Source organism: Micropterus salmoides, unplaced genomic scaffold (genome assembly GCF_014851395.1).
Source record: "Micropterus salmoides isolate LMB-PRFRI ecotype aquatic unplaced genomic scaffold, ASM1485139v1 Ms_hic_scaffold_22, whole genome shotgun sequence".
Classification (NCBI taxonomy): domain Eukaryota; kingdom Metazoa; phylum Chordata; class Actinopteri; order Centrarchiformes; family Centrarchidae; genus Micropterus; species Micropterus salmoides.
The window spans coordinates 17294267-17345452 of NW_024041373.1; the positions used below are offsets into that span (position 1 = coordinate 17294267).

Consider the following 51186-nt stretch of genomic DNA (forward strand, 5'->3'; position numbering starts at 1 on the left):
CTTTTTTTTAAACTCTTAAAACAACCCACAGTATGTTTCCATTTTCCTGACATGCGACCTCTTGCAGTAATGATCATCCTCCTCAGCTGAGGACGGTGACAGTAATGTTACAATAAAGGCGATCTTTCCCTAACCATAACCAAGTTTTAACTCAACTAAAGGGCTGACAGATCATTGAATCATTTTTCTTACTCATCAAGGCACTGAAAAACAAGCTACTCTATAAATTGCCAAAGGTTTTGGTTCACCTGCCTTTACATGCATATGAAGGTTAATGACATCCCATTCTTAATCCGTAGGGTTTAATATGGAGTTGGCCCACCCTTTGCAGCTATAACAGCTTCTGGGAAGGCTGTCCACAAGGTTTAGGAGTGTGTTCATGGGAATTTGTGACCATTCTTTGAGAAGTGGATTTGTAAAGTCAGGCACAGATGTTGGACGAGAAGGCCTTGCTCGTAGTCTTCGCTCTACTTCATCTCAAAGGTGTAGGGTAGTCAAGTTCTCCACACCAAACTCGCTCATCCATGTCTTTGGACCTTGCTTTGTGCACTTGTGCACAGTCATGTTGGAACAGGAAGGGGCCATCCCCAAACTGTTTCCACAAAGTTCGGAGCAGGACATTGTTCGAAATGTCTTGGTATGCCGAAGCATTAACCGTTCCTTTCATTGGAACCCCTAAAAAACAACCCCACACCATAATTCCCCCTCCACTAAACTTTACACTTGGCACAATGCAGTCAGGCAAGTACTGTTCTCCTGACAACCCCAGACTTGTACATTGGATTGCCAGACAGAGAAGCGTGATTCGTCACTCCAGAGAACATGTCTCCACTGCTCTAGTGTCCAGTGGCGGTGTGCTATTGCTTTTGGCAATATAGTGTATTTTGTGTTTTAGATTTAGGACTTAAAGTACTGAGTGTTGTTTTGATATTTGCAAGGATGGAAAAGGCTTTTCACGCCATGAGTTGTTTCATGAATTGGTACCACGGGTGCGCTTTGCATCAAAATTGTTATTTTTCCATACAGTGCTGCTTGGGAAGACTCGTGAAGTGTTTAAGAATGAATCCATTTTGATGCAGGTGGACAAGGACAGATGCTCATTTTAGCACCTGATTTTGAGTCAGCTGGCTTTCAACAAAAACACATTTGTTGTAGTTGCAGACAATTTCAGCTTTCCATGCAGATTTCAGCACAAGCAAACTTGTTGATACATCTTAAACACAGTAACAAACACTGTTGATGGGCTAGTGATGGAAATGCCTTTGACTGTTTGACATTGTAGTAAAAACTATTTTCAATGCTACTGCAGTCACCATATTTGGTTTTGGTAAATTGTTGTCAGGTTTGGCTCCCTCTTCACCATGAGAGTGTGGTTAAAGAAATGCATTACTGCCAATGCTGATCCCAAGATACTTAAACTCACTGATTTTGACTCTCATCCCCGTTCACACCTACGCAAACATGCGTAGGTGTCATGATGTCATGATGATGAATCCAACAGAAGTTGATCATGTACAAAAAGCAGAAATATAACCACTAGGCACCCCACACTCCTCAACTGCTGCTGAGGCTCTATCCATGGAAATCATAAACAGAACTGGTTGCAAGGTACCTTGGGAAACCCCAATACCCATACAGCTCTGCCTTTCATTATTAAAATACTGGGTGAATTGCATATGACCCCGGGCCCAAAATCCCACAGTGCCATCCACTAGATATTCTGGAAGGCTTTTCCAAGTTCAGAAAATGGGCAAACTAGATTTTACATAATAATCTGAATGTCCTCACCACAAGAGCTTCTATATTTAATTTTTTTTTTGTGAGAGGTCCAGAGAGTAGACACCAAATTAACACTATGTTGAAAGAGAGGCACTGAATATATATATATATGTACTGCATAAGGAAATGAGGGAGCTGAGTAAATTGTGTGGAGATCATACTCCGTGTCAGACACGTAGTGAGTGTACCGAAGCTTTGAAGAAGCTGTCATGCTCATTACATTACCAGTTATTGAATCCAGCCTTTGCGGAAATTCAGCCATCCATGTTGTGTAGGAAGGAGTCGGTCTTTGAAATGATCCATTCTTATCCAAGCGATTATTGTAATTATATTTATTTGTTATTTTCTGTTGCAGACAGCTGTTGCTACATTAAAGAGGAAAGAAAATTGTTACTCCAACTAGCATTCCTAATAACTTACATATTGATTTGGATGAGGCATTGATGTGAATTAAAATTTGTCAGTAGGCTATAACCAGCATTCAATAAATGCAAGTGTGTGTGCATGTGAGTGAACTAAAGAAAAAGGGAAAAGGTATATTTCGCAAATAACTAATAAATAGTTATTAGTTAATAATAAGATTTCAATTTGAATAATTGCCTGATCTTTGATTGCCTTTTTATGAGGTATTGAGTTATAATACTGACCTAGTCTACACCACACCCAGACCTTTAGGAGGGCAAACTGGCCTGTCATTTATCTGAACTTGTTTCTTCTTAGGAACTGCTGCAGGTCCTCAGGAGGGAGCCTCATTCCCTTCTTTCCACTCGTTTCACGTCTCCCTCTGCTTTTGCTGCAGGTGTCTTCGTCTTACATAGAAATGATTGCTTGAATGTATTGTTGAACCCACAGAATGATCACCCTTCTCTGCAGCTCTACAAAGATCTAAGCCCCTTTAACTAAGTGCTTTAGTTTTCCAGGAGAGACTATATGGTTGGATCTTGCCACTCTAACTCTTCTATTGTGATGTCAGTGCTCTGCCTGAATGTAACCTCAACATTTACTGCAATGCCCCATACTCTTCAGGTCTTGGAAACTCTACTGAAGGAATGAACACCAATCGTCCAAAAACATATTCCCTGATTTGGTGTTTTGATGATGGTAGTGGAGATCATTGTCCGACAGGTTGTCCAAATCTCCCACGGGTGTATAAAACCCTTCCGCTGCCTTGAGCGGGTCATAATGACCTCGGCTCCCCTCTTTCCCTTCCCTTCAAACAACCTGGGTCAAAAGGGACACCCCTCTCTTCCCCATCTGTCCAACAACTCACGGGCTATTCAGTCCCTGTGCACTGTTCAGACCGGGTCGATTCCCTTGGAACCACTCAAGGGTTAATTAGGTTGAGATGAGGACAGTGAAGACCAAAGCACACGATCACATCATTTTAATATTCATCAAACTGTTCAGTGACCTCAGACCTCTATTTCCAACAGATGAATTCCCAATGAAGCTTTTGTGGATTGTTGGGCTTGTTAATAGGATTCAGTGTTTGAATCACAGCTCAGCTTTGAATCTTGATTCTTTGTTTCATGAAAGTCAAGGTTTTTTCTTTATGTATAACAGTGTGTAATATACTTTTCACAATGCATATAATAACGTGTAGTCATGTTAGCCACAATATGGAGACCTATTCTGTGAAATTTAATGAAAACCATTGGAGTATTTATAATATATATTAGAGTTCTTTTTGCATATATATGACCACTTTTGTCACTGAATAAATCATGAAGATCCCTGAATACAGTATATTGTATAATATTAAAACATACCAATGATAACTTATGTTGTGTTAGTTAGGGAGTCAGACATCAGAACCTCGCAAGTTAGAACAAAGAAAGCACACGCACATTTTAAATGCTATAATAGGTGACAGGTCCAATCTTGCAGACATAGTCTTTATCTATTAAACAGTTGATGGGAGATGTTAGTCTGAGGATTTTTGAAGTACTCCACCTGGGCAGAACCTTAACTGCTATCTAACAGCAGGGTACAGATTCAATTCAACTCATGTTATTTGAGAGCAGACTCGTGTAAAAAGACTCCTCTTGTAGACCCACCAGTCGAAGGTGAGGTATATTGTGTTCCATGATGATAAACTTGAAAATGCTGTTCACATGCCAAACACGGTTCCATTCAGATGAGACTTTTCAGCTATTTTTCTATTTTACAGTGAACAATAGAAAAGTGTCCAATTTAAGTTTGATGACAGCTGAAAAAAAAAAAAAAACTCAAAATTGTGCCGTATCAATAGCTTCCAATAAAACTTGTGGGTTTCATTTCATTTCATTTATTTATTTAAGGACAGTGCACATTAATAAACATTTCTGTAAATGTGCCAGTGTTAGCCAGCAGGCTAATTTTCAACTGTAGTCCAGGTTAATGGCAGTTTTGAAAAACTAGAATGGTAACGGGCAGTAGAGGGCAGAGCCTGTGTGAGATAGAGCGAAGGTTACGATATGGTAACCCTAGCACAGGCTCCGCCCTCTACTGGACTCTATTGGTTCCACCTCCTCCAATCACACGCACGCACTTGCCCACCAAAATGTTATCATGCGCGTAGCCGACCAATAGGACGTGGATACGTGCGTGATGTAAAAATAGCAGTGTCCCTACTGCCTCAGCATCCAACCGACTCTTCAGCAGACGGCGTCAGAGCGGCAGGGCTCATCGGTAGACGGCTCCGCCTGTGCTTATAGAACTAGGGTTACCATATCGTAACCTTCGCTCTATCTCACACAGGCTCTGCCCTCTGCTGGACTTTCTGAGTACAGTGAGTGGAGCCCGATGACTGTCCGCCCTAGCTGCCACAAGCCAAAGTCCACCACACCAACCCAGTCGGCCACAGGCCAGCCAAAGCCCCGACCACCACATCACCTAGTGACAGAATGGTGGGACACCCCTGAGAAGGTCGCTGGACTGATAGGGGCTTGGCCTGACCATTAACACCTGCACTGCCCTGACTTCTCACTGAAACGTCAGGCACTGCCAGTGTGTGTTCCCCCTCTACACCCAGTAGTCACCAGATCCTCACTTTTCAGATCTTAGGTCGCACTTGCGAGCTGGATCCCGACATATCCAAGAGATAGAAACGCACAAACGGGCACAATAAGGGCCAAGATGCCATTGCGCAACGGTTGTAGACACTTCCGAGTGGAATGTGTACGCAGCGCTAAGGGTAGGTCTGTTCCCGCCCGTGTACAGGCTTGGGAGATTCACTCACAAAGCCAGCTGGCCAGGCTCTTCTTGGACAGGGTTTTACTGACTGCACTATCACTGAAACAGATGAACAGCTGACCAGTGCATCGAATGGGGGCTGTGTGCTCTACATAGGACGTTAGCCTAGCACACATTAATACAACAGATGCACTCTCGCCTCCCTGCACCCTAAGTGGGGTAGGGGGGTAGAAAGCATCCAGATGTATTGTCCTGGACCTGAAAATGCTCCTTATGTTCTTAAGAACAAAGGAGATGTGTTGTCTCAATCCAGCTGCACTGTGGACACCAAGCACCAGCCTGCAGCTGGGGTGAACCGACAGGCACACAGCTCACTCACCTTCTTAGCAGAGGTGAGAGCAAGGTGCAGAGCTGTTCAAGATATAGCATTTTCAATGAGGAATGCTCCAGAGGCTCATAAGGTGAAGATATTAGAGCTACCAACACAAGTTGCAAGTCCTACTGAGGCGCCGAGAGACACAACATCGGTCGCTGTCTTCTCACACCCTGCAGACAGGAGAGATAGCTGCAACGCGACAGTATCTTCTCCATCAGATCTTGCAGGAAAGAGAAAACGGATCCGTCTCCGTCTCAACGAATCAACGCTGAAAGCCTAACCACTTAGCTTTACAGCAAGACATGGTGGAGACTGCCCGCTGCTTGGATGGTCTGTGTGACCTCAGCATATAGACCAACCTGAGTCTACCTCTCCACAATTTTAGGAGCAAAACCCGGAGAGGCTGGCCAAACACCAGCATTGTGCATATGAAGCCTCATCCTTGTGACAGAGCCCCCCAGACCATAGGTACTGGCCCTGTAGGCTGCATCACTTCTACCAGAATGACGAACGGCAGTTCCAGCCTCACCTATGTGGAGGGATGTGATGGGGTGGAGGGGAACGCAAACAGCAGCCCTTCTGGCAATGTAACGCGTCCATCCTCGCGTCAATCTCTCCATGACCATGAGGTCGTGAGTAGAAAGGATCCCTCATGCTCTTCTCGCACAACGATTGCAGTGCAATGCATCTGCTGAGTGTGTGGGGGACTAGCGAGTAGTTGACGGGGAGCCTAATGTATTTGTAGGCTACCGCCTGAGAGGAGAAGCCAAGAAATTCCCTGTTACTGTGTCACCTCGACATGAAATAGGCGTCTTTCAGGTCAATGGCAGTGAACCAGTTGCCGGGCTGCACTGGCTCCAGCATTTTCTTGATCATCAGCATGTGGAAACGCCCTCTTGTCCATTATGCTGGTTCAGGTGATCCAGAATGGCTCAGAAGCCTCTGGTCTTTTTGGGGACCAAAAAGTACATGGAGCAAGACCTCTGTGCATGTCATGCGCAGAGATGCTCTAAGACAGCCTGCTTCAGCAGAAGTTGCTGGATCTCGGCGGCCAGGAAGTCCACTTCCTCTTGAGAGGATAGACTGGCTTCCAGGAAAACTGGTGGTATAAATGGAAGTTTAGCCCAAGGGGGGCGACGTCTAACGGGCTACAGTGTCCCTGAACGCACCACAGCTTGCTGCTCTGTGGTGTCCTTGAATACCCCACGGTCTTTTGATCCGTGGTGTCCTTGAACGCACCACAGCTCGCTCCTCCAATGACGGCTCAACGTGCACTGATGACGTGCACCGTGAGCACGTCATCAGTGGAGCAGTCAATATCAACACAGCTGCCGAGATGATCAGCTACGTAAAGATTCAACAATGCTGGAGGGAACACAAAGTTAGCCTTGTAAAGGTAGGCGATTCTAATCCAATACATGTCTTTTTGTCAAATTCAGCAAATATGTTCTGCTACCTGTCTGTTCTGAATACGCAGAGAAAAAATATCTTATGTTTGTACACAGCCCTGGCTCAGTAAATGCAGCCTGATATCACCATACGGCATGTTTCTTGGATGCAAGCTAAGGTTTTGTGATGCACCCTGAGGACTTTCTGTGGCTATGATTCAGAGAGGTAACTTCATCCGAGTCACACGTTAGCCTGCTAAGTAGGTTAGCTAAAAGTAACGCCCTCCAGCATGAATGCTCCAGCAAGAAGTTAAAATTAATATCAAACTTACTGTTAATGGTGTGGACCATACCATTGGTGCACCCTGAAGGCCACTCCTGCCAAAACCACCCATTCAATCTCTCCTAATTGCAGAGCAGACATGTTTGTTTCCTTTTCACTGTGTTTCACATGTGGTCCCCATGGCTGATCCACAGTCAGTGGTGTGGGTGGGGACACTGCAAGGGGCGTGGTCTATTTGCATATTTTCTAAAGCATTTATCTTTACATTTAGCAATTCATTTAGATTTAACATTTAGATTTAGATATAACATTTAGATTCAACATTTAACATGTAGCTTTTATATTTAACATTTTACTTTTATAATCATTTTGTTGACAATTGCATATAATAATTTGTTTTACAAATTAGCTAAATGTGAGCTAAATAATCTAAAAATATCAGCTATAAAATTGTACTTGAATTTTTACAGTTCCTATAGTGTGCTGGCTCTGGGACGGTCTCGTTGCAGCAGCAGTTAGCGAACCCACAACTTGGCTAACATTTGTTATGGTATTGGACATCTCCAGAATCGCATACCCCACATTTAAAGTTGTTGACAATGGGTAAACATTTATGAAAAGCTCAGTTTTCCACTCCCATATTAAAATATCACACTTCAAATTTGATACATAATTTAATACATAATATTTGGAGTGGAAAAGAGAGAAAGTGAAACATTTCACATGTATCCACTTCCAAATCGCGTGCTCATTTTCCGTCTGTCTTGTGTTTCTTAGCAGACTTTAAACATCCTTTAAATAATTTTGTAAAGACATCAACCTACACACAAACACTTTATGCGTTACATCTTTAGCTTTACTATATCACATTCATCTGTATTGTATCTTTGTATAGTTTTCATCAACTTAAAATGCAAAAGTTCCTAATCAATGTCCATATCTGGTTGGCAGAATTTTTCTTCGAATAAAAGAGAAACAGTCAAAGTATTTAGAAATAAATCACTTTTGTATGCATTATTATATCAGTTGTTGAACTTTGGGGCGTATATGAAAAGGAACTCACTAAAAGTGTATAGAGACTTCATTATCTGTATTGGGAGAGAAGACAGGATGTGGGTTTTGTTGAGTAAGTCATGTTACATCAGGCAAAGTTGTATTTTCTAACCAAACATTCATTGTTGCTTTGCAATGTTCATTGCAATGTAAAATTGATTTAAAATATACTGAACTTTTCATTTTCTAATTAAAAAAAAACAACAACACTGAATAAGTTTTATGAACTGTCTGAACCCCACCACAGCCCAACCTTTAACTGGGGCAGCTTGTACAACCAGAAACTGAAATACAGTGTTTTATAAATTGAAAAATTGTTTTGCAATGGAAATATAAACTATTTTACCTTCAGTGTTCTTCAGTAATCTTAAATTCCAGTGAGCCACAATGTCCAAACAAACCATAAATTCAGTTTGTATAGATTTTGCAGCCATGTATACCACTGATAGTTATAGATTGTTGGGAGATGGGACAGAAAGGACCCAAACGCAACGCTCAGAGGGAAGGAGGTTTTATTGAGGGTTCACGGAGGGGGCTAGGGAAGAGGTGAGGGAGGAGAGGTGGACGCCGAGGGACGCGGGCACGGAGGACCGAGGAGCAGGCGAGGCGCAGGTGGTGAGGCGAGGAGCGGGGAGGAGCCGGGAGGGCGCCGTGGAGGAAGCCCGAGAGGAGAGGACCGGAGGATGAGCCCAGCCGACAGAACGGATGACGAGGGTGAGTGAACCTGGGAGGGAAAACAGACAGAAAGACAGGGTTAGTGACTGGAGCGACAAAGTACAGGGAAAATGAGAGAAAACAAGAAACATGACAGCCTGAACGTAGAGGTGGCACCGGGTATGGAGCAACGACGATCAAGTGAGGATAGTGTGGCGAACCGGGGTTAAAATACAGGCAGGGATGAGGTTGATTACTGGCAGGTGTGGAAGGCTGACGAGGTGGCTGATGAGGTGCAGGTGCGCGTAGTTGGCTGGGCTCAGGAGCCGAGGGAGAGAGGAGGAGAACACAGGGAGGCAGGCAGAGCAAAACAATGGGTGAAATAAAGCGAGAGAAAAAAAGGGAAACCAGGACACTCACCGTCAGCTGGGCTGTCCCCACAACATAGATACAATCAACTTCCTCTGTATAGGTGGAATATGTAACATTTTTTTGTTTGTTTGTTTTTATGATCCATTCACAGCTCTTGACTGGAACGCAAGTCAAGTTACTCTGTACACTGCAACAGTCTACATGAACACTGCTTTGACAGACATTTTTACTCACTAGTGGTTTAGTCTTAGGTTGATAATTATCAGTTATGGATTAGACCCTTAAATTGTTAATTTATACAGTATGTGCTGTAATTACTATAATTGTTATCATGTTATTGCTTCATACATAGTTACAACTTAACAACTATTATATATATATTATATATCATATAATTATATAAAATTATATTATATCATTCATAGACACATGAATGATTTTTGTTTTTCTTTAAGGAGGACATGTGTACACCAAGCTCTGAGGCTATATGACCACAGGGTGTTGACACCTGCTTCTCACCATGTTTTGCAAGTATAGTGAAATGACAATAAACCATTGGCAGCATGATCCCACTTTGCTATGACTAACAGAACAGTCTTAGGTTGATATATAGTGCCCTCCTGTGTTAAAGTAGTAAAACACATACACATGCAGGCAGCCACAGTGATGTATGTTTTTTTGATGCCAATTGCAATAATAAAAAAAATATATTATTTGATCATTAAAATAGAAATGTCACGTTGATTGAATGATCTTCTTAGGTCTTCATAGAATTAATGATAAACATTTGAACATTTCTGAAGAATCTACACAAAGCAGTAAAGTTAGTCATGCATATACTGCACACACCAATGCAATCATTATAGTTTCCATACACTAAACATTAGTAATGTTATTTAAAGAGAGATTTGCATTATTTTCTATGAATCAAGGACTACCTGCTTCTGCCCCCGGCTCACAATACATGGATCGTGTTATGCCTGGATATCACTGCAGAGATGGCAGAGAGAGAAAATAAAACAGCTCCGTGAGCAAGCAAGTGGGAGATTTGTGTCTATGAGTATCACCACAGGAAAAAAAAACAATGTTGCCAAAGTGATTCAATATGCCTTGCTGCAGAAAAAAAACGCTTATTGGTAAAAGGTGACAAAATGGCTAACATCTGCAAAAGAGATGTGAAATTTTTTTTAAAACAATCTAAATTAAATTAAAAAATTATTCTAGTCTATTACAACTTGGGTTTTGTGTTCATTGTTCATCAAATGATTCCTTTCAACTAATTTCAACTGACTAATTATAGCACTAGTCACCAAAGTAATTGCGGGGATCAGGGAAGGCAGCGTTATAGTTACAACAAAGTTCAATGGGACAAGAATGAGTGGTCAGACAGAGAGGCTATAAACCATTTTATTTACAGGTACCGAAAGTGAGTGCACCTGAATTGTTGCCAGGGGGTACTGCAGCTGCTGTGCCTGCTCCGTTCAGACTTTGTGTTTATGTATTTTTATGCACTTTATTTAATTCTTTTGCACCCATCACCTTAGCTATCATCATAAACGACATGCAGACACTAAAAGATTCAATAAAGTCCCAAAGAAAGCACAGAGAGAAATGATCAGGCATCAGGAGCAGTCAGAGGTCCCAGGCACATCGTACACCCTTGCCCAACATCCTACTAGCCAACGTCCAGTCTCTACAGAACAAATTGGATAAAGTACCAGAGAGACATACAGGGCTGTAACACCCTGCCTTACAGGTTCATCGCATGGACAGTGCAGCAGACTCTCTCACAAGCTGTTCACCCAACCTGTAGAAGCTGACCACCAAATGTCGCCCATTGTATCTTCCCCGGGAGTTTACCTCAGTCATCTTTAGTATGTTCTACAATTCACAACAGAAGGACACTGAGCTGCCTGCATGATGCCCTTGTTAGCCTTTAGGCTTGTTAGCCCTCATCATGGCAGTAACCTCCGATGGGTGTGCAACCTGCAGTCTCTCCTGAGCAAATCAAACCATGCCACTTTAAAAGTAAAAACAACAGCTGAATCAGGAAATTATGTTTTAGCAGGAGGTCACATGCTGGACTGACCAATCAGGGGCTGCTCTTCAGTTCAGTCTGTCTAATGCTGACTGGGACATAAAACAATCATTTCAAGAGTCCTGTGACAGCAACAGATATCAGATCTTTTAGAGAATTTCAACAAATATAACAGAAAAGGTTTCTGAAATAAATTTCAAACCCCAGCTTTAACAGAAGTATTTTAATGCAATCACACTCTAGCTCAAGGCAGCCACTTCTGTCACTGATAAATTCTCTCACAGATGCAGCAGGCCTGTAAGCCACAAAGTGACACTGAATTGTGAAGGCGAGATATGATTCAGACTTAGTTCACACTCAGGAACTGAGTGTGCTTGTATGATAGCTCAAAGTATCGCAGACTTTAGAAAGACAAGTGAACAGGGAGGAAATCAGAAAAAACACATTTGGCAGAATAATATGCCTTTTTACACAATGCAATATGTTTTATGATACCAGGATGAGAGAAAAGATAGGACCATGAAAATATATAACAGTAGCACCCCAAGGTAATAAAGGGTCTTGAGTAAAACAGGGCAGTTGGGTAATAACATTGTAATTATACAGTAACTAATAGTTTATGGCAATGATAATGAGGTTTAATTTCTGAAGTAGTTTAATAATATTTCAAGGTAATAAGGACCAAAATATCTTTACACCATTATTACTATTATTGTGTGGGTATTATTAGTAGTATTATCATTAACCAAATTACCACTGTCTCTAAAATGATTTTACACAGTGATGTTACCACATTTTTATTGATAGACTTTAAGCCTGAAATAACCAGATTATTGTGAGCAGAGACCTACTGCTAACTTGTTATTACCATGTAACTACTGATAGTTTGTTCTATTTTCATCAAGATTTCCAGCGTTACTCTAATGTTTATGCTATAATATTGACTTATTATGCAAAATAAGCCCTAGTACTAATACTCCACCCTGTTGCCACCCTGTTATCACCTGTTGTTCCAAGATATAGCTTATTACCTTGTAATGACTGAGCTGGAATGTAAAGTGCTACTGATTTAAGAATATATTGCCACACATCATGGTATTGTGATATCATTTGTATACTAAAATAAAATTAGACATTGGTGATAAAACTTTATAAATTTAAACTTTAGACTTTAACTTTATTTCTCTTTAATTAGTTACTACACAAAACATCATAACATTAGTTTGATAGTGTATAGAGGAGTAAAACTAGCTAGCTAATGATTTAGCACTACATTATGATAATAATTCAATTGTACTTAGCCTGCACACTGTTAAATGTAATTATAGATGTTTCAAATGTGCTTTTCTACAATCAAGAGTTTCCACTATGACTGGCACATATTCCACAGCTGCACTGCTCCTTTTATTTTCCACTTTTTGACACTGCCTGCACCGCTTTGATCCACTCCTTTCTTTCTTCGCCCGTAGCAGCTTGGAGGAAGTAGTGAGTTTCATCTGAGGTGATGATCTCAAAGAGGTTGCCATCAACGTCATATTTTTTGGCTGAAAAGGAGGGAAAGGAATTAAAAGGGATGAGCTGAAGAGAAACGACTGACAGTAAACAGCACAGTCACAGTCTGTCACAGTTGCAAAGCAACAGGGTGTGTGTATCCTGTGACAACGGTCTCACTCACCATCAGGCACATGCTCCACAGCTGTCACCACAGACCCACGGAGATGGATGGAGCCCAGAGGCTCATCACCCTGTCACAAAGAAAGAAAGGAGACAAAAGAAGGCAGAAATTTGGAGCATGGAAGATTTTGTGAGTACAAGTTCTCAACTTCTTTCAGCTTGTAAAAGTCAGTATATTTACCTTTGCAGGATCATAATAATGCATATAAGCAGGGTCATCCCGCAGTATGAACTTTCGCACCTTCCAGTTTTTTCTTCTATGTCCCTGTGATAAAATAACACACGGGGCTTTATCTTATTTGCTGAAAATCACTAAAATTGTCAAGCAGATGTTATTTAGACTTCCTCTTTCAGTGCATGTAACAAAGTACTTGCAAAATTATAATAACAGAAAAGTTTCTTTCCACCACAGAGTGTGTGTGTGTACTTTCATCTGCATGTTTGTGAATGTGGGAGGTACGTTGAAAAGTATGATGTTCTGCAGCTGGACAATATAGAACCTGGCTTCTTGTCAAGATATTATTATTGTTATGGGAACAGTGTATACATCTTTTAAATTATTGTTGTAAAGATAGGAAGTGGAACAAAAACATGGTGACACTTTTGCTTGCATTCTGATTCACCTGTTTAAGTAAACAGCCCTGTTTTATGATGTTTCCTCTGAATTCTTCCTTCATAAGCACATCTTCATCGCTGGAGTAGCCTTCACAGAAGAACCCACTGTCTGCCTGCCACAGCAACGCACACACACATCATACATAAATACATATTAATAATCTTAGGAAATCATATTGAAACATTACTGTGCCAACAATTGTCTTGCTGGAAAAAGACCTAAATTCCGTTTAACATAAAGATACCATTCTTTGTTAAATACGGTAGTAACTTTTTGACACTCAGTTGAACTTACAAAGTAATAAAGAGCATTTGACTCATCTAAGAAGGCCGTTTGCTCTCCACTTTCTGCTCCTGCTTTTGACAGGTCACCCGCAGGCTGGAGAAAACCCTCATTCAGGAGCCCTGTTGCTAACATGAGGGCCTCGGGCCTATTTCTTACTTTCTCCTTTGAAATCAGCCACTCTACCACTGTCGCACCTGTGCAAAAATAGGGAAAGAGCAAAAAATGATGAGAGTGTTAGAAGATTTAAAAAGAAAACAAGTTCTTTCACACCTGTAACATCAATCAAACCAAGTCAACAGTACCAGTGAAGCAGTGGTTGAAGACTCGATTCTCCTGCTCCATTTTTAACTCTTTCACTCCATCATCCTGGTCTTTCATCAGGGTGTACAGCTCACTGAGAAAACGCAATGTGGACACTGTCAACATGTCATGCCATCTATTATTCTCTATTCACTAAGACACTAAGGCAGTCCTGTCAAGCTCGCATTTTCTCTACATGCTGAAATGGTGTGCCTGTTGCTCTACTTTTAAGAGTGAACAGTGGTAAAACTTTTGTGTGTTTTTTAAGTGTTTCCAAAACCAAAAGCACAAGAGCACACTTGTAAGGAATGTACAGTATTTATGTATGTAGTAGTAAGGCTATCAAAGTGTTAGTTCATGGCCAATAAGCTTATATTTAGCTTTACGTTATTTTGTGAAGTCACAGGTTTGGTTACAATATGGTTCAGGATACATACATCCACAGTGTGCACTGGTCTTGGATGCTACCTAATCAGAGTTTAGGCTATCGTAAGTGGCTCTGTCTCGCTGTCATTGCATTTGGGGAAGTTTACACTCCAGCAACCCCAACCAAACTCATGACTTGCCAGTCACATCAGTGAGTCCTCGTCCTCAAAGCCTTTACTCTTGCAACTAAAAAGCAAAATATAAAGTTTGAACAACAGTAACAATAAAGCATAAATCTAACCTCTGTGTTTCTTGTATGTATGATTTCCTATAATAAACTAATCCAAACCGGGTTGTGTTGGAATGAAATGACACTTGAAATGACACTTATAATGGTCAAGGTGCTGCCAAAGAGGGTTTTCATTTAACTAACAGAGTTAGTATTAGCTTAATTAGCTAGCAAAATCTTCCTGTGACAGTAATAATTTCAGCCTGCATATTGGAAGTCCCCTGCTGAAATGAATGACCCATTATTGTAGAAAAAATTACAAAAAGCTGTAACTCATTGTGTGAGGTGTAACTATTGGGACTGAGACTTAGCTAAGTGTCAGTTGTTAGAATGAAATTAATCCTGGTCCTTTCAAATTATTGTTTCCACCATTAAGAAGATTTTACAGAACATACGCTAGGTTGATCGTTTCAGGCAGGCGAATGGAGCGTCTTGTGGACTTCCTGGCAAACTTTTTTCCCCCCTGTAGGCAGGTAATGGCTCTCTTCATGTCCTTCACCCAAAACTCTCTCTCCTCCACATGTGAGGCTTGGAAGAAGTGGTCCTGCTTCTTCTCTGTGGTGATCTTGAAAACCAGCTAAATGGAGCATTATTAGTCAGTCACACTGTTATATGTTCTGTTTATTTTTGAGATTTACCCAGAAACCACAGCTGCTATTGGGAAAATTTGTCACCATTTGTCTCAAGCTAATGACATTAAATTGAGTGTTTTAACATTTAAACGTTAATAGTAGTTTTGAACTCTGTGCCTAAACCAATATACTTTCCCATTACTATAATTTCCAAGTATCTAAAACTTTTGTTGTTTCTTTGATTCTGGGTCTGTGTTCTCTAGGTTGTTCTCTGTCTGTCTCCTGTCTGATTCTGCAGTAGTCAATTCAATTCAATCTAGCTTTATTGGCATGAATGTAAAACAACAATATTGCCAAAGCTACAAATAAATTACAAAAGAACAATTCATATCATACAGTTCATTAAAAAAAGCAAATAAAAAAAGTGCTAGTTCAGATTTTACAGCAGGTATACTTGACATTTTCTTACTGTCCTCTTGCCAAAATCCTGGCAAGGATTGATGAGCGTGGCTCCCTTTAGTGGGATCATTCCTTTTGGAGAACTGTCTGTTTTCTTTTTATAGAATTCCACCCCATCATCTGACAGCACCACCCACACCACCTTCCAGGAGTTTAGCACTGTACCCTGAGGATCAATAAGACAAGTGACAACAGGCAGCCTTGAGCAAAAGTGCGAAAGTATAGGTCGACGATGTAGTTATTACAGAGAGCATGTTGTACATGAACTGAATATTTTGATTTACACCTATTTTAACATTTCTTTGTCATCATTAAAGATACTTGTTTCTGTTAAGTTTGATAACCTCCTCATCTTCTATAAAAATCCCACTGTCCAAAGATACACCAGGAATAGCACTATACATCACGCTTCTTACTTTAAGCGGTGGCCTTTAAATCCGAGGCGGAGTTCATGGCTTTGAAGGTCACTAGTCACTCAAAAGTAAGAAAGTTTCACATAAAACAAAATTGTTAACTTTTTGTTCAGATGACGTAACATGAAAAAGGGCAAATTAAGTTTTTGTTATGACACAGATTTCCCCTCAATCCATTTGCTTTGTGTTTCATTTCACACGCTGAGTTTGTGAAGTGAAAGAATAACAAAACGAAAGCCGACAGCTCTTATTGGATCAGGCACCATTTACCATAAATTAGAATGCAGAAATTAATCTATAGTTAGTCATTCTTTTAATACATATGGGGAAGAATCACTAGCTTTGGCAACCCTTTTCTGGAACAGTTTGAGTTTGTGTTCATGCTGTATGTGTTCCTTTTCACTTGGTTTGTTATTGAACAAACTATCATGCTCTGTTGAGCTTGCAGTGACTTCAGTACCTTTCACGATCTTTGGTCTGTTGTCTGTCTGGTCTGTTGTGTTTCTTGTTTGGTGTGTTGGAAATATTTCTGTGCTTGTTTTGTTGTTTGTTTGATTTTGGGTCTGTGTTCTGTGGGTTGTTCTAGTTCTGTCTGTCTCCTGTCTGATTCTGCAGTAGTCAATTCAATTCAATGTAGCTGTATTGGCATGATTATACAGTTCATTAAATAAAGCAAATAAAAAAGTAAAAGTGTGTGTTTGTGTGTGTAAAATAAAATAAAATAAAATATAAAAATAAATAAAACAGTAGACGTGTGTGTGAGTGTGTGTGTGTGTATTAACAGACAAAAAAAATCAGTATTAAATTTGAAATAAAAAATAAAACAAGCAAAGGAACAATGAAAATAATAATAATTTGAAAAAATTTCAGAACAGTTATTTAATATATTTAATATATTATCTAATCTGAGTTTCCACTGGTAGTCCTGAGTTTGTAGCATGAGGAGATAAATTTTGCAGCAATGATTTGGCATTCTGGCATTTCTCCCGGTAAATAGGGGAGTTTCTGTGTGTCTGACATAAATGCGAATTTGGAGTATATTTGTGAAATGTTTGTGTTGAAGAAGTGTTTTTCTCTTAATGTTTTATATTTAGGGCATGAGGTTACAAAGTGCAGCTCTGTCTCCACCTGTCCTCTGTCACACTGGGAGCAGAGTCTCTCCTCTTCTGGTAGCCAGCTCTGTCTGTGGAGACCTTGGCCAGGCTGTGTTCACTCATTCTGAATGTTGCCAACATTTTTCTTAGTTTAGGACGTTTTATTGTGCTCAGGTAATTTGCCAGTGTGAATTCTCTTTTTAGGGTCAGATAACTTTGTGATTTACTTTGTGTTTTGGTGATTTCTTTCCAGTATTCATTATATTTGTCTTTTTGCTTGTTGATAATTTGGTTTGGTCTGCTTGAGCTGGTGTTGCTGTCCTGAGGTTGTTGGGGACTTGTTACTGCAGAGAGCCTCAGGACCAGCTGGCTGAGGGGACTCTTCTCTGGTTTCAGCTCCTGGTATGTTAGGGCTTTGTGATGGTATGTCTGGGGGTTAGCTGATTTTAAGTGACTGTAAAATTTAATTGATCTTTTCTGTATTTTTAGCAAGAGGGTATTGGCCGAGCTCTGCTCTGCACAGATTATATGCTTTTTCTCTGCAGCTGCAGGATGTTCAGTAGTCTGTGCATGATGTTTAGTGTCCTGAGTCTTGTCTGTTCCTGTTTCTATCTTCCTGATTTCCCTTGATTTGTACCACCTGTTGATCTCCCTGCCTGTGTGCATGTGCATGCATGTGTGTGTGTGTGTGTATGTTAGCTTGATTACCCGTGTGTCTCACCTGTTTGTTCCCTGCCTTCTCGTTAACCCTGTATTTATTGTCTGCTGTTCAGTTGAGTCTTTGCTGGATTGTTGTATTATCATGTCTTGTACTTGCTGTGTGTCTGCTTACCACGGTGTCTGTGGTCTCCACTTGAAACCCTGCCTTCCTATTTTTGCAGTTGCTGAGTTTTCAGACTTCCCTGAAGCTCTGCCTGTTTGGTTTTTGCGTTCACAGTATTCTTAGACTTCTTTGTTCCCTTCTGCCTGCCTCCAGGGATGATTATTATTTATTGTGATATACAGAGAAATTAATACACATCTACCAACAAAATATAATTTTCCAAGTCAGAAGGAGACATGTCAGAAAGTGGGTAAGAACAAGCCATACTGGAATGCAGAACTTAAAAAACTATGGAAGGATAAAGAACATGCAGAAAGGGAATTTTTAAAATGTAAAAATCCATTGATCAGAAGGCAATTTAAAGATAAATGTACACAAACTCGATTATTTTTGATAAGAGGATACGGTTCCATAAAAGGCAATTTAGAAGAGGACAAGCATTACAGTTGGATCGATTAAAAAGTAACAACCCACAACAATTTTGGAAAGAAATAAACAAATTGGGTCCTAAGAAATTGAAAAAAATTTCAATGGAAATTATATTAGAGAATGGTGACACGGAATGTCACGTATGAATGACTTAGCTCTACAAATTAAGGATGCTAATTTAGGAGTATTACTTCATGGTACTAAATTGGAAATTCTATTATATGCGGATGATATAATCTTACTAGTTGAGTCTGAGTCTGATTTACAGAAAATGTTAAATGTGGTTAATTTGTGGTGTTTCAAGTGGCGATTCACTATAAATCAAAGCAAAACACATATAATGCGTTTTAGAAAGAAAGGCACAGAAAGAAGTACAAATATATTTAGCTTTGGCTCAGTCACTCTAGATTATGTTAGTGCATATAAACATCTGGGGGTTTTCTTGATGAATTCCTGACCGACGAGGCTGGTATTAAATCTCGCGTTGATTCTAGCGGGAGAGCTCTAGGATCAGTTATTAATAAACTGAAAATATGTAAGGATCTTGGATATTCTACATATACTAGACTTTATGGTGCATGTGTTTCTCAAATACTGAACTATGCTGCAGGGGTGTGGGGCTTGAAAGAATCCAAAACGGTAGATACCATACATAATAGAGCCATACCATGTTTTCTGGGGGTTCATAAATTTGCTCCGATCCTAGCAATTCAGGGAGATATGGACTGTGTACCAGGAGCTGTACAGAGAAAATGTGAAATGATACGACTGTTGAACCGTCTAATCAGAATGGCAGAGAATAGAGTAAATAAGAGAGTATTTAGGTGGAGTAAAGCTCACAGGTCTCCATGGGTAAAGGAGATTTATTCTATTTTTGAGGAGGTAGATATGTTGTATATCTACAGGAACAATTTAAGTTGTAATGTTAACTCGCTTAAACACAAGTTGTTATTGAAATTTGAAGAAAAATGGTTTGAAAATGTTTTATTAAAGCCAAAATTAAGGACATGTATGCATATCAAACAGAATTGTATGTTACATCTCGTTTATCTAGAAGCCAGAGATCCTCGGTTGCACAGCTGAGATCTGGGATTTTGCCTCTGGCCATTGAGGTTGATCGATTCAAAAATATCCCAGAGGAAAAAGGAATTGTGTGAGCTATGTGACCTTGGTGAAGTGGAAAGTGAATCTCATTTCCTCTTGTACTGTACACATTATGATGATCTAAGAGAATCTTTGTTTCTGGATGTTACACGGCAAATCTCTGAAATAGTTTGGTATGCTGACGATCTAAAATTAGTATGTTTGTTTAACTATGATATATCTAAGTTTGCAAACTTTGTCTCAAAGGCTTGGAAAAGAAGGCAAACTAGTTTTTTTAACTAGATTTAATTTTGTTCTGTGTAGGGTTATGGGTTTATGTGGGTGGTTATCTGAGTAAATGTGAATGCATCTGTGTATGATACATGCATGTATCTGAATACACATGTACCATTTATTATTATTCCGCTTCTAATCCTTGTTTATATTTGGTTAGCTCTGTATATGATGTACTCTGTACCTGGTTATCTTGTATATTATTTTACTTTTATTTTATTTTTTCTGTATATTAATGTTGGTGTCTTGTAAGCCCATGCAGGCTGGGTATAATCCTACGCATGACACAATAATAAAGCTTCATTCATTCATTCATGCTCAGTTTATCAAGGATCTTTTGGATTTACTTTCCCATTTTGATTCACTGCTTGAATTTGGACTATTCATTGTATTATTTCTGTCTTATGTTTTCTGTTAAGTAAAACAAATCCTGAAGAACCGAACCTGCCTAGCTCCACTGTCCTGGGTTTTGGGTCATTTCACACACGACAAACCCTAACAGTACCCTTCACTCTCTCAGGGAACAGTGGAAACTTATTTATCCAGTGACATTTTTTCCTTCAGCAAGGCTTGCTTTTGAGAATGTATATAAAGTTTAATGTTACATAACTTGTGTTAGAAGTCTTCCCCAACTATATCTGTTGTCAAACACATGCCTTCAAGCATCACAAGAAAGCTGTGTGTAAAATTGTGGCTGTGGTCAACAAATTCAACCATGCAGTGGATAAATAACATAACAGAAGTATATAGTGTTGGAATATCAGCCTTTGCCTTCTGAACAGCTTTAATCCTTAGTATTGTCATGTCCTGCACTGTGTGTAGCAGGACACCGTAACGTTCGTACTTCATATGTTGTGTAGAGTTTCAATAATACTGTTTATATGCAACACAGATTTGTAACACGTTTACCAGTGAAGGGTGATTATATATCAGAATTGTATTTACTGCTCGTTTTCACTGTCCCCAAGTAAGGCCATTTATTGCAGGATTAACTGTATATTTATTACTGTATATTGAAGTGCTTTCCATTTCATGGTACTTTATGCTTCTAGTCCGCTGCAACTCAGAGGCAAATGTGTAGTTTTACCACTACATTTCTTGCAATTTCCTCCACTCCTGTCAGTTACGAACAAGAAACTGAGGCTAGGCTCACCAATATTGGGCAATAGAAGATTGGAAATTTTGCCTGGTCTGATGAGTCTTGATTTCAGCCTCAACATTCAGATATCAGGGTCAAATTTGGTGTAAACAATGATAAAAGCATGGATCCATCCTGCCTTGTATCAACAGTTCAGGCTGCTGCTGGTGGTGTAATGATGTGGGGGATATTTTCTTAACACACTTTGGGCCCCTTAGTACCAATTGAGCATCATTTAAATACGACAGCCTACCTGAGTCTTGTTGCTGACCATGTCCATGCCTTTATGACCACAGTGTACCCATCTTCTGATGGCTACTTCCAGCAGGATAATGCACCATGTCACAAAGCTCAAATCATCTCAAACTGGTTTCTTGAACATGACAATGAGTTCACTGTGCTCCATTGGCCTCCACAGTCACCAGATCTCAAGACAATAGAGCAACATGGATGTGCAGTCGACAAATCTGCAACAACTGCATGATGCTATCATGTCAATATGTCAATATGAAGTCTCTGAGGAATGTGTTCTACACATTATTGAAAGTATGCGACAAAGAATTAAGGCTGTTCTGAAGGCAAAAGACGTCCAACCCAGCACAAGCAAGGTGTGCCTAATAAAGAGGCCATTGAATGTACATAGCTATAGATATATAAGGTATATCCAAGGAAGGTTAAATCAAGAGCATCTGGACTTATTTGAAGATATTAGAAGGTATAACTTATATGTTATTTTCATTTTGTCAAAGTCAATTAAAGTTTAAAGTCTAAAATACAGTGAATAAATGTGACTTTGATTGGCATGTTAGGTCTGCAGAAAGCAAAATCTCACTCTTGGCTCGATCTAGATTTAGGGTGTGAAACGGACACTTACTCACTGCTCGTTCTTTGTAAAATAAATTTCCAGTTTATGTGTAGGAAGTGGCTTATGTGTCAATTTTGAACATACACATTGTTTATATGTCTGCCCTCTGTTGTTCACGAAAGCGAATTTGTTTGTGTTTGGGGATTTCATAGTATAATAATGTCATATTGCAATTGGACAGCATTTGTTTCAGGGCAAAGCGTTCTTAGGTAAATCGGTTTTATGTAGAATAAATGGTGAAACAACCTACTAAACACTTACTAAACTCATGTTTTACTCGTGGACAGAAGCAGGAACTTGAGTTTTTTTTGCAGCTGTGTGTAGTGTTCAGCAACTTTTTGTTGTTGTCTGTTCCTCTAGGTGCTGTTTGACTTAGAACAATATTTCTTTTTACCAGTGTTGTTTGTCCAGGCCAGAATTTATCTAGATGTTTATTTATTTTTGTCACAGTTTAGGTGACTGAGTTCAAAAACTCAAACGTGTTACTTGTCAGACCTCTACATTCGACATTTCTTTGATTCACACTTTGATTAAGTTTGTCTTTTATCGTGTAGATTTCAAATTGCATTTGTTTTACTGTAATATTTACCACCAATAGGTATAGTGTGAATGTGTTGCTAGAAAGCCAAACCTCTCAGTATCTGGTGTAATTCAGAATGTATCTACTTTTTGTTGCAGAACCAATCATAAAGTTGTCATTTCTGTTATAATTTTGTCAGTGTTAGACTTTAAAAAACACATTCAAGCTCTACAAATGCAGCACGAAGCGGACAGTGTTTTCTTGTAGTTATTCTTACCTTTTTCACCAAGTATCCCTCTCTGATCTGTTGTGGCTCCATTACCCTGCTCTCTGCTGATGTCAGACCTTTGTCGCTTTTTTAGTGAATGTCAAAAGCATTTCTTACCCAATCCACCTACACACTCTCACACGCTCTCTCTCTCTCTCTCTCTCTCTCTCTCTCTCTCTCTCTCTCTCTCTCTCTCTCTCTCAGCCTGTCGAAACCACAAACACACACACACACACACACACAGATACATGCAGGAAGTTGAGCTGGGCGTGTTACAAAGATGAGTGGTCAACCAGCTTCCTCTTCTATGTGATATTATTAGTTACAGCTACTGCTCGGCTGATGTCTGACAGTTCTGGTAAAAATGTGAACTTCAACATTTCATTGCAGTTACAGTAAAATATCTCAGCTTTTTAAATGTGTCTAGCCATTTAAACAGAGGAGGTTGAGGTGGATAAAGAAAGACAGTGAAGCACAGATGAAACCAACCATGCCTGATGATTTTACAGTAAATGTGCCCCAACTTTGACCACACTCACATAGGATTAAGTAATTTTCTTTACTGGACTTTTATTTCCTCTATTACACTTTACACTTAGGTATTGTCTTGTTATTTAATATTATTATACTTTAACTTTCTTTCATATGTTACTTTGATGCATTTTATGCCTTAAGAAAGGTCTTAAAAGCTGCTGGATCCTTGCCTAAACTCTAAAGCCCATATGATCTGTTAGTGTATGTGTGTTTTCTCTGTGTTGTGCTATTGTGTGTTTATGTGGAACTTTATTTCCTGTGGTAGTGCTGGTGGTACTGCTGTCAAAATAGTTGTTTTTCCACTTTTCACTGTTATGTAAGATGGCAAAATTAAGCTTTTTGCAAGGCATGAGAAATAAACTTTACTGCTGTCATCATTGGTATTGCCGTTTGCAATCACAAAAACCCATTGACCCCATGTATACTGCACATCCTAACTCTATATTTAGCAAGAATATGAATAACTACAAGTACATGATTTAGCTACAGTTGACGTGAGTCAGACTTCAGTTCACATAGTTCTGGTAAAACAAAGCTTCCTCTTTTCCTAATTGCTCACTGTGACTAATATGTGTGAAGTTGGCAGGTTGAATAACCACAGAGGAAAAACAAGTCTTATTCATTTGTTAAACTTTATTACACAATATGTATGTAAAAAGATGGAGAGCACCAGGCCGTGCTGCAATGGAAGCACAAGAATAAGAACACACATACTACATAATACAGTATCTATTTATTAATCATAATGATGGAGATTCTTTTTGAATTGCAGACATGCTGGACTAAACTTGAGTTGCAGCTGAATTCACTCAGTTTCAGTCATTTCCTGACATGAAAGGAAGTCGTCATATCTAAGGTGTCAGCTCTCATCAACATGGTGAACCAGCTGTTTGAAATGACTGGCAGCGATGAAACACTGCTATGTGACAGAATGAAAGGGTGCAGTTATTTTGGAAGATTGTGACTGAATCAATACCTTTTTAGATATATTCTTCTTGATTTCCTTCACATTATTTAATACAGTGTACTACACAGTATAAAAAAACACTTTTTACACATAAGGTACTTTCAGATTGTTTTGATGGTCCTTCCTCACCTGTATGAAGCAACTTGCAGGTGGTGCTGTTTCCTTTCTGTTTTGTTTGCATCAGACCCCTTGATTCATCTCAATGGTGATTCTGAAAGATACAGCTTGTGGTGATGTTGTTTTGGGATGACGTGGCTTCAAAACCTGGAGATAAAATCAACACCTCTCCAATTCATTACGCAATACACAGGGATGATGTACAAACAATAACAACATTATTTTCAACATTTTATTCTTGTGATGTTGTTAATGTTCCTCTAGAGGGTATCATAAACACATTCAAGCTGAATGACATTGGGAGGCGCGCTGTACTGCTTTCAGGGGTTACGCTAGCATTGAATACAGGATGAGAAAGAAAACAAATGGCTACAGCTGGGAATTATTGGTCAGAAACAAACAAAAGTGATTATAAAAATAGGCGAATGCCTCATAAGAGTTAGCACAAAAAGAAAATGTCAAATGTCATTGATTGGCTATACATCATATTCGCAATTGGAGCAGAAAAACAAGCTGACAGAATTATTCATAAGCTATCTTATGTGTTCAGTACTCCTCCTAATGGAAAGAAGAACTAGCTGCCTCAATTTAATCAACCAGTTTTTTTCCCCCCATACTATTAAAAGTCACCTTCTGATGATGATCTCATTCCTATAAACTCAAATCACAGGGATGCTCTCTGTGACCGTGACATTTATCAGAAGAGACACTGGCCATACTGTTGGTCTTTCTGCCTTGAATCATGCTTTTGTCTTGCCAATGCTATGAATAAACATTAATGGGGCTGGTGCTCATGGGTTTATTGATGAATCGTGGGTCAGTGAGTTTCATTAACTGTCAACATAAGAGTCATCTCTCTGTGGTGGTGATTGAAAAGGGGCTCGAGGTATGGAATGTTAATATCACTGAGAAAACAAAGATGCAAGCAAAGAGGACACTACAGAACATTTGTAATCTCTTGTTCTAATCAAGACAAGTTGTCAAGGACGTTCACAGAAAAAAACAACAATACAATTAACCCTGGTGTTCTTTGTATGAGGCACATAAAGGCACAATGACAAAAGCTCCCAATCAAAAACATTATTTTGGTTTATATTACTAAAATCATGTATCTCCGTCTCTCCTTTTTAGCTACATGTAGCGAATAGGGCAGTATTATGAAGGTGTACTGTACTTCCTGGGAAAAGAGAGAAGAGACAGATCTCCAAAGCTTGAAGAGGAGACGAGTAAGGTACTGTAAGCATGATGAAACTGAAGAAATGGGACAGCTTCACACACAAATCCCAACTGCTCTCTTCCAATCTCATGGACCCTTTTCACACCTGAAATGACCTATGAACATTCATTGTCAAACACCAACCAGGAGTACTTATGTACATAATATACCATGACCATCATTATAAAAAGTCTATATAATACATGAAATTCTCTGTCCAGCCTCCTGGTGAGTCAGTAGATGTATAGGTGAATATCCTGTGGTAAAAACTCATCAAGACCTTTTGTTGCATGTCACCCCCACATTCCTCACACTCTTTTCTGTAGAAATGTAACACTTTGAAGTAAAAGGTGAAGCTTCTCTTCAGATCTGAAAACCACAGAGCCTGAGTTAATTTTGGATTTCCAAAAAATAGTCACACTTGACTTCGACTGACACTTTTGCAAACAGTTTGAAATTGTTCAAATTTTTTCATCAAAATATTCCTTGTGTCTCTGTATGTTGTTTCTGCTGTAAACCTACTAATCCTGTCCCCAAGTGTTTCTTTGCGTGCGGGGCAGCCTCGCACACCTAAGAGAAAGTGTTCCTAATTCACTCAGGGTGGATAGTAAGGGCTGTTACGGCTGCTGAGGGCAGCCGTCTGTGTGTCACTGCTGCCTGTGTTTCTCCCTGCATGTGTTACACTGTGAGGCGGGGGATTGGCTGGACTTCGGCAAGCCTGGCTGATCCCGCCTCCCATCTCCGACGATTCTGATTGGAGCGGCACACCACCCCTTCTCCAATCGCCAAGCTGCCTGCAGGACCGCCTTCGTGCTTTCCCCCTCAAATAGGCTGGTCTGCTGCTGGTTCGAGGCAGCTACCTTTTGCCATGTGGTTTGCCCTGACGCTGGTCCTAACCTTGAACTCTGTGTGTGCGTGTATCCTCAGTGGAAACAGCTTCTGTGTTTGTGAGATCTGTGTGTTACTGAGAGTTGGTAACTCACCTGGGCTGATCCCAGTAGGTGGTCTACAGACTTGGGCTAGGGGAAGCTTGTTCACTGATTACCCACACCTGGTAGTTAAATATTTGTTTAGTGACACTAGGTTTAGGGGTGCTGCGCTCCCTATGTTTTTTTCCACTTCTGAACAACGGCTAGACAGGTTTTTGTTTATCTTTTTTCAAGTAGTTTAGTAATCCCCCACGTAGGAGGGATCTCTTTTTGTTATATTTGGTTCTTTGTTTTACGCAGCACCCACTTGCCCATTTTCTGTTTGACTATTTTGTGTGTACCAGACTGCTTAATAAATAATCTTTCCACCCATACCAAATCCATCTGGTTTATGTTTTATGTCCCTCCTACCCCTAGACAGCGGGGACGTAACATAATTGGGGGCTCGTCCGGGATTCACGCAACTGAATCTGGTGGAAAAATTATTTGTTACTCAGTTTTGGAGAGTACAGTTGGCTGACTGAGCTATGGCGGAGCGCTTTGATTTGGACTCGTTTATAGTCAACCCGACCCTTGAGAAAATTAGCAGTTGTCGTAAAGATGACTTAATTCGTATAGCCACCCATTTTGGAATCACGGTTGCCAAATCTTTATTGAAAAAGGATCTCCGGATCCGGGTTATTGATGGCTTGATAGATCAGGGGGAGATTGTGTTACCTGAGCAGGCTCAGCAACCTGTGGGAGTGACACTTCCCGCAGACATCCCTACAGAGGTAGAGGATGTGCCTGGCCGCCAAGCCCAGCCTGATTTGGGGAAGGACGGCGAGGCAGGTGAGCGGATGAAGATGCCGTTCACACTACCACGCTACGATCCCTCTCCACCCAGCAGCAGTGCTCGTTCCAGGGATGAGGCCCGGATGAAAGTCCGACTCGCCCGTCTCCAACTTGACGCACAGGAGAGGGAACGGCAACAGCACTTGCAGCTTAAGCTGGATGTTAGGAGGCTGGAGCTAGAAATGGAGGTTGATAAGGCTGTGAGACTGCGGAAGCTTGAGCTCAAACTCCAAGGTGGAGCAGGTTCCACTGTCTGCCTCAGGTAGGCCACAACCCTCTCCCTCCTCTGATACAGCTATCGATTCAACTAAAATTAACTTTGATGTGGGTAAGCATATAGCTTTGGTACCGACCTTCCGTGAGACTGAAGTGGATTCCTATTTCTGCGTTTTTGAGCGCATTGCTGCCGCATTACAGTGGCCGCCTGGAGTCTGGGCTCTCCTGCTCCAGTGCAAGCTCCAAGGTAAAGCTCAGGAAGCCATCGCTGCATTACCTCTGGAGGACAGCGTGAACTATGACAAAGTGAAGACAGCCATTTTGCGCATTTATGAGCTGGTCCCTGAAGCGTACCGCCAGAGATTTCGGTAGCATAAAAGAGAGCAGGGCCAGACGTATGTTGAGTTCGCTAGGGAGAAAAGCGTATTGTTTGACAAATGGACTGCTGCCAGTCAGGTTACTGATGTTATTTCACTCAGGGAGCTAATGCTTCTGGAGGATTTTAAGAAGTGTCTCCCTGACAGTGTGGTGATGTACCTGAATGAGCAAAAGGTGCAGACACTTACAGCAGCTGCTACCTTAGCTGATGAGTATGTGCTTACGCATAAGACTGTTTTCTCCACAGTAGCAGGTGGTAAACCTCGCAGTATCCGGCACACTCCACCCTCACCGGCGCTTAGCCCACCCAAAGCAGCACAAGCTAAGAAGGATGATCGTAAGTGTTACTACTGCCATCAGAGCGGACATGTAATCGCTAACTGCTACACATTGGAACGTAAGGAGCAATCTCCTAGAGTTTCCCAGCCTAAGGGTGTCGGTTTGATCAAAGCAGAGGCCCACACGCTTAGTCATATAGATGAGTGTACAGATGTAGATGCCTGCTTTAAGCCTTTTGTTTTTGAGGCATGTATTTCACTTACCAGGTTACCTGCTGACCAGCGCCTAGTTAAAGTATTGCGAGACACTGCTTGTTCTCAGTCAGTGATTTTAGCCTCAGCCTTGCCTTTCACTGATCAGACAGCCTGTGGTTTTGGTTCCGTATTACGTGGCATCGAAATGGGATATGTTCCCCGGCCGGTGCACCAGATACATGTACAGTCCGATTTAATTACTGGGTTTTTCCCAGTAGCAGTGTGTCCTGAGCTACCTGTCCAGGGTGTAGTACTCCTGATGGGTAATGACATTGCTGGAGGCAAGGTTACCCCTACACTAGAGGTCCTGAACTCGCCGCCGGGTAATGTAACGCTCCTTGATAATACAGATTTGGTTAAAGTGTTCCCCGCCTGTGTGATCACCCGTGCACAAGCCCGTATGAGTGAGAATGAAAGCCTTGACATTAACTTATGCGACAGTGTCCTCATGCCAGCTTTCACAGGTGTGCCTGACCCGAAGGAGGTGGTGGAGAAGCCTGACAGGGGACCTCAGTCTGAGGAGGCTGGGGCAGAAAAGCCCCTAGGTTCTGATTGTCTGCCAGTCACCCGTGAGCGCCTTGCTGCTGAGCAGAGAGCTGACCCAACACTAAAACCGTGTTTCGCAAAAGTGGTAAGTGACAACAACAGAGCAAGTAGGGAAAAGGTCATTTATTTCTAAGATATGGATGTTCTAGCACGCCGATGGACACCGCTCTTAGGGGCTGATTCTGGAGGGGATAGTGTGGAACAAATAGTTGTGCCTTTGCCGTATCGACAGCATGTTGTCCATAGCGCATGAGAGCAAGTGGTCAGGTCATCTAGGCATTACCAAGACGTACCAAAACATTCTTAGGCATTTTTTTTGGCCAGGGTTGAAATCAGATGTAGCCCGGTTTTGCCGCAGTTGCCATGTATGTCAAATCGCAGGTAGGCCAAACCAGGTAATTCCCCCCGCGCCTCTGTGTCCAATCCCAGTGATTGATGACCCGTTCGACCGAGTCCTAATTGACTGTGTAGGACCCTTACCTCGCACTAGGAGTGGTAACCAGTATTTGTTGACTGTGACGTGCGCTGCTACCCGGTTCCCTGAAGCCGTTCCCCTGCGCACTATTACCGCCCGTGTTATCGTTAAAGCGCTGACTAAGTTCTTTGCTACCTTCGGGTTGCCCCGCATCATTCAGTCCGACAGAGGGACCAATTTCCAAGCTAACCTTTTCAAACAGGTGCTTAAAAGACTGAATGTGCGCCATGTGGTGTCATCAGCGTATCACCCCGAGTCACAAGGAGCTTTGGAACGGTGGCATCAGACGTTAAAGTCGATGCTCCGTAAATATTGAGAGGAGAATGGGACTGATTGGGATGAGGGAGTCCCCTTTGTGCTGTTTGCTGCTCGTGATGCGGTGCAAGAATCATTAGGGTTTAGTCCAGCACAGCTCGTGTTTGCACACACACCCCGCGGGCCACTAAAAGTGCTGCATGATCAGTTCCTGTCTCGTGAGTGTGTGTGCCCCCGCAACGTATTAGACTACGTTAGTCAGTTCAGAGAACGCTTGCATCAAGCTAATGCCACCGCCAAGCAGTTCCTCTCTGCGTCACAAGCAGTGATGAAAGCCCGCTACGATCGTTCTACGGTGTCCCGACGTTTTCATGTAGGCGATAAGGTATTAACACTACTGCCGGTTAAGGGAAATGAGTCCACCTCGTCAACCGCTACGCCCGTCCCCGCTGTTGCGGCAGTAATTGTTACAGAGCCTGCATCCGCGCCCGATCCTGATGACCTGCGGCCGCGTCATCCGGAGCATCCGAGCGCCCGGCTCCTCAACACCGAAGCCTTGCAAACTCTGCCGAGCCAGCTACAGCACTTGCCTGCTGCAGCCCAACAGGACGTAATGCAGCTAGTATTTTGTGACATCCCGACCAGAACTCATGTTATTGAGCATGATGTTGAGCTGACAGACCCCCGGTCCATTAAAGTTCACCCGTACCGTGCTAACCAAAACAAGCATGAGTTAATGAAGGGAGAAATCCAGTACCTCCTCCAACACGGTTTAGCTGTACCCAGCTCAAGCCCATGGAGCTCCCCTTGTTTGGTTGAAGCGAAGTCTGATGGTTCACCGCGTTTTATCACAGATTTCAGGAAGGTTAACTCTGTCACAGTGCGCGACTCATACCCATTGCCCCGCATGGAGGACTGTGTCGACAATTTGGGAAATGCCCGTGTTGTCAGTAAATTGGACCTGTTAAAAGGCTACTGGCAAGTCCCGTTGACCGAGCGTGCCTCCAATGTTTCTGCGTTTGTTACCCCCGATCACTTCCTGCAGTATACCGTCATGCCCTTTGGTATGTGCAATGCGCCCGCCACGTTCCAACGTTAGCTAAACACTGTGTTAGCTGGTGTCAGTAACTGTAGCGCGTACTTGGACGACCTAGTACTCTACACTGACTCTTGGGAGAAGCACCTGCTTCTCCTTACACAGGTTTTTGACCGTCTTGCCCAGGCCAATCTCACCCTGAATCTAGCCAAATGTGAGTTTGGTAAAGCCACCGTCACATACTTGGGAAAACAGGTCGGACAGGGACAGGTTCGCCCTGTCGAGGCTAAGGTTGCTGCGGTGAGTGCCTGTCCTGTCCCAGCTACGCGTAAGGCACTTCACTCTTTTCTAGGCATGGCCGGTTACTACAGAGGTTTCTGTAGAAACTTTTCTACTGTAGTGCAGCCGTTAACACAGCTGCTTAGCCCCAAGGTTGATTTCGTGTGGACCCCAGAGTGTCAGATGGCGTTTGACAGCGCCAAGGCGTTATTGTGTCATGCCCGTGTTAGCTGCCCCGGACTTGGCTAAGCCATTTAAGCTAGAGGTGGATGCCAGTGCAGTGGAGGCTGGCGCTGTCCTGCTCCAGAGTGGTACTGACAGAGTGGACCGTCCGGTGTGCTATTACTCCAAGAAGTTTAACAAACATCAACTCCATTATTCTACCATTGAGAAAGAGACTCTTGCTTTGTTGTTGGCCTTGCAACACTTTGAAGTGTACGTTGGGTCTAGTTCTCTGCCAGTAGTAGTTTACACGGATCATAACCCACTTGTGTTCCTTTCCCGCATGTACAATCAGAACCAACGGCTTATGCGCTGGGCTCTGATTGTACAGGATTACAACCTCGAGATACGCCACAAGAAAGGGACCGAAAATGTGATCGCTGACGCATTATCTAGGCTGTGAGAATGATGTATAGAGATGTGCATTATGTAGTGATCTGACCTTATTTCAAACCTTATAGTCTGTATTTTATGGGGGGGAGTGTTACGGCTGCCGGGGGCAGCCGTCTGTGTGTCACTGCTGCCTGTGTTTCTCCCTGCATGTGTTACACTGTGAGGCGGGGGATTGGCTGGACTTCGGCAAGCCTGGCTGATCCCGCCTCCCATCTCCGACGATTCTGATTGGAGCGGCACACCACCCCTTCTCCAATCGCCAAGCTGCCTGCAGGACCGCCTTCGTGCTTTCCCCCTCAAATAGGCTGGTCTGCTGCTGGTTCGAGGCAGCTACCTTTTGCCATGTGGTTTGCCCTGACGCTGGTCCTAACCTTGAACTCTGTGTGTGTGTGTATCCTCAGTGGAAACAGCTTCTGTGTTTGTGAGATCTGTGTGTTACTGAGAGTTGGTAACTCACCTGGGCTGATCCCAGTAGGTGGTCTACAGACTTGGGCTAGGGGAAGCTTGTTCACTGATTACCCACACCTGGTAGTTAAATATTTGTTTAGTGACACTAGGTTTAGGGGTGCTGCGCTCCCTATGTTTTTTCCACTTCTGAACAACGGCTAGAGAGGTTTTTGTTTATCTTTTTTCAAGTAGTTTAGTAATCCCCCACGTAGGAGGGATCTCTTTTTGTTATGTTTGGTTCTTTGTTTTACGCAGCACCCACTTGCCCATTTTCTGTGTACCAGACTGCTTAATAAATAATCTTTCCACCATACCAAATCCATCTGGTTTATGTTTACGTCCCTCCTACCCCTAGACAGCGGGGACGTAACAGGGCAGTTATTCGAGTATTGTACATGAAGCTGCCATTAAATATATTCCAGTAACAACCATGGATAACATAACTGCTTGCATGTTAAAGGGGTTAGTCTTAGACCCACAGAGAATTATCATCCAGCTCTGTAATTTCGCTCATCTCTACTGAGTTTTTTAGCATTTTACAGTGCATTGTATTGCTTTTACACTTCACTGTTTTGGTTCACTCTCATCAGCCCTCTTTGCAGCCACAGCAGGCAACTGTTTACTGTGAAAATGCTTTGAAATACCCTCTATATGAAACATGCCCAGCACCAAATGGCTGCCAGATAGATAAACTTTCGGTAATCCTTCCTTTTACAGTCGCCTAATTACCAGGTATTTACCTGGTAAATATATGGTAAGTGATACTGGGTTATTGGTAATTACCACAGGTAACAAGTATGTAAATGCAGAGAAACTACAAACTAATTACAAAGTATTCACCTGGTAAGCATATGGTAAATGATAGTATATTATTGTGTAATTACTTAAGGTGATTAGTATGCAATTACAGAAACTACCAGGGGAAAAAACACCAATATTAAATATCAACTCAACAAAGTACTGTGTACTTGTTACCTGTTTAGGTTGGTAATAACTCTAAGATACAATTGTGTACTTCCTCAAAATGTAGTCAGCTATTTTTTGGAAACACCTCCACTATTACCCATCAATTCAAGTTAGGTTTGTAGTTATCCAAGGGTTATGTTGGTAACAGACCATGTTTATTTATTAATATCTCAAAATTAAGACGACAGTTTCCAATAAATTACCTTGTCTTACATAGTTGTTGTTCATGGCTACACCCATTTATACAGGGTTTATCAAATAATTTACCTTACACTTACCTGGTAACTACCCTGCAGGAACAGTTTTTCCATAGCGTCATGGCACATCTTAAATACTGGGTATGTTCTTGCAGATGTTTTTATAATTTACTCGGAAAGTAAAGTGTAACTGTACTGTAAAATGAAGTCTTATTTATTTCCATGGTATTACCAGAATCGTACCATATAATCTGTAAAAGATCATTCCCTTTTCCATGTAATCACAAATTTGCCCCTTGTATGTCCTGCAAAGTTACTAAGGAAAGCATGGCAATTTACTCAATAAGTAAAATGAAACTACTGCGGAAGGAAGCCTTGTTTATTTCCATAGTATTACTAGACTCTTACCACATCCTCTGCTACTGGTTATACATTTATGAAATCACAAACTTTTACTATGTGTGTTCTGCAACTAACTATATCATTCTCAGTAAGTAAAGTGAAACTGTACTGTAAAAGGAAGCCTTGTGTATTTCCTTACCCTATAATCTGCAATAGATTTTCCACCCCCTTTTGGTAACTACAGGTACTACGTAAAACAACACTTTTTACTCAGTAAGCAAGCTGAAAATATACTGTAAAAGAAAGCCATCTTTACATGGTATCAAAAAGAATTTAAATAAAGAAATATTTACAAACTTAAATTGTTCTTACCATGTAAATATATATAACTATTAACAACCCTTAATAGAAACTGTGGAAACTGGGTTCAAAGAAACACAGAACCTTTGACAAAGTGCAAAACTGGCCATTAACAATGAAGACATCAGTATGGCCTCTCACTTATATTTAATGGGGAGCAGCTCTGAATCTTCTTTCACTGTTTTTATTTTTTCTCCAAGAGGTTTGTTGCCCTCTAAGAAGGCTTTGCAGGTTTTTGCATAATTGCCTACAGTGTCCTCCTCCTTGAACACTGGCAGCGGCCCGAAGTTTTCACCTTCTGCAGCAATCCCAATTTCAACAATGATAGCAGTCAATGCAATTGTGTTCCAGTCCACGTGCAGCTGAGGCTCACGCTCCTCGTGTGTCTAAACTGTTTTAGGACAGCACTGTACCTGTACATAACGTCCTCTGAACTCTGAACTACAAGACAGATCATAAAACCAAACATATCATAACTACACAAAAATATAACTTTGATTATATAAAATAGGACATTCAGGTGTTATGTGAATAAACTGAAGCAATCTAGTGCCATCACAACTCTTCTTCTGTAACATCAATAATGTATTACAATAAAACACATAACTCATTCATAATCGGCCCAGAATTGAATATGGCAGATGTATATGGAGTTGTGGATTGTGCGTGTTGGCAGTGATCTTAGTCTTATGCATAAATCTTTCAACACATAAGGGTGCTACATTGAAAAAAACATTATCTTAATATAAGATAATGTTTTTTTCAATAAAACATACATAACAATGTACATTACATAAAATTACATACTATATTACATAAAAATGTAATTTAGTTGTGAGCCTTCTTTTTTCAAATTATATAAGTCACCTCTTTTTCCAAATGCTGCGTGGGTTTCTTGTTCTCCTTCTGCTTTCTCTTCCTCTTCCCTCTTTCAGATGAGGAGTCAGACTCAGAGTCAGTTGTTGAAGAGTCTGAAGAATCCAGAACTTTCTTTTTGTGGGACCCTAAAACAGAGTAACAAAAAATTTAAAGTAATTAAGTGTTCTCAAATCATCGTCTTGTAGTATATTTCTCTTATTAATTTGCATGATGTGGGGATATCAAATCAATATACGCAAAATAACAAACAACTTGAATAAGCCTGTGGAAAAAGCCTTCTGTGTTGGTTATGGGAGGAACACAGTCTGGATACCTTTTGAAGTTGTTGAGGGTCCAGTCTTTACTGGGTTGAGAGCTTTCTCCCTAAGGAAATCCTGCTCCTCTTTCAGAAGCCTGTTTTCCTCTTGCGTCTGATGAGCCTGACGTTATCCTCCCTCAGTTACCTATAACCTGCCTACGTAACACATAGCATGTGCTGCGCACTAGTGTTGTGTCGTTCAAAGAACGTTGCGTTCATAAGACCTAATCGTGTATATGACTCGGGAGGAACAGGTTGTCTCGGTGAGTAATTCGTTCATTTTCACGCCTGCATGAAGGATCTTGGACTCTTACGTTCACTCGTCACACGGCAGCTGCATGGGCTCCGTCAGCACAGGAAACAGAATTGATTAGTTCACGACTCTCAACTGTGGGTCTGTTTGAGTCGTTCATTTGTCACGTGACAGCTCGGCTACAGGGCTGTGGTAAGCAGGCAGCACAGGAAACAGAACTGATTAGTTCACGACTCTCAACTGTGGTTCCCCTTTGAGGGAACTCGAACTGCATCGGTGACGACACTATGGGAACGCCCCTCGGGGCGTGGCAGGGCTGAAATCGTGAATGAAACTACTCCAATCCTATTGGCGTTGCTAGAACGGTACCGTGTGACGGCGTAACTGGAGACGTATATAAGCACGCCGGCACACCGGACACATTAGCTTTTTTCTATTCAGCAGGCACTCTGGCATGTTCGAGACTACTCAGAAAAGCAACGAGAGGAAGTTTTCTTACCTGGAAGGAGAAGCAGAGGAGATGGCTGGTGAGCAGTTCAGGCAGTGTGTTTTTCCATGCCCGCGCTACATCACGGCTGGGGACACTCATGCCCTGTGTGTTTCCTGTCTGGGAATGCCGCATGCCCAGGCAGCTCTCGAGGGGGCTGCTTACGGCCATTGCGAGGCCCTGTCCCTGAGGGTGCTGAGGTCCCGTGCGGCTCTCTTTTTTCGAAGACGGCCGGATGCGCTCTCCCCGTGGCTCGGGCCCGGCGGCCGCTGAGGCGGCAGCGGCTTCGGTCATGGGGGCATCGGGACTGCAGAGGCTTTATCCCGTTCCTCGTCTGCTGGCTCCGACTCCCCTCTTCCCCGTTCGGGAGCCCGTTTTTTGGCTTCTCCCGCTCGAGGTGTGAGCCCGGAGAGGCTGCGGCTGTCCGCTTCTGAGGAGCTGGATGTGCTCAGCATTATGGAGGAGTAAGACTTCCAGGAGCCGGATCAACGTCATCAGTCAGCGCCCAGCTATGACGAGCTCTTGGAGGTGGTGACACGGGCAGTGGGCAAGCTCCAGCTCGATTGGCCGCAGGCTGTGCCGGACACACAAGCTGCCAGTAAGCTGGATGAGTGCTTCCTGCGGCGCCACGCACCGCCTCCGCGCCGGTCTCTGCCTTTTTTCCCAGATTTGCATGACGAGTTGTGCAAATCCTGGGGCAAGCCCTTCTCAGCACGTCTGACTACTCCCCCGCTCCGGGTTTACAGCGACGTCGCGGGGGTTAAGGGCTTCGACCCTTAAGATAGCCTTTCTCCTCGCTATCACCTCTCTGGGGAGGGTGGGGGATCTCCAGGCACTTTCGGTTTCTCCTCAATGCCTGGAGTTTGCCCCGGGGAGGGTCAGAGCCATCCTGCACCCCTGTCCGGGCTATGTCCCTAAGGTTCCGTCCAGGTTGGCAGGGTCTACAGTGCTGCAGGCGTTTCATCCCCCACCTCATGTGACGACGGAGGACGGGAAACTTCATCTGCTCTGCCCGGTCAGAGCGCTGAGTATTTACACTCTGAGGTCCTCCCGGTGAAGGAAAGCAGACCAGTTGCTGGTGTGTTTCGGGTCCCCCAAGGCTGGACTCCCCGCTTCTAAACACATGATCAGCAACTGGATCATTCAGACTATTTCCCTGGCCTATCAGGTACGCGGGTTACCTTCACCTATGGCCGTAAGGGCGCACTCTGGTGGCCTCTAGGGTCCTCCTCGCAGGGGCTTCGCTCCAGGATTTGTGTGAGGCAGCTGACTGGGCCGCTCCTCACAGTTTCATCCGGTTTTACAGTCTGGACCTTCCTTCTGCACCTGGCACCCGTGCACTCTCCTCTTAGTCGTGCCTACGGGTTACTGCACGCTGGGGGGCAGGCGGAGGCGTGGTATAGTGGATATTCTCGTTCCCATAGTGTCGTCACCGACGCAGTTCGAATTCCTCTGAAGGGGAACGTCTCGGGTTACGTATGTAACCATTGTTCCCCAAGAAAGGGAACGAGACACTGCGTCGGTCCGCCACACCCCACCCCGCCTGGAGTGCCTTGCTTCATAGCAAAGAGCTAATGTGTCCGGTGTGCCTGCGTGCTTATATACGCCTCCGGTTACACCGTCACACGCTACTGTTCTAGCAACGCCAACAGGATTGGAGTAGTTTCATTCATGATTTCAGCCCTGCCACGCCCAGAGGCATTCCCATAGTGTCATCACCGATGCAGTTCGAGTTCCCTCAAAGGGGAACCACAGTTGAGAGTCGTGAACTAATCAGTTCTGTTTCCTGTGCTGCCTGCTTACCACAGCCCTGTAGCCGAGCTGTCACGTGACAAATGAACGACTCAAACAGACCCACAGTTGAGAGTCGTGAACTAATCAATTCTGTTTCCTGTGCTGACGGAGCCCATGCAGCTGCCGTGTGACGAGTGAACGTAAGAGTCCAAGATCCTCCTTCCCCTTCTCGGGAACAAGGGTTACATACGTAACCCGAGACGGTCTCTAGGTATGAGTTGTTCATTTGTCACGTGACAGCTACTGTGGAGTAGGACCGCTTACATGGGTCCTTCTCAGTCTTTCGTTCACTCCGCAGGCTGAGTGACTGCCAGCGCCGGAGAATGAGAGGCAGGTCGGCTGTCAGGTAACAGTCACTGGACTGACATATATCTAATATTTAATTTGTGACATTTAATAAAGCATAACATTATTACAGCGCACTTATGTTGTGCTAAGTTATAGTTTTAACACAGCCACACCGTAACTTTAGTCCTGCTAGTGTTTAACATTACAGCTAACAGCTGATGAGAGTTTTTCTGGGTCCGCTCCACTTCAGAGCCCTAACCGAGCCCTGGGAGCCGAATTACCACAGAGGTCGTCTCCTCTCCAAAACAAACAGACCCGGTCATTAAAACATTAAAATACAGCCACGTAGCAACGTTATCATTAGCTCTGTAAACAGCTAACAGCTGATCCAGTTCCGCCAGAGAACGTAACGTAACTTTTCCTTTTTATTTACCAACAGAGCCCTGCTGTTGTTTCACAGCTCGTGACTGGTGAACAACCTGCAGTGTTTGAGAGCGATGTGCTCATGTGTGTTTCTGGGTCTGCAGAATCAGGACCTGATGTGTCCCATTCTGCATCCAGACCTGCCAAACTGCTGCGTTTATTTAAGGTAATCATTACGTCCCGCTGACTGCCATCACGTTAATTATTACCGTTGGCTACAGGTTTATTGTTGATCATGTAACCTTACAGTTTTATTTGGTTATAACGTTACACTGGTTTGAGAGTCTAGTGGATTGTTGACTTATAGTAGTTTAAGCTGTCAGTGATTGCATTGCACATTATGGTTGTGCTCTGTAAGTTAAAAACAGGTTACAGTTTATTGATTTGAGAGTCAGGAGGATGTGTTGACTTACAGTAGTTTATAAGCTGTCATTAACTGCATTGCACACGTTGTGGTCTGTAAGTTAAAAACAGGTTTCAGCTTTATTGTTGACTATGTAACTTTACAGTTTTATTTAGTTAACGTTACACTGGGTTTAAGAGTCTGGGGAGTGTGTTGACTTACAGTATTTAATAAGCTGTCAATAATTGCATTGCACATTACATGGTTGTGCTCTGTAAGTGAAAAACAGGTTACAGTTACAGAATTCCTTATAGCAATGCAGTCTTATTAGCAACCTGGATTGAACGCAGCAGGTGATACAGCATTCATAATAACCACGAGAGACTTGAGACTTGACTTGAGCTCTAGCTCAAAGACTTGTGAGCATCTGTGGTGTTTTTACAGATGAGTGCAGTTATGCTATATCTTACAATATAATAATATTAATAATAATCTTTATTTGCAGAGTACTTTTCAAAAACAAGTTACATAGTGCTTCAACAAGTGCAAAGACAACAATACAATACCCAAAAGACAACAATACAAGCAAGAAAACATTGAAAAGACCAAAATACACGTTTAAGATAAATATAAAATAAGTAAAATAGAATAAAATAAAAGGGATAAAATAAAGTCAAATAAGATCGGGAAAGGCTCTCCTATAAAAGTATGTTTTAAGAAGGGACTTAAAAAAGTTCACTGACTCAGCCGACCTGATTTCCTCGAGCAGGCTGTTCCAGAGCCTCGGGGCCCTGACTGCAAACGCTCTGTCCCCTTTAGTTTTCAGTCGAGACTCTGGAACAGACAAAAGACCTCTGCCCGAGGATCTCAAGGTACGCGCTGGTGTGTATGGGACTAAAAGGTCAGAAATATAACAAGGCGAGAGGCCATGAAGAGCTTTAAAAGTGATCAATAAAATTTTAAAGTCAATTCTAAAAGACACTGGGAGCCAGTGTAATGAAGCTAAAATAGGGGTGATGTGGTCATATTTCTTTGTTCTGGTTAAAAGCCTGGCAGCTGAGTTCTGGACACTCTGGAGTCTAGATATTTGGGTTAAACAAGTGAAAAGGCTGTTGCAATAATCCAGGCGTGATGAGATGAAGGCGTGTAAAATGGTCTCGGTGTCCTTAAAAGTTAACATAGATCGAATTTTAGCTATATTTCTAAGTTGATAAAAACATGATTGAACAAGCTTTGTGGTGTGCTGCTCGAAATTTAAATTACTATCAAACCAAACACCAAGGTTCTTTGCCACAGGCTTAATGTGATTTACTAGGGAACTAGCAGATGGCAGTATTTGATTTGCCATCTGCTGAGACCCGATGACCAGGATTTCTGTTTTGTCTGAGTTCAGCTGGAGGAAATTATTTGACATCCATTTTTTAACTTCACAAAGGCAGTTGTTAAGTGAACTCAGCATTCCAGGGTCTGTGGATCTGACGGGCAAGTATATTTGTGTGTCATCAGCATAAATATGAAAAGAAATGCCATGTTTATGGATAATATGTCCAAGGGGAAGCAGATACAAGGAAAACAAAATGGGTCCTAAGACAGACCCCTGAGGCACACCATATTTAACTGGACAGAATGAAGAGACATAGTTGTTTACAGACACACAAAACTTCCTATTTGACAGGTAGGATGAAAACCATTCTAGAGCAGTACCAGAGATCCCCACCCAGTGCCTCAGTCTGTCTAACATGATGTTATGATCAATGGTGTCAAAAGCAGCGCTAAGGTCCAGGAGTACCAGGACTGAGCACATACCTTCATCAGCAGACATTAAAAGGTCATTGGTGACTTTAAGCAGGGCAGTCTCAGTGCTGTGGTACTTCCTAAAACCAGACTGAAACTTTTCAAATAATTTGTTATTTTCCAGCACAGTGAGCAGCTGTTTGGACACAATTCTTTCTAGAATCTTTGCAATAAAAGGCAGTTTTGAAATTGGTCTAAAATTATGTGGGAGGGAGGGATCTAAACCAGGTTTCTTTAAAAGTGGGTTCACGCAAGCCGTTTTAAAATAATCAGGGACACAACCAGTAGATAGGGAGCTGTTGAAAACAGAGATCAAATGGGGCCCAACAGAATCTATTACTTTCAGTAAAAATTTTGTAGGTATTATATCAAGTGGGCCGGAGGACACTCTCATTTGTGATACTGTTTTTAAAAGCTCAGACAAGTCGATGGGATAAAACTGGTTAAAACTCTCTTGTTGCTGGTGAGGGACCTCTGAGTAAGAGTCCACGGGGGTAATAGAGGCTCTGATTGACACCACCTTATTGGTAAAATAAGATAAAAACAATTCACAGTCATCATTACTTCCAGCTGAGGCACAAGGAGGGGTTGGGTTTACCAGCTGATCCACAGTCTTAAACAGAAACCTGGGATTGTGTTTATGTGTAGTAATGAGTTCAGAAAAATAGTGTGTTCTCGCATCCTTAACCATTTTATTGTAGTTAATTAATAAATCCTTCAGACTGAGGTAATGGACTTGGAGACTGGATTTTTTCCATCTGCGCTCTGCTTTCCTGCATTCCCTTTTGAGGCTGCGAATGCTGTCATTTATCCAGGGTTGCTTACTAGCTTTAGATGTAGGCCTAACCTTTAGAGGAGCAGTAATATTTAGTGACGACAAGCAGATATGATTGAAGTGATCGACCAGATTGTTGGTGTTGGAATCAGACAGGTGTTGGCTTTGGCTCTGAAAGAATGCGCAAAACTTTGAAACACTCTGTTCATTAAAGATGCGACAACACACGGAGCTTGGTGAGGCAGCATGAGTAACAGGCGAATCGCAGCTAAAAACAATACATCTGTGGTCAGATATGGTCATGTCCACTAATTCCACAGAGGAAATGCTGACACCCAGGGTAAAAACCAAGTCCAGTGTATGACCACGGTTATGTGTTTGCCCTTTGACATGTTGTTTGAAGTTAAAAGAAGTGGCCATATTTAAAAAGTCAGTTGCATTAACATTGTTGGGGTCATCAACATGAATATTAAAATCGCCACAAAGAACAATTCTGTCATAATTTAAAACCAGAGTAGATAAAAATTCAGGAAGTTCTGATAAAAATCCTCCAGGCAGTTTTGGGGGGCGATAAATTATAACAAATATGATAGGTTGCAGCCCTCCAACTTTAAGAGTGAGAACTTCAAAGGAGTTAAATTCATCACAGCGTACTTGATGACATTTAAAATTTTTCCTATACACGCTCACTAGCCCACCACCACGACCACTGACCCTCGGTTGACTAAAGCAATCATATTGAGGCGGACACAGTTCAGCTAGCTGGCTATAGTCATTCATTTACAACCAGGATTCAGTTAAAAACATAAAATCTAGATTTGCAGACAAGATAAAATCATTTAAGATAAAAGTCTTACTTGAAAGTGATCTCACATTGAAGAGAGCCATTTTAAATGAGTTTGTTCTGGGTGCTGGAGTTGGTGCAGTTGTCCTAATCCTTAAGAGATTACTAATATTTCTGTGTGGGATGTGCACATTTCGGTTTACTGGTCTATGCGTGATGATGACAGGAATAGAATTCTTTGGAACAGCGCTGGGAGCAGACGGCTTTACATGCCAGCAGGTGGAGACAGTTGTTTGTGGCAGTGAGGCAGAGATCTGTTCAGTGAGCGGTGGTGTGTCCAGGTGTGCTGCATGAATGATTAGTCATTCACGTAAGTCATGTGTGGACCGCACCACATGCTGTATGTGCGCAGCTAACATTTCTGAGCCCCGTTTGTTTGGGTGAAGTCCGTCTGTCTTAAAAAGAGACATTCTTTGCCAGAAAATATTAAAATTATCCACATAAAACACACGGTGAGCCCTGCAGGCGGACTGGAGCCAGTCGTGGAGGCCAAGGAGTCTACTGAAGCGGCCAGCACCGCGACCGACTGTGGGAATGGGACCAGAGATAAAAACGGACTTTCCGCACTGCTTTAAAAAGTTAAGAAGACGGTTAAAATCTAATTTTGTCAGCTCAGACTGCCGAAGAGCTGTGTCATTTGTTCCGACATGGACTATCACTCTTGTGATGGAGGACGGGAGCGACGGCATCAGGTCCTGGAGTTTTTTTTAAATGACAGCCGTGGTGGCACCGGGGAAGCAGTGAGTGGTAGCGTTAAAGAAACGGATGTTTCTGGTTATGGAGTCACCAATTATTAGTGTGGTTGGGGAGAAAAGAGGACGAGGAGATGCTGGTTGTGGGGTTCCAGAGCAGGACTGAGCAGAATCTGCTTCAACACTGTGTGCGGACTGAGGATGGAGTGTGTGAGCTGTTGAGTGTTGTGTTGGAGTAGCAGTAACAGACCTGAGAGAAGAGCTACCCGACGGTGCAGGGTAGAGACGGCCTCCGGAGCGTCTGAGCACAGCCTCCTTCAGGATCCTACGTCGGGAAGCGGAGGTTTTTGTCCGGGATGACGGCCGTCGATCAGGTCCGGCGGCAGACCGGCGGCCCAGTGCAGGAGATGTAGCCGGTGGAGGAGATGCAACAGTGTCGGCAGGCACTGTGCGCCGAAAGAGATCCGTATCAGGGAGACTCGAAGCCGCAGGTGCATCAGCTGGATGGACTGGAGTGTCGTTAGACAAGGCTGCATTGCGGTTGGAGAGGCCGATGTGCGGAGGAGAGGCAGCCCCATCCGAGCCTCTCTTGCAGCCACGGACCACCACTTCAGCCCAGGTTGACTGATGCTTCGGAGTCGAGCAGGATGAAAGCCTGGGAAGACTAGAGGGGTCCCAAAACACGGTGTCCTGGATGTTAGCGGTTGTGCTAAGAGAAACAATCTGTTTGGCTTGTACTGAAGCTACATCCATAAAGCCAGTCAGCAGGGAATCTTTCTCTTTGAGTTCCTCTGAAAGTCGTCGGATGTCTTCCATAAGGTCAGCAATCTTTTTGTTCGCTTTCTTAAGGAGTGAGCAGTCCTCATGGGGCAGAGTTATCTCGGCTATCATAGTCACCAGAGCTTTGTTGTGGTCAGTAGCGTTGATCGCGTTTTTACGGTCATCTAGCTTAAAATCCATGTCGGATGACTAAAATCCTTAACCCACGTAAAACTTAAATAAAGTTAAGTTAAATAAAAAGGATATAAAAAATGTAACGGGAAAAAAAAGAGTGGATTAAAACTGGATAAGAGTCCGGTTTAAGACGGAGCTTCCGACAGGTGGCTACAGACGCCAACGCATGCGCAGAGTGCAGATTACGTCAGCAATTACGTCAGAGATCTTGTGACAAGATGATGCAAGCTTCCAGACACGTATGGAATCACAATGTTGTTGGAGGTAGCGCCTCAATCACTGACTTTAAGCAGGGCAGTCTCAGTGCTGTGGTACTTCCTGAAACCAGACTGAAACTTTTCAAATAATTTGTTATTTTCCAGTACAGTGAGCAGCTGTTTGGACACAATTCTTTCTAGAATCTTTGCAATAAAAGGCAGTTTTGAAATTGGTCTAAAATTTTGTGGGAAGGAGGGATCTAAACCAGGTTTCTTTAAAAGCGGGTTCATGCAAGCCGTTTTAAAATAATCAGGGACACAACCAGTAGATAGGGAGCTGTTAAAAACAGAGATCAAATGGGGCCCAACAGAGATCAAATGGGGCCCAACAGAATCCTTTCCAGAAAAACTTTGTAGGTATTACATCAAGTGGGCTGGAGGACACTCTCATTTGTGATACTGTTTTTAAAAGCTCAGACAAGTCGATGGGATAAAACTGGTTAAAACTCACTTGTTGCTGGTGAGGAACCTCAGAGTAAAAGGCCATGGGGGTAATAGAGGCTCTGATTGACACCACCTTATTGGTAAAATAAGATAAAAACCATTCACAGTCATCATTACTTCCAGCTGAGGCACAAGGAGGGGTTGGGTTTACCAGCTGATCCACTTACGAAACCTGGGATATGTACAGTGGGGTAATAATTTTTAGATATTGTACCGAATATGTATATATATTAAAATGTATAACTGCAATAGTACAATAGTAAAAGTAATTAGTTTTAGTGAAATTAATTAATTTATTATAATTATTTATTGTCATATATTTTTCCACCACGTTGCACAAAACTAATATAGGCTACTGTGAAACACTTTATTTATTTCAAACAGAATATTACTTGTTTAAAAAGTATCCAATAATATCAAATACACATCATTCATTTGATCTAGCTCCGACATACAGCTTATGGCTTTTATTTTGAAGGCAGCAACGTAAACAAAACAACAACTGGGTGCAGGACAGTGTGGCAGAAGTTAGTAGAGAGAGAGCCATGGAATTCACATGACAGGATTCATAACTTGGATTCATTTTTATGAAAAGTTGTTATGATTCTTTTGAGCAGTGGACCCTTACAGACTAAAGGAATATAAATAATCAAGGAAGGACACATTCGAACTTAAGGAGCGCTTCAAAGGTAACTGGAGTCGGTACTTGTTTTTCTTTTCATCTCTTGTATCATGCAGGTTACATCAGTAAATCTATAAGAATTAGACTTTGGGGCTTGTTGTTTCGTTAAATGAACTGAACAGTTGAATTGTGGAGAATCTAACCGAGCTAACGATGTGTAGCATGTCCATACTGACACATTGATCATAAGTTTAAACATAAATATTTGTATTAACGATCTGAGCAGCTTAATAGAAGCTTAGAAGCAGCTAAAGCGGGCGACCCCGCGGGGTTTAAGAGGTTTTATACATCCAAAGAACTTCTATAAAAACAGACCAGGCGTGTAATGGGCACCTGCATTTATTTGTCTAAATGTGTTCCCACACCAGGCCAATAAAGGTGGTAGGCAGCTATTTGAGTCTCGGCTATTAATTATTAAAATTATTAAGTTTTATGGCATATTAGGCCTTTTAAGAGCCGACTCCTTCCTGACTGACACATCACTATAAGGGACACTCACAGAGTGATTGGCAAGGTTCGCACCCTGTAATTTGTGGTTTGAACTGTAATGTTACAACATACATGTTGTAGGTTGTTTACTGCAAATGTTGCTGACGTTATCCTGATACTATGCTAGCAAATAAACAAGATTTTGCAGAGCTGTGACTGAGCAATCACACTAACTGTAAAAAACGTACAGTGAAAAAACACAACTTGTACATTATTAAATTCTTTACTAACGTTATGTAATATTATGTTACTTTCATTATCCGACCGCAGCGGCTCATCATCTGGGGGGCTTCTGCTCTTATTGGTTTGTCTGGTGGGCCTAACTCATGTCCTTGGCATGACTCTTTATTTAAAAATATTGAATATGATGAAACAATTAAACAATAAAAATATAGCTAAAACATATGTTAATTGTCTGAAATGAGCGGTGGTCTCTTTTAGCACCTGGGATATAACTATAGACTGTAAGATGTAACCCGACATACCTTCTAACAGTAGATAACTTCAGCGCTCTTTCTGCAGCCAAGTCGCTAGTCAGACTCTTCGCATTTTCCAGTCTTTCCGCGGGCATTCGCTTCACTGAGTGAGTAGAATTAATTTATATATATCTAGAATAATATACATGTCAGATTTAAGAGAATTTGCCGGATGGTTAAAACACAGACAAGTTAATACTACAGCTGCATCTAATGTTACGTCTCTTTACATTACATTACTTCAGAGGGGGAGGCTGTTGTCAAGAAAAAAACGATGCCCTGTGTGCAACAACAGAATGAAACTCAAAAGAACCAACACGACCAAGGATGGATATAGGTGGTAAGAGCCAAGCAACACTGCCACACAGGCTACACCTGGATTAATGTGCTATTACATTATACAGTGTATGGATTGGGGGAGAAGTGACAGTAAGCACAACTTTGGGACAGTGACACTGTATTGTAGCATCCTGAGTTAGAAAGAATGTAATGTGACATAACAAACATAATTCGTAAGTCAAACGCCCAATCTGAATCAGATTTATATATTTCACATACTCAAGAGAAAACAAAAAGCCTTTAGAACATCACCTGGGAAAATCTAGCTTCTGGTGATTCCTACAGATCACTGACACAATACCGTTACTGCATGAAAAGGATATGTGACCAAGAACTCACTACAACTATTGTGCATAATTAATCTGTCCAAATACTTTTAGTAACATAAAATGAGGGGATCATGTACAAAAAGTGCTGATCTCATCCTGTATGGATGTAAATAAACTAAAACTGAAGCTGACAGTGTGTACTTGAACCTCATGGTCACAGAATCCTTTCACACTGAAGGTGTTGGAGTACAGAACCAAATCAGCAAAAAATATCACTTCGCATAGACTTCCAGTACTCACTCTACATTTACAATATTGGTTTGCTATCACCAATGATCACCCGGTACCTTATTACAGTTAAGTATGCAATGTTGGATATTTACAGATTATGTGATATGTTACAAGAGCTGTAGAAAGGCAAACCACAGGGGCAGGGGCATCACAAGGTCCATCAGAGTGAGCTCAGTATTCTCCAGGTCACACATTACGTTAGCATCATGGTTGAAGATTATGCACAGGTTGGGATCTCTCTCTGTTTCTCTCTCGTGCTCTGTCTTTGTTTTGGTTACGCAATATTGCCTAATATTACTGATTTATTAAATCCACAATTGCTGGTTTGTTGATAGGTAATTTAATTATTATGTTTAAACATGATTGTATTGTTACAATTAGGCTATCAGGGTATTAACTAGTGATGGCAAGTTCGAGTCTTTTGACAGACTCGTTCATTCAAATCTCGTTCATTAAAATGAACAAATCTTTTTTTGAGTCATTTCGTTAATTTGAACTAGGCTGGTTATTGCCGCGCTGCGGCCCTCTAGTGGGCGATTAAAAAACAGCGCCGTTCTCAAACACGGAAAGCTGCCTGGCTTGCTTTAAAGGCAGGGTAGGTAAGTTTGAGAAACTAGCCAGAAACTGCTGGATTTTGAAAGTATCCAACAGAGAAACTCCCACCCCCTCCCTTCTGGGCTCCTTCCAAAGCCACGCCCCCAAAACACGTAAACGCGCGTTGCTAACACCGCAGGAGGACGACGACAGTGTGACGAGCGGAGAGCAGCGGCTCACATCAGGGGTAAGAAAACATCTAACTTTATCATTATGAAAATAAACAACTAACCCGGCTGTTAGTACTCACTCTCAAGCTAGCATGTTATTATTGGATAGGTTTAAAAAAGGCCGAATGTGTATTTTGTGTTAGACTCATAACATGTACGTTGTTTTGCATGTGTGAGCTTCCACTGTGACAGCATTATTGTCTCTGACGAGGACTGCACCCCAGAGCCAAGCACAAACCGGGACAGGCCCGGGGTCGAGGTGAAGCAGAGGAGGGAGGGCTGCCGGGGTCCGAGGAAGAAGAGGCAGGACGGGGAGGACGAGGTGCAAGACAAGGAGCACATCTTCTAGGACCTGTGTCGAGCTTCACACTCTAACAACAGCATATGAACAGGTATATCTATACATATATATTTTAATGTTAGTCTACTATCTCCCAGTGTACTTGTCTCAAATCTTCTCTGGTGTTTCCCCCTAAGCCCTTTGGGTGTCAAAAATAAAGTGCTTTATAAATGTAATCCATCACTATTGTTACTTTTTTATTATCGTTTACTGATTACAACAACTAACTACAGCTCTGCTTCAGCCATCGGCTCATCTGTGTCATGTACATTGACCTGGTGTATAATGTGGATACAGAAGTCCTGTTAGAGAACAACAAACCCCTGTTCAATAAAAATATCTGATCATGTTGATGAATGTTCTGTCCTATTACACCGATCTTTCCAATTTGGGGTTCTAATAACTATATATTCCTTTACAGGCCAGAATCTGAGGACTGTGGACAACATCCAGACTACAATGTTTCCATGCACCACACAAGGCTGACCTTCCAGACCCAGGACAGCGTAACAGACAGTTCAGTCAGGCAGCACATAGACAGTTTGTAGTGTGGCAATGTGGAGCACTTGGTCAGAGTCGTGATACTAAGTTGCTGTTTCTGGAAGATATGCAACTGTTCTCCTGATCCACCAGGACAATACAGAGGTTTAATCCTAGTAGGGTGGAAGATGTAATGTCACCAACTGCTACACAAATAATTCCCTCCACTGTGTGAATGAATACCTGTACATTGTTTTCTTTTTATGCCCAGGAGGGTAGAGAAAATACAAAGATATTTTTCCCTGTTCTGGATAATATTTTCATTCTTTTTTAAATAAAACATTGAAAATGATAAATGCCTTTTCTTTACACTTGCAGCATAAACAATCAAGCAACTACATTTATGTCTTATGTCTGAAATAATGACATCCAAATGTGGTATAACACTTGTTTATTGTTATTATATACTACTAAAACTACAACCTATATCACAAATAGATCATTTTTAAAACATCAATAAAAATAAGTATATACAGGAAGAGACAAGGTGTGTCCAGATGTATCGACTGATTATGAAGACAGTTCAGACTTTACTCGTAGCATCGTATCGCTGCTGTGGAGATGATTAAATATATCACAGTCACCTCTCTGACATGATTACCACATTTCAAAACCAACCATATTACTTTTTGTTTTATATTTTGCTGTATCTAGCAACACAGTTGGGGCAGGGACACCTGACTGAACCCCATGTTGACGGGGATCATTAGGTCTCCTGGTTCTGCTTCTAGGCATCTCCTCAGTAGTAGACAACCGTCGGAGGAGGAGGATGGCACTCTGGAGGTCTGCGATGTAACTGTAGTCCTTCTTGTGTCATCATCTTTTCTCCTGGCTGGTCTGTGGACACGGTGGTTGTAATCCAGGCCAGCCAGCATGGTCCGATCCGTGTACTGGTGAGAAGCACAGGGTGTTGGAAGACTGCAGGTGACCTGAGGGCACAGTAGAAATTAAACATACAGGATTTTTTACATCTGGTAAAATAAGTAATGGCATAACACCAGTTACAGAAAAAGGTTTTCACACAGTAGGTTTAGCTACGAACAATGTCAAACGCAGTCTAAACCTACATCTTACGTCTTACCTAATATTAGCATTGGAAAACACAGCTTGCGCTGCTGTTTTCCAGCTCACCTACAGCTAGATATAATTAATCTTCTCTACTGTGGCTCCTACACCAGCCTGCACTCGTAGCAACCGTTAGCTGTATGCTAAGTAGGTAGCTACGTTTGCTAGCGCGGAAAGTAACAAATTACCATCAAAATGATAAAAGCCAGATTACCTGTCCAGCAGAAATAAAACCACCACGGTATAACTTTTCAGCCCTTTGGTGTTCCTCAGTTCTCACTATCGTTGAAAAGCCACGCAGATATTACCTCCGGTCTGACCGCTTCGCTCATCAGGTCTGAGCGAGCTGACCGGGTACGCGCACGGGGGCAGCTCCTGTAGCAGCAGGGCTGGTAGCCATGGCAGCGAGGGAGTGTGACAGTCAGCCAGCCAATCATTGCATTCGGTCCAAATGAAACGAGTGGCTGTGTTTACTGCAGCCCTGAGAGGACTACAGACAGACGATTTGTATACTCTCTTTTTCAGAGCACCTCACTTTTTAATATGCATTGGTGTATAAAGACATTTTGAACAAATATGACAAAAAGTGTTAAAGAAGCAACTTGCCTACCCTGCCTTTAATGCACAAATTCACCTCTTGATTACTGTATATCATCATTATATAAACCCCCCTCGGCCCACAAACAAATTCAAACCATGTAAAAAACACAGAAATATGTTGTCAGTATGTAATCACCACTACTCCGGCTAAATCCTTCCATTTTCACAATCTTTCCTGAGTAGTATACAACCAGACCAGCCATATAAAGGCTTATGTATATAATTACTATCATTATCTCCAAAGTGCTCATTCATACAGCAGCCTAACGTCCCTATCCATGAGTAAAATATTAATATCAGATTTGCAGTAAATATATTGTAGTAATAAGCTTATACACTATATGAATAAACACACTCTTATTAAAATTCAACCAATTTAATAATAAATTGGATCAAGCCACCAAGTTCTTAAAGAACTCCAGCACAGAGAGAGGAACAAAGAAATAAATACATATAAACGCAGCAGTTTGGCAGGTCTGGACCCAAAATGGGCCACAGTTCCTGATTCTGCAGACAGAGAAACACACATGAGCACATCGCTTTCAAACACTGCAGGTTGTTCACCAGTCACGAGCTGTGAAACAACAGCACAGCTCTGTTGGTAAATAAAAAGGAAAAATTACGTTACGTTCTCTTGCCGAACTGGATCAGCTGTTAGCTCTTTACAGAGCTAATGATAACGTTGCTATGTGGCTGTATGTATGTATGTTTTAATGACCGGGTCTGTTTGTTTTGGAGAGGAGACGACCTCTGTGGTAATTCGGCTCCCGGTAGAACCCTGTCAGGGCTCTGAAGTGGACCCAGAACAACTCTCACCAGCTGTTAGCTGTAAAGTTAAACACTAGGACTAAAGTTACGGTGTGGCTGTGTTAAAACTATAACTTAGCACAACATAAGTGCGCTGTAATAATGTTATGCTTTATTAAATGTCACAAATTAAATATTAGATATATGTCAGT

At 42.0% G+C, this 51186-nt stretch overlaps 1 protein-coding gene and 1 long non-coding RNA gene across 3 annotated transcripts; both read right to left on the reverse strand.

Annotated features, from left to right (window-relative positions):
- Positions 1-8612: 8612 nt before the first annotated feature.
- LOC119917415 lies at positions 8613-9062 on the reverse strand. Its single transcript, XR_005447274.1, has 2 exons — positions 8885-9062; positions 8613-8777 (listed from the first exon to the last, which is right to left on the reverse strand). It is a non-coding gene; the product is annotated as an uncharacterized LOC119917415 (long non-coding RNA).
- A 1406-nt stretch (positions 9063-10468) lies between these two features.
- plek (pleckstrin) lies at positions 10469-22754 on the reverse strand. Of its 2 annotated transcripts, none has more exons than XM_038737735.1 (9): positions 22615-22754; positions 15689-15844; positions 15043-15224; positions 13995-14086; positions 13702-13886; positions 13415-13519; positions 12973-13056; positions 12793-12862; positions 10469-12661 (listed from the first exon to the last, which is right to left on the reverse strand). In XM_038737735.1, exons 1-9 carry the CDS (start codon positions 22654-22656, stop codon positions 12522-12524), a joined length of 1056 nt encoding a protein of 351 aa, XP_038593663.1. In that variant the 5' UTR covers positions 22657-22754; the 3' UTR covers positions 10469-12521. The 2 variants fall into 2 exon arrangements, with proteins under 2 accessions (XP_038593663.1, XP_038593664.1); XM_038737736.1 differs by lacking the exon at positions 22615-22754 and adding an exon at positions 16095-16114.
- Positions 22755-51186: the final 28432 nt, after the last annotated feature.

What these genes read in the sequence shown, in the direction of transcription:
- plek (XM_038737735.1), bottom strand. Translation starts at nt 22,656, where the DNA reads ATGGAGCCACAACAGATCAGAGAGGGATACTTGGTGAAAAAG. An exon ending in AGGGCTGTTTACTTAAACAG is followed by an intron (nt 13,057 to 13,414) that starts GTGAATCAGAAT and finishes ATTTTATCACAG; the next exon opens with GGACATAGAAGAAAAAACTG. An exon ending in TGTGGAGCATGTGCCTGATG is followed by an intron (nt 12,662 to 12,792) that starts GTGAGTGAGACC and finishes CCTCCTTTTCAG; the next exon opens with CCAAAAAATATGACGTTGAT.